The following is a 60,948-nucleotide window of genomic DNA, read 5'->3' as shown; positions in this document are numbered from 1 at the left end:
TTCAGAAACTTACAGAGATACATTGAGGCGATATCCAACTACTAGGAGACTCACTGCACAAGAGGCACAAAATCATACAGCATATCTTCTATACTGCAAACATTCCACCTTGCATGATAGTGCTTTGAGTTGTGGGTGCCAGCATTTGTGAACGCCAGATTCCCCTTGATTCCTGGGTCTGATAGGTGTTAGAATTTAATCAAGGCTTGGAGTGATACAATTGGCTGCCAGATTTAGCAAAGTGCAAAATATAGGCCAAACTAAAATACAGGCCAAACTTCCATGTTCATGAAATCAGTCATTAACCAAAGACCAAGGGAAGGTAATGGGCCATTAGGAAAGCCAGACAGAGGGGACCCTGCCAAACGGCCCTTGGGAGATGCCCCAACTCCAAGTCTGAGTTAGTTAGCAGGACAAAGGCCAGAGTTTGAAGGAGAGCAGTTGTTTAGGATTACAGTTGGCTGGGATGTGTCCACTCAGTTTAAAAGTTTGATCTAAATGCTATTGTGTTAACACCTAGGGCCATGCAGGCAAGGCTTAATTCAAAGATGTACTAGTGAAGTGCATCCATCCCTCTGCAAAATCTTGTGCAGGCATAGCCTTCTTCCGTATCCACCACCTCCCACATTCCTTCCCCTGTCCATCCATCTCTGGCCTTGAAAGAAGGAGAATGGAATTCCTCGAGGCAGCTAATGACTTGGCTTTGGCCCCTGCCTTGCCGGTTTCAGCTCCCGCTTCATCAAGTGGCATGTGAGGCACGACAGGAAGCTCTGGAATGCAGGGCAGGAACTGACCCGGTAATCCCATGGGAAGTCAGGCCTGCCTTAATGATTCTTGTAAAATAAGCAGCCAGGGTTTAGCACCAGAAATCTCTTTGGGCCAGTACCCCTTCTGAAATGCTATTTGACACTGTCCGTGACTAAGGGCTGCTCCAAATGACTTATTCGTTGAGCATTTATTTACTGAGCATGTGTCCTGATTTGCTTGCGCAAAGCTTATGTGGAGGTTACACAATGTCTGGTCTCTACTGAGAATTCATTCTGAAAGATCCAGCAATGTAAAGTACAATATTAAAAACACTTTAAAACAAATTACAACCACCACTAGACTGGAAGTCTTAAAAATATGTCTCTCCAGCATCAAAGGCCAGGATCAAAAGCAGCCTATGAACATTCATCCTAATTTGTTTCTTGAGTCCTTGTACACCTGCCTGCTAAACATTCATTCATTTCACACTGTTCAATGCAGTTCCCCATTACTTTCCTAACTGCATCTGTTGCACTAGGAAGATAGAACACTTTAATCTACTGCAATTGGACAACCCTAAATTCCTCAGCATGTACCGGTACTTAAATCAATCCTGCAAAATTCTGACAGTCTATAGGTGCCCTAAGCTATACAGTGGTGCCTCGCAAGATGAAAAGAATCCGTTCTGTGATTCTCTTCGTCTAGCGGTTTTTTCGTCTTGCGAAGCAAGCCCATTGACGGATTAGTGGATTAGCGCTATTAGCGGCTTTTAGTGGCTTATCTGCTGATCGGATCAGCTGATCAGCGGCTTAGCGGCTTAGAAAAAGGGGGGGAAGGAAAAAAAACCTGCAGGAACTGGCAAGGCATTGTCGTCTTGCGAAGCAAGCCCATAGGAGATTTGTTTTGTGAAGCACCTCCAAAACGGAAAACCCTTTCGTCTAGCGGGTTTTCCGTCTTGCGAGGCATTCTTCTTGCGGGGCACCACTGTACTGGGATGGTGAGGTGGGGGGAGATGCATATTCCACAAGGCCTGCGGGGGATCATGTATAATGGCTGGAGAATGTACAAAATTCAGCCTAGATGCACACATTCCCCATAGCCTTATGAACACAGTGTATGTTGGCCAGTTAATGTGTACAATTCCCTCTTCATGGAAATAGTATGTGCACATGTTCCATGAGGCTTGGTGAACGTATACATTTGATCATGTGTATTGCCAGTTTTATTTTGGACAAGAGCACAATGGGTATACCAGGTGGTCTGTACGTTCACCTTGGTTGTATTGAAAGTATTGAAAACATTTCTATCAGCATGCTTTCTGCTAAAAGAATAAAAAATACCCTTGAGAAACCCATTTGAAATGAGAGCTTCATCAGCAAAAGTCTTTCCTTCAATAAATTTCAGAGTGAAACCTGAGATGCAGCCTAGGGAAGGCTTTTTTATTGGACAAGTCTTCACCAGCTAGGCCCCAGTAGAAACTGGTCGGCAAAGAGATATTGCCAGAACTCACCACAAATGCCTCCCTTGTTCTCTTATAATGGCAATGGCGTTCACCTGAGAGGTGCCAGAACCTAGTTCTGGTGAGTTCTGGCTGGGAAAAAACACCCTAGCTTTTTGTAAGATCAACTCATGGAAGATAAGGCTACCAGGGAGTACTAAACATGATGGATATGTTACTTCTAGTAACATACTTCCTATCCACACAAACATCAATTTTATTTATGTCTGAAATTGCATTGAGGACTCTTGTCAGAGAGCTCCTTCTTAAATTGTGGCCCTCAGCGGATGCCCAACCAGGCCAAGCCTTGACACCAATCCTAGCCTGAAGCAGGAACTGCATTTCTGCGTCAGTTTTTCATGGTGGGCTTTGTGACGGTTGTTGGATTTTGCTGTCTCCTGTCTTTGGGCTCCTTTTATGGAGGTCTTAGTCTTAATCCTTAATCCCTCCAACTAAATTTATCAGCTGTTGATTCTAGCCAAGAGTTAAGCTAAATTAAACTTTGGAATTCCATGTAGAGTGTATCAGATGCACTTGAGTTAAGGGGAGGTGGAGCTGCAACCCAGCAAGTGTCCTAATTACAAGCTGCCAGGGGAGCCATCCTTCACACCAGAGGCTTCTTTCTCACCTCTTCAAGCCTGTTACAGTTTTGGTGGCTTTGACATGACGGAAAAATGATCCAGGGGTGCAGTGTGCCAATCAAAACACCTACTGTCCAGCAGGTGTGTCTGAGTATCGTGTCTGGACATGCACATGCCAGGCATGGAATGCAAGGTTTGCTCTGTCTCTGCATGTTTGCATGTGTGACACTGTGATCTAACAACAAATTTGTGGTCTTTGATAGCAAGTGTGCATGCATGAGAAAAATGTAAGAGAAATCATTTTATATGCGACAGCCGCTGCCTGGTTATTAATTGCATTGAACTGGAAAGGGGGGAAAGTACCAACAATAAGGGAATGGCAGAATAAGTTATTAGACTATGCAGAAATGGCTCGATTGACAAATAGATTAAGGGGAAATACAAAACAGTCATTCATGCAAAAATGGGAGATGTTCAAGAAAAACCTACAAAAATACAATAACGACATAACATCTATGGCAGCATTTGAATGACCCTTGTGTAAATTAAATATTATTAAATAAGGAAAAATGGTACGGTGTGTTATAAGAAAGTATTAGAAAATATAGTAAGAGTAAGGTAAGAAGTATAAGTACATTCAATGTTGTAAATGTAAGTTACATCGGGAAATGACGGGAAGTCTATTTTGACATAATTTAGTTTATTGGATTTTACTTTGGTTTATTTTTGTCTAGTTAGAAAGTATAAGAAAAGAGCACGTATAAGTACAAGTTTAAATCAATATTTAATGGTATAATTATTTAAGGTTGTTATTATTATTATTAGTTTTACCTTTTCTGTGTACATGTATTTAAGATTGTGTATGATATCCTTGGATGTCAATTAATAATAAAAAAATAAGAAAGAGGAAGCCTGTGCCCTTTCCCATAATTTACTCAGATGTAGTCTCTCACACACTTATCCTCTGCTATCCAAAGCCATTTCTCACATTAGACAGGGGCAAAGCTGGATCAATAGGAAACTGCAGGCAGATACGCAGATTAGTGTCCTTGTGTTGTGCATGTGTTAGATGCAGTGCTATTTTTCTACGAAAAGAGGTGCCAGAACTCACCATGAGCGCCTCCCTTGTTCTCTTATAAAGGCACTGGTCCCCGCCTGAGAGGTGCCAGAACTGAGTTCCAACTGGGGGAAAAGCCCTGGTTAGATGAAATGTGTTTGTCACATTCATACATTTTGTATTTAGATCTGCACTTAAAACAGGCACAGACCTGAAAGTGTAATGCAAAAAAGTGGCCCCGACATGTGAGCATATGTGGGCACAAACACCTGACTTCCAGTGCATGCAGCAAAACATCTTTCCCCTTCCCTCAGAAGGGATTCGCAGAAAAATTAATGGAGGCTTGAAATCTGTGCATTGAAATGCTCGGCTTCTGAAACTAGAAATCACCAGTTATGACTCTTTTCCTCTTAAGAGCAACAGTGAATTCCAAGCATATGTGAAATTGCTTAATTTTCAGCAAGGATTGAGGATAGGGAAGGATTTGTGAGATATTAAGTTGGCAATGTATTTGTAATATCTGAGGGAGGGGGTTTGGGGCTCCTGGAAAGGATGAGGAAGTGTGCAGACATATGCCTTCTGAACTTTTGATATACTGACCACATGAAGACTAAAAACTTATTTTATTTTTGAAAAAAGGCTGGTAAAATATATTAGTAGATTCTCCAATGGATTGCTTCTCTGTGCACCGAATTTTGGCTCTGCAGATGTACATTTTTCCATATTAAACAACTGATCATTTTTTCAATTTAATACTGTAATTTATTCCATGCATCCAATAAAAATTGAAAAATAGTTTACAACATTTTGGATTAAGAGCTCTCACCCCTACTTTTTAATTGTTGGGGTGGCCAGGGCAACCCAGCCAGATGGGATGGGTGTTGGTGTTGTTGTTGTTCAAAGGAATTAAATATTAAAAGGCAGCCCTTCTGCCCTTCTCTCTTTTTCCCTCTCAGTCTAATTTGGCCCTTAACAATGATCCAAAAGGGTGACTCCCAGCTTGCACTCTACCCTGCTCCACACTGAGGTGAGAACTGCAGAAAAGCTGTAGGGTTCTTTATTATTATTATTACTATTTATTAATATTACAATAATTAGTTAAATTAAGTAAATCACCTGTCTTCGAAAATCGATGGCAGGGGCCATCAAGAATAAATCAGATCACCTGGTTTCAAAGACTTTGCTTCCACCTGTAGCTACCTTCCAGATCTGTCTCTGAAGGGTGGCCAAGCTGGGCTTTCGTCAGAGCCCCAAGACCAGCAGAGGGCCCACTGTCCTAATCATAATACTACCTTTCCCACTTTGCACAGAATGTCCCAGATAATCAGATGCAGCCTAGGAGAATTCCCAGTTTGTATATCCTGCCTTTTCCATGGTAAGGGTCACATTGAGGGAGTTATGCCAGAGCCCCCCCCCCCATGCTAGTCACAGGTCAGTAAATGGCTTCAGCAGAAGCACTGGTGCCTGGTCTTGTGGCGCTGTTCTGTTTATTATCTCCTCTCCTCCAGGCAAGAGTTCTTACATAGTCTCAATGGTTCTTCCCCCCTACTAATTGTTTCCCAGTGACTGCTGTGATATGGAGAGATTTCTACTGGAATGGACTCATCTCACATTCTGCAAAGCACATATATTTCTTTTGTGGGGACTTCAGTGCTTGAATTGGAGCAGTCTCAGCGGGTCTTTTGCAACCATTAGGTTTAGAGTTGGAAGACAGTTTTCTAACGTTGCGTAATTCCATGGATAATAAATAAAATCAGCAAGGGAACTAACATTTTTAGAATTTGCATATCCATTATGCTTACCTGAGCAAACGTGAAGGTGATGCCACTGACTACATAGTGATCTCACTATCATTATTATTTTTTAATTGAATACCTTTAAAATGCTAGAAAGAACTGAGAACGATCATTTCCTGGGATCAATGTCCCAATACGCACTAACTGAACCTGCATCACTAACTGAAACAGCATATTTGACTGGAGAATTTCTGGGTGAGAAGAGATTGAAATGGTTTTCTAGACTGAGTAGTGACCTCCAAAAGAAACTCTATGGCCTCAATAGACCAGCAATTGGGGAAGGGAGGAACCTCCTCTCCTTAGCCAGAAATGCAGGTATGCAGGTGAAATGTCTATCTCTGGAAATAGGATGTGCTAACTGGTCATTCAGACTTACCCAAAAAAAGTAATAAATTGTGTCCATAAAGCAAAAAAAAGAATCAGGAGGGGGAGAAGGCCTTTTGGATAGTGCTTACTTTTCTTTTGCTAGAGTCTACATGTGAAGCTTGAGAGGGATTAGGAGTGTGAGTAACTTGAGAGCAAAATGACCAGCCTGTCCACTGAAACAGATGCCTCTCCATCCAATAAGCAGAAATATATTTTGCACTAGGCTGATTGAGTCCCTTGGGCAATTGGGACATGTGCAGTGTAATTCTGTGTATCTCAATATTCCACTGCATTCAGTGGGGCTGTTGTGGTCTGGAGGCAATACAGTGGTACCTCGGGTTACATACACTTCAGGTTACATACGCTTCAGGTTACAGACTCCACTAACCCAGAAATAGTGCTTCAGGTTAATAACTGTGCTTCAGGATGAGAACAGAAATCGTGCTACGGCGGGGCGGCAGTAGTGGGAGGCCCCATTAGCTAAAGTGGTGCTTCAGGTTAAGAGCAGTTTCAGGTTAAGTACGGACCTCCGGAACAAATTAAGTACTTAACCCGAGGTACCACTGTAGTGGACTGTATGAGGACCCATAAACTGAGGCTGGAACTCAACAAGGTGGAGGCACTTTGGGGTTGTGATTCTCAGAACTAGGAATTGGTTTGGCAGAGTTGCACACATTTTGAACCTGCAAGCAGCAGACACCCCAAGCTTGGCAGTAGTTCTCAATCCAGCTTTGTCATAGGAGACCCAAGTGGTGTTAGTGGTAGTGTGCTTATTTCTAACTATAGTCTGCTCACAAGCTACAGCCATTCCTGGACAGAGATAGCCCAGACACGATAATCCATGCCTTATGACTTGATTACTGAAATGGTCCCTGCTACATGGGGCTGCCCTTGAAGATGGCCCAGAAACTACAACTGGTGCAGCCAGAATGCTGAGCAGTTCATTCTGCTAGAATCACGTAACACCGATTCTGAAGGATCTGCACTGTCTGCCTTCATTTTTCCAGGCTCAGTTCATTATCTCAGGTACCTGATCCAGCTGCTGTTTGCCTGGAATTGCAAGTGATTGGACCTTGCATGCGTTCTGCCACTGAGCTATGTGGGCCCTCCCTTTATGGTTAGGGATAGTTCGTAATTATGAGCTGTCCATTTCTTTTAGAAAAACTGTAGAATTGTCCATCAATTTATTTGAGGTGAAAAGCATCAACTTATGAAGAGGAGACATCTATTCATCATCAGCTAGGCATATTTTGACATCCTACTCCCTTCCCAATTTCCCTCCTTAATTGGTCATACCAATAGTCATATACCAAGTCTGGCTTGTTGCTCATTTGGTTGCCAATGTTTGTGGTTTCAGACTGACCCAGGGCTGTATGAAGTCCATGCAAAATAAACATTCTAAAATGCATGTCATGCAGTCCACACTCCTGTGACATCAATGGCATCACAATTGCTCTGGGTATCCAGTTCTGGTCCTGCAGAGGAGCCCACAGGGCAAGGCAGTTCCATTGTTGCAGCACCAACGAGAGCTCCTCGTTAGCAACCTGCTCTGGCAAGGATTAGAAGTCATCTGAGGTATTTTGAACCTCTGTCTCCAGTCCACCTCTCTTGGGCTTCACCCCCTGTTAAAGAAATAGACTCTCTTAAAGGGCCAACTCTCTGGCCTGAAGATGGGCACTTCTCCTATGCTCCATGACCTGCCTGGTGCACTCCCAGTCCCATTAGACTGGCAAGGTAATATAGGAGGCACTCAGTTCTTTGGATCTGGAAAAAAGGCACCCAGAAATGTCCTGGTAGGGGTTCAATGGGCCTTGGTAAGGTAGGATTTGGTTCAATGAACTTGTGCCTGCCGGCCTCAGGTTTTGTCTTCCCCTGATCACCAGCATTAGATATAACCTGAAATGTGGGCTAGCTGCTCTGTTGGTGATACTGAGCTTCTGACTCAGTGCTGGACTCTGGGGCAGTAGCTATAGGTGGGCTGAAGGAACACTGCTTACTTAATTTCCCATCACCACTGTTGGTGTGATGCACTGTCCAATCAAGGAGAAGGGGAGAATAAATCTCATTGCCAGATTTGTTCTGTTGGTGAGTTTGCACCACACCATCCACACTGCTGCCTAGCCCCCCACCTTCCCACTACACCACAAGGACGCCACCCTGTCCAACCAACTGCTACTGCTCTGGGGTCATGACAGTGGACTGATAGCTGCTGCTACTCTTACTATTAGTCATCTCTTTGGAACCAACAATGGAAACCACTAGCGCCAATAATTGTATGTCATAAAGAAAGTAGTTTAGAAAACAAGATGGATTGATCCTTTATTAGGATAAACTTGCAATTACCGTCAAAGCAACTGCATGATTAGAGCAGGAATGCTTCTTAAGGAGGCAAAATTGCATGTTGTAATAACAGGCGCATCGTTTTCTGTCCCTGTCAAAAGGTACAACAAAGGGGTGAAAAAATAAAGAAAAAGAATTGCATATCTGATTTTTTGCATGGACACTCAAAGAATATGGAGATTTCATATCACAGAAGACGCCCGCTAGTGCTTTCTGCCAGAGGAACTAAGTAATTCACTACTGAGAAATCTACAGAAGACTGAAGCACATCAAAGCATCATTATTGTAATGCAAAAAAGCAGCAAGATAGTCCAAATCTGCCAGGGCTTTTCTGAATTAACCTTATGTAATGATCCTATTTTCTCTCCATTATTTAAAAGGCATACTCTGCCGAGCCCATTTTGCATCAGCCATTCTCTGCCTTACAAAGATCTGTTGGCCCATCAGCACTCAAGGGAAAAATCACTAGTTTTCCAAACTCTACATATGTATTTCCCTGCTGGAGATTTTTCACATACACCTTAGGGTTGGTTTGTGTGTTTTTTTAAAGAGGGTCCCTTGTTTCTGGAGTTGCAATAGGAGCATGGGAAGCTGCCTTGTACTGGGCCAGACCAGTGGTCCATCTGGCTCAGTTTTGTCTACACTGACTGGCAGCAGCTCACCAGGGTTTCAGGCAGGCAGTGCTTCCAAGCTCTACCTGGAGATGCCAAGAATTGGACCTGGGACCTCCTGCATGAAAAAGAAGATGCTCTGCTACTGAGCTCCACCCCTTTTCAAAGGTGATAATGTGATATCTCCAGTAAGGCCAGACATTTTGCAATCCAATTAGCATGATTCCAGACTTGCTGCTGTTTGGAAAGCATGCATGGAATCAACTAGTGCTGCCAGAAAGGCTCTCTGATCTCAGGCTATGGAATGAATTTGGAGGGACTCGTAACAACCTACCTCAAAGAGGAGAGCTTTATAGCCCCAAAATCTGGGTTAGGTTCTTGCAAGGTTTACTGAGACAATGTGTGCAAATGGCTTTGAGCATTCTCAAGTGTGGCATATATGCTAAACAGGATTGACAACTTGAATAATGTAGGGGGTGGGCAGATAAGCCCCGCCCCACATAATCACAAGGCACAGTGCATGCACACCATTTGAATGGCAATGCTGATGCACTTTGGGGGAGCCTGGCCACCTCAAATATTTTATTGAGGGGGCCAAAGGGACCTCGGGCCCTAGGAGTTGGCTCCTATAATGCTAAATATAATGTTTTTAGTAACCATCAGCTTAGGCAGGATGCAAAGCAGTGAACGGCCAAAGGATCCTAGACCAGCACCACACTTGCCAAGGAACCACAGATGGTTGAAATAGCCACAGAGCTAGACCTAGTGCAACCCCTAATACACCTTCTCTGCTGCTTTTGGCATTCAGTCGATCCGCAAGAAGGATGGATTAAGACTTCCAAAAATGACACAATGGAGAATGATCACACTGGGGAGGGGCGTTCTTTCTAAATCTCAGTTGTGTCCTGGCAATAAGCTCCTCCTCTGCATGAACAGGTCATTTTCATCCAGTAGACTACAGTGGTACTCCGCTTTAAGTACTTAATTCGTTCCGGAGGTCCATTCTTAACCTGAAACTGTTCTTAACCTGAAGCACCACTTTAGCTAATGGGGCCTCCTGCTGCCGCTGCGCCGCCGGAGCACGATTTTTGTTCTCATCCTGAAGCAAAGTTCTTAACTCGAGGTACTATTTCTGGCTTAGCAGAGTCTGTAACCTGAAGCGTCTGTAACCTGAAGTGTATGTAACCCGAGGTACCACTGTATTTGCATCCAGTGAAGCTGGTTCATTAAAGCAAACAGGGTTTTGTCTACCAACCTTAGTCTCTCCTCACCCACCTGCTTGCCTTCTTAGTTACAACTAGTCCTGTGGCACAATGGGTCAATGCCTCTGGCTGTTAATCAGAAGGTTGGTGGTTTGAGCCCAGCCGGGGATTGCTGTGGGCAGCATTCCTACACCAGATGACCCTCGGGAGTCCCCTCCAACTCTACAATTCTACGAGTCTATGGACTAGTCCGGGATTGGTGGGTGACATTGGTTGTAGGCTTTCTACTCTTTCTTCAGTGTTGCCCTTGTAGAACTCATGAGAGAAGAGGATAAGGACAAACCTAGAAGTAGCTGGTTCTTGCTCCGCCTACCCTTGACCTCCGTGCTTTCTTCACAATCATTTTCAATGGGCACCAGTCATCACTGTTTGCATCACTTCTGTTCCAGCGCCAGCTGTCATATGAATTCCTTGCAGTGCTCCCAAGTGTTTGGTGGGAGGGCACAGCAAGGAGGATGGGCTAACAATCGCACAGCTGAGCCCAAGTAGCATGCCCTTGTTGCAAAACCTGCTGCACGCTGGGCTGATATAGCCCACTTTCTTGAGCCTGTCACTTAAGGGGGAAAAAACTGTTGACCAGTGAAATATTGCTAAGGTGCATTGCCAGCTGACGGAATCCTCACTCATTGCCTCATGCTAGTTTTAGACTTTCTTAGCCAGCACTTTTCACTTGGGATGTTGGCAGGAAACCCCCTGGATCAAAATTCTGGGATCAGAGCTATGATGTTCTCCTTAGTGCAGCTCCGGCCATCTCCTGTATAAACACCAGGATTTTAAAGGCTGCAGTCATGGTCAAATGCATTTGCACTGCTCAAGATGGCTTACAACATTTTTAAGAGATATAAAATGAATGCATTAAAAAAAAACAGAATATTTGTAAACATCAATAATCAATCCAATTTTGCTTTGTACTATGAATAGCATCTGGGACCAAATGAATGTTTTGCAAGTTATGCTCCCTGTTCCACATAACTGGTAATGAGGGTATGTACCACTTTTGAATGTTGCAAGTTCCTTTTGATTTAATTTCTTTTTTAAAAAAAATATATTAATTTTCACCAAAAGAAAAATAGATAAACATTTCCACTTTACAAATTTTCTCATTTTTTGGACTTCCATTAGCCATTCTGACAATCATCCGAATGAAACTTTTTAGTTACACATTTCCTACATTTCCTATTGCCCTTTAACAAACCCATCCACACCTGTTTTTCTTTCTTACAATATTTCTTAAGTTTTTACAGAGCTTCTTTAAATGCCGCAAACGTTATTTCATTATCACTTAAACCTCCCCAATACTCGACTAGTTTTCTCCAGTCCTCGATAAACTTTTGATCTCGTTGGTATCTGATCTTCCCTGCCATTTTATCAAGTTCTGCATAGTCCATCAGCTTCATTCTCCACTCCTCCAAAGTAGGTACTTGTTCCTGTTTCCATCTCTGGGCCAATAATGTTCTTGCCGCTGTTACTGCATACTGGAAAAGTTTACAGTCCTTTCTGTTTATTTCATTTCCTATGATTTAATTTCTCAAAGCTTCTGGTGTTTGTTTTCTCTTACTCTTATTTAAGATGCAGGTGGCCATGATATGCATATTCACAAATACCTAGTTTTCAAAGGAACTTGAATTGGTCAGTACTCCTGTAGCCAATCTGGTGCCCTCCGGATGTTTCAGACTACAACTGTGTAGCTCTGCTGGCTGGGACTGATGGGAATTGTAGAAATCTACAGAAGCACATCAAAGCATCATTACTGTAATGTGAAAAAGCAGCAAGATAGTCCAAATCGGCCAGCGCTTCTCAGAATTAATGTTATGTGATGATCTTATTTCCTCTCCATTATTTAAAGGGCATACTCTGCCAAGCCCATTTCGCATCGGCCATTCTCTTCCTTACAAAGATGGTGTTGACCCATAAGCTCTGCTGGCTGGGGATGATGGGAGTTGTAGTTCAAAACATCTGGAGGGTACGAGGCCCATGCTAACTCTTTGACTGAAGATGCCATTAGCTGCCACTATGAAGCTGATCAATCCAGGTGATGGCAGTTACATTCAGCAAACCTAAAAGGGTTGTGACAGACTAAGATATTGTTACGAGTTGGGGGGAGGGTTGGCTGCATGCCAGAATCCCTTCTGCGGGGATTCAGTTGCTGAATTAGCCAGCCAAGGGCCATAATGGCCCCCTAAGTTTGGGTCTTTAAGGTAACAAAGGAAGTAGCCCTGTGTCAGAGGGCAAATGGGTGGGCCTCCCTCCCTCAACTGTCTGGTAGTTAGAATGACAAAGAGTCAGGGTTGAGGTGTGTGAGCTAGAAGTAAGAAGCCTGCAGCTGGTTGGGTAGCTGAGAGATGGAGCCATGCCTGATTTCTGCTTGAATCCAAGGCTGTGGCTATGGGAGAAGCAAGAGCTTCTTGGGGTGTTAATGCTGCGAGCATTATTCCTCCATCGCAGGCTGTTTATATGCTAGCCATATATCACAAAGACTCCACTGTACCGCATTCCAAAGGAAACCCTGGGGAAATGCCCGGAACCCCTGGAATCTCACACCACTCAAGGATTGGGGTGGCATGAAATAATTTATTCCACTTTACACTATCATCTGATCTTGTGCGCACACTTTATAATCCAGCTCTTCTGTCCTTGAGGAATATATCGTATTTTTTGCTCTATAAGACTCACTTTTTCCCTCCTAAAAAGTAAGGGGAAATGTGTGTGCGTCTTATGGAGCGAATGCAGGCTGTGCAGCTATCCCAGAAGCCAGAACAGCAAGAGGGATTGCTGCTTTCGCTGCACAGCGATCCCTCTTGCTGTTCTGGCTTCTGAGATTCAGAATATTTTTTTCTTGTTTTCCTCCTCCAAAAACTAGGTGCGTCTTGTGGTCTGGTGCATCTTATAGAGCGAAAAATACGGTACATTCAAAAATTACAGTGAATGCATAGGGAAGGGTAGTCAAACCATGCTTTGCTGTGACTTGAGCTATATGAAGTTCAGTGGTTGGCTGCTGAACAAAGTGATTTTGAACAGATCATGTAAAATAGCAGAGAGGCTTTAGTTGATCGTGATCATTTTCTCCATCTCAATTTTGTAGGTTCATTTTATCACTACATGGATATATACATCCAGTGTTTTTTTCTGGGGTGATACAGGGGTACACATATCCCTAAACATTTTGTGAATCTTTGTACTTTTGTCCATTTACTGTATTTATTTTTCCCAATTTGAACTATAAAATGCTGATTTTCTTGAGTCAAAATGAGAGTACCCCTAAACATTCTTTTGGGGGGAGCACTGCATACATCCGGTCAGACCATGGATCCATGGTGTACTGTAGCATTGTCTACCACAAGAACGGGGAGCCTGTGACCCTCCAGATGTAACTAACTAATATATCATGCTGACATTGTCATCCCCCCATGAAGTGGCCTCAATATGCTTGATGTAAATGGTCCTCATTAATTAGAAGGCAAAGGAAGTGCAGAAGAACTGGCAGACAGCTCTAATGACCAGTGCAACAGGTTCCCACTTAGTCATAGCAGCATAATAAAGTCCAGCACGGAGGGAGGGGACACTTTTGGCAAAGTTTGCCTATTCATTTTCTCATAGTGCCCATGTCCACCTGTCACACAAAAATGGATGCATGAGAAAATCCCAACCAACTATATTTCCCCCGATTGAAATCTTTTTAATCGTCACTCAGTCTCAAGTAGGCAGGGGGTTAAGCAATGTAGCTGGCTTCTGCTGAGCTAGTTTATCCTGGCCTGGAAACCCCTGCAGCAATAATTACATGGGCTTTTCTAGCCTGGTGTGAATAAAGCCACAGTGGCAATTACACCAAACATCTGGCAGACGCATAGCTCCTTTTTGCTTATATAACTGGCTCTTTTCCGTTCATTTATCTTCTCACATAAAAAGCAACCTATAAGCTCCCAAGTTCCTGCACTTCCCTTCCTCAGAAGGAGGCTGGGGAATCATATCTCTCTCTCTCTCTCTCTCTCTCTCTCTGTGTGTGTGTGTGTGTGTGTGTATGGAGCCCTGGACGCAGTCAAAGGCAACTATGTCAAAGGCAACTATAAGGTTGCAGCGCTCATCTAGCTTTCGGCCAAGGGAGCCAGTGTTTGTCCACAGACAGCTTTCCGGGTCATGTGGCCAGCATGACTAAACTGCTTCTGGTGCAACAGAACACTGTGACGGAAACTAGAGCGCATGGAAATGCTGTTTACCTTCCCACCACAGCAGTACCTATTTATCTACTTGCACTGGCGTGCTTTCGAACTGCTAGTTTGGCAGGAGCTCAGACAGAGCAACGGGAGCTTAGTGGGGATTCGAACCGCCGACCTTCCAAACGGCAAGCCCAAGAGGCTCAGTGGCTTAGATCACAGAGCCACCCGCATCCCCAATATAGAATTATACTGCACCCCCAACCAAGTATGCCACCTAATTCCATACATCTTAGAAAATGAAGCAAAAGGGGGGGGGGCATAAATGGAGACAGATATAATTGGAAACACCCCTGTGACAGTGTATCCATTTCTCCAAAACAAACTAAAGAAAACAACAACAACAACAACAACAACAACAACAACAACAACAAAAGGTTCACGCAGGCCATGTTTAAAGCATGGAAAGAAAAAGTGGGGAAACAGTCCCCAACCCTATCCCCACTAATTCCCCATGTCCACCACCCACCATTCCACAATGCATTCTAAAGCTTCCAAGTAAAGAAATGGCAAGCCAAAGGTTTCCACCACCTTACAGACTTCTGCAAAAAGGCAATCCTATATTGATACAAGAAAAACAAGTCAAACTAGGAGACACCCAAATACTCTGGCTGACCCATCACCAACTATAGTTCACTGAATGAACCCTAGCTGTTACAAGAGTTATTGACATCCCTACTTTTCACATCAACACCACACTGTGGAACATCACCATCAGGTTCACTAACTGTTTCTCATAGATCACCTAACCTATCGATCCTCAGAGGCTGCACCCACACTCAAAACCCCCCTTCTGGGGAAGCTGCACCATCATTCCAGCCAGCACTTGTACAAGATCAAGGCATAAGACAGGACAGAATACTGAGCTGCAAAAGTTTCCCCTTCATACCCTTGAAGCAGCTGCAAAATGGGGAGAATGGTATGCATCCATGCTTAGCAGAATCATAGCAGAATCATAGCACTGTAGAGTTGGAAGGGACCCTGAGGATGCTTGCAAGCTATCAATGAATTTGTATTTAACAGGCAAAAGGCAAGGGTTATCTGTTTCTTTCCCCCCAGCTATTGATGATATTACAGAATGTTCACAATTGTTTCAACTGCTCAGAGTGAAGGGTCGGGTGTCAAAAGTCATACACTGAAAATTTCACATGGGGGGGAAAGTTCACAAAAAGAATTGTATGATGGGGGAAGGCTGATTTTCTATGTGCTGATTGAGAACAACCCGCCAATGCCTGGGTCAGCACTCTCTGTGATTTAAAATGAATTATGAAAAGGAAGAAACAAATTTCCCATCACAGTAGTGACCCATTGGTGACCTCATATGAACAGCCACATTTCATGATCAGGTTTTGAATCAGATTCCAGGAGGGTAATAAAGCAATAAATCTTTCAGAATATAAAATAGGAAATAAATGCCTAGGAAGAAGCATAAGGACTTAAAGGTTGAATCATACATAAAAAGGTAGCAAGAACATAGTCTTACTGGGAAAAGCTCATGTTGAAAAGTGAGCATCATAACCATCTAAGAAAGGATCTTGAGGGAATGGGTCTTGAATGGAAATCTTGTGGGGGGAGATTGATGGAACTTATTCTGATGAAAGTATATTTAGCGGTTGATGGTGTTAAATATGCAACCCAGTCCTATGCATGCTTTTTCAGAACTATGTCCAGGTACGCTCATTTGGGATTATTCCAAGGTAAACGTGCCTAGGATTGCAGCCTTACAAGGATTTCAGAAAGACACAATCACATTCGCTCTCTGCTAGGTGTATGGCAAATTATTGGGTTTTTTTCACTGCAGTGGCAGGGCTGTCTGTCTGAAGGCAATGCAAACTATCAGCAGGCAGAGGCATGGGTAGTTTGGCAAATACTGTAGGCAGTCTTCACTCTGAGGAGCCAAATCAGATTCTGGGGCTTTTTATAGTGCCAGGTGGAACCTCATCTGCCTTTTTCTGTCACCTGCTGAAATAGAAGCTATAGTACCAAAGCACAACAAAGGGAAGGTCGTCAGCTCCCTCTTATGACACGCTGTCATGGTGGTGCAGAGAGTAAATTACCTACATTTGGTTATAAGAAACCCCAGGTTAAGTCCTCTGGCACCTTACATACAAGAAAGTAGAAAAGGAGTGGGAAACCAGTAGGCTTTCAAATGTTGTTGGACCCCAACTTCCATCAGAACCAGCCAAAAGTTATGGATGATGGGAATTGTAGTCTAGCAACACCTGGGGAACTACAGGTTCTGTACCCCTGATGTAGAATGAGGTTATATTAAGGGAAATAATTTTTATAGCCATATTTATATAGGGAATGGAATGCAAGAGATCTGCCACTGCCACTTTGCAAGTTTTCAAGCAAACACAGGGAAGATGATTCTTGGAACAGCAATAGACAACATCAGTTGCTCATAGAATCAGGGGATTGTAGAGCTGGAAGGACCCATGAGGGTCATCTTGTCCAACCTCCTGCAATGCAGGAATCTTTTGCCCAATGTGGGGCTCAAACTCAGGACCCTGAAATTAAGAGTCTCATGCTCAACTGCTGTTGGACTACAACTCACATTATCTCGAATTAGCTTAGCCAGTGGTCATACATGATGGGAGCTGGAGTCCAAGAACATCTAGGGATTGAAGTCTGGGCTAGATGACCCCTGTGAATGTTTATGTTCTGTGACTGTTTTTTATATGTAGAAAGATGGTGTGACCAAAGAGCACAGAGGCTACAGCTTGAAGAAAGAGGGGGGAAATGATATTGCAGAGTGTTGAGAGAAAGAGAGAACAAAAGAAGGGAAGGACTGAGAAAATAGTGAATGGCTGCAAAATACAATGGAAACTATTTTGTTTGCAAATTATCTCCTTTGTACTCTCCTCTGCAAATGGACATCAAATTTTCATGAGATGTTCTCAGAATGTTCAGGTGTCTGCTGAATATTCACAAAATATCTGGTGTCAGTATTTGACAACTAATCATGCTTTGATTTAGATATTTGACTTTGCAGTTTGATTTTAATGTTTGATATTTGACAGTATGTGACAGCTGCCTGTGTCTGATAGTTTATGACAAATCAAGGTTAGATCTATATCTGAACACAGTATATATACAGCAGCATTGCACACAAGGCCACTAAAGTAATATCAATAGTTGTTGATGTTTTTCCTCAGCACTGCTTCGGAATATTAAAACAGGCTAGATGTAGTTCAGTATCAGGACTTCCTGAGAAGCATTGCATACTACCAGTTAAAAATGCAAATTTTTTCCCCATGATTCAGGACATTCACAGCAAGGTTAAATTCATTCCATGAGTACCTTGTTATACCTTCCTATGCAATAAGATATAGCAGCAACAATATGGATGTGGGCAGTGCTTTTTTCTGGGGGCGCACAGGGATGTGGGTAGCTCTGTTGGTTAAAATGTGGTGCTGATAACGCCAGGGTTGCAGGTTCAATCCCCAGAAGGGACAGCTGCATATTCCAGCTGCCCTGCAAGGGGCTGAACTAGATAATCTTCACGGTCCCTTCCAACTCTACAATTCTATGATTTCTATGATATAGAATTAGGCTGCATTCACATGGCAATTTATTCTACTTTCATAATTTCCCCCCTAACTGTTAAGTTCAGTATTATATTTGCACTGCCACATGACATTAAAGGCACTTCTGGAACTATAATAGAATATAGTGCAAGTTTAATTTCCATATTATTTGCTTCCAGAATCCATTTGCAAATAATATGAGTGCTCAACTTGACTTTTATTCTACTATACACCCACTATAGTTCTGGAAGTGGCTTTTACATTGTGTAGAAGCTCAAAATGTGGAAATTAAAAGCTAGGGAAACTTCATGGAAACAGAATAAGCTGCCATGTGAATGAAGCCTTTTTCTGTTACAATTCTAAAATTATGGATCCATCACCACTGAAAGGGGTGTCCAGACAACTCTGAGTGATGAATGAGTGAACTGAGTCATGAATGGAATTGTCATGCCCCCTCACGCTAACATCAGTGCTCCCTTCATACTATTAACAAACGTTCAGCCACAACAGAGCATCATCACCAGTGTGCCAGCCTCAAACAGAACTTGGTTGGGAGCCACAATTGCTTCCTCTTCCTCACATGTTCACGAAATGTGAAGTGGGGAGTCTGAACAACCCTAAGAAGTCTATTGTTTATTTATTTAAATTTCTATACCGCCCTTCACCCAAAGATCACAGGACAGTTTACAATATAAAAAACCACAAAAATGCATCACATAGTAACAAACAAAAATAATACACAGAGAGAGAGAGTTTAAAATGCCATCAATTGTTTAATTAGCCAAAGGCCTGGGCAAAGAGGAATATTAGACACTTTACGCAAAACTTCAAAGTCTTCTTTTCAGACTAGCTTGCAAATCCTGAATTTGCTTGTTGGAGCTGCAACCATAGTTTGCCACTTGGGTTCAAAGTGGTTATTTGTTGGCTATTTATTTATTTCAGAAAATTTATATGCTGCTTGATTGTAAAAACAAATAAACCTCCAAACGGTTTGCCAAACTTACGTTTTGCGTTCATTTTTTGTTGTGGCTTTCTGTGTTGTTTTATTGCTGGCTGTTATTTTATTGAAAGGTGGACCCGAAATGTTTCAACCAAAGAAATTAAGCTGCTGTAAGGTTAACAGCCATGTGATGTCTTTCAATTTGAGCCATTTGCATAATGGTGTGCATTTCCCTCACATGATCCAAAGCATAAAACCACAACTAAGAGTAGCAGACATGGGAGGGGAGTATCTCATTGTGAACAGATGCAAAGACATTCAATTTCTTGGGCCTTAGATTTCTTTGCGTTTCCAGAAACAGGCAAATGAGGCGATCTGACAGCAGCATGATTTCAGTGGGAAGGCAATGCTCAGCAAGGCTGAAAGGACCATTATTGGATATATTCTAGATTAAGGTTACCAGAGTTTTTTTCAATGAATCCGGGGACACTTTAATTAATTAATTACTACACATTCAGGACGTTGATGCTGCAGCGATGGTGGTGGTAGAGGAGCAGCTGCTGCCTTGACCTCAACTGCCACGTTTCCCATCCTTTCTCCATGAGCCTGGGCAGCCCCTGAGTTGTCGGTTCTTCAGTGGTGATGGTGGGGAAGTGGTGTGCAGTGGGTCAAGCATGCAAGGCAGAGAAGGAGAATTGAGAGCGGCAGTCACAGTGAGGCTTGGGCAGTGTGATGCCTCCCTTCCCATCAGAGTAACCACAATCCCATTCCTACTTGCGTGCAAGCAGGAGGGGGCAGGGATCCCTCAGCTGGGAAGCCGGGCTCCCCATTGCCTAAGTGAGAGATCCCTACCCCCTCCTGCTTGCACGCAAGTAGGAGTTGGGATGGGGCTGCTCCGATAGGCAGCATGAAGCCTCCCTTCACAGCATAGTTGCTGGGGTCAGGAAAGGTGGAGGCAGCCCAGAAGCTGCATCTTCGAGCCCCTGCACCACCATCATATGAGGACTTCCGAGCTGCTCCTGAAGCCAGCCAGAGCCAACTGCTCCAGGCTGCTGAGACTGCCGCTGCTGCATTTCCCAGGGACATGAGATGAAATCCGGGGACATTCTGGGGATGGAATTTGTCCAGGGACTTATTCGCAAATCCAGCAACTGTTCCCAGGGATGTCTTCTAAAAGTCAGATAGAAGAAGAGTTAGGATTTGATAACCTGCTTTATCACTATCCTAAGGAGTCTCAAAGCGGCTAACAATCTCCTTTCCCTTCCTCCCCCACAACAAACACTCTGTGAGGTGAGTGAGGCTGAGAGACTTCAGAGAAGTGTGACTAGCCCAAGGTCACCCAGCAGCTGCATGTGGAGGGACGGGGAACTGAACCCGGTTCACCAGATTATGAGTCTACTGCTCTTAACCACTACACCACACTGGCTAGTTTATTTCCTTGACATCTGGTGGGAGGGCATTCCACAGGGTGGATGGCACTACCGAGAAGGCCCTTTGCCTGGTTCCCTGCAACCTTACTTCTTGCAGTGTGGGAACCACCAGAAGGCCCTTGGAGTTGAACTCTCAGTGTCCAGGCTGAACGATGGGGGTGGAGACGCTCCTTCAGGTATACTGGGCCGAGGCCGTTTAGGGCTTTAAAGGCCAGCACCAACACTTTGAATTGTGCTCGGAAACATACTGGTGATTCTGTGATCAGGGCACTGTGGAAAATTTAAAAAGGCAAGTGGTTTGTTGCTGTCCTGCAAGTTGTAGTACTTTGGTGCTGGCTTCCCATAGCCACTTCTGCCAGGGGAGATGTCTATTGAGCCATGTCAACAATCGCCCAACAGAGGCCGATGCTCATTGAGACTGGTGGGCATTAGGAATGTCTGACTTCACCCACTGCTCACTGGATCCCTCAAAAACCCATCTCACAGAGAAGGATGGGACCTCAACGGAAAATGAGAAGCGTGCCTCTCTAAGTGTGCCTGAGTGAGGTGTGAACCAAGAAAGAACATGCAAACCAAGACTGAAAAATGAAACCTTCATTTATTGAAACTAAATAATAAAGCGTATAGGTCACACAGTGGAGTGTTGTGACTAAACTACGCCTAGCCACATGAATAAATAAAACTGCAGTTGCATTAGATTATAGATCTAAAGGTTTTGAAATGCCCTATGCTAGAAGGAGGATAATGAGAGGTTTGGGAGTATGATATGTGTCATACAATCTCCCAGAAAATAGAGACAGATGGTTAGGTTTTACCTTTTTCTGGTTCTCACTGAGGAACTCCTTGCCACTGGAAGGATGCACGTGTGCAGAAGAGGGCTTAACCAGAAGCAACCAGAAGGTTCTGTGTTTCTCAGCTCTGCACTTGAAACCCCTCTCCAAAGCTGCCTGGCTTTGAATCTAACAAAAGCTGCCCTTGTGCTCAAGTGAAAGAGGCATGATGGATCTAATTAACAATTCAAAGACTATTTAACAATTCAAAGGAAAACAGCTAATTAACAATTCAAAGACTAACCACCTCAATACACTTTTACCTCTTATAGCTAGCTGTGTGTGCCTGAGGGAGGGTTTCTTTAGTGACCTCAAATGATAGCTGACCCATGATGAGACAATACTCTCCTTAAGGTTCAAATTTTTATGCCCCTGGGTAGATGTGCAGCTTCACTTCAGATGCCTTAACATGTTTTTCAATAAGCAATCCCTTGATCTATTCCTAGCCTTGCCATGAATAATCTATAATCGGGGAAAATTAACTTCTAGCCAGGACTAGATAAAAAATCGTCAAGGCATACATCAGGGGCCATATTTCAAGTCTGCCAGTGTTATTGTCTGTTTGTTCTGCTGCAAATAAAGACAGGAGGCTTGTGTTCATGTCATGTAGTATTTAATGGAGATAAAAGGGTGGGGGACAGATGACAATATATCACAGGGTACACATGGCTTGTACCTGGCCTCAATCTACTGGATTCTGGTGCTATGTGCCATCCTCACATAGGGCAGAGCAGTGGAGCCAGAGCATCTTTCTCTCCATCCTTAGACTAAGGAGGAAGTAGCTGGCAGACACTGGATGGAAGTAAGAAGGCAGATGGGTGGGAGCTTTTGGATGGGGTTTATAGGCAGCATTAAAGTGGAAATTTTGGGATTAGGCCGTGTAGCCTTATTGATGTAACAGACTGGATTATCCCCCCTTTCCCTCTTAATTAAAAGAATAGTGCAACAGACAGTAGATTAAGCATACAAATAGTGTTTACTTACTTGCACTTGATGCCAGCAGTAACAGTAATGAAAACAAGGTGGGCAAATTCAGCTACTAGGTTATAAAATTCATATTTGACTTCAAAATGAAATCTCTGCTTGAGCGGAGATCATACAGACATCCGTCTGCCTGAGAAGCCTTGTGAAAAAGAGGCTGAGTTCTGAGGCAGGGACAGTAGAAAAGATTAAACTCTTTTGTCTTTTTCCCACCAGAGAACTCAAGGGAAGTGATGTCACACAGTGCCCTCTCTAGTAATCAGGAACTCTGTGAGTCTTAACCCTTTCGTATCCTTATTAGCAAACACACATTGTTAGATTTTGGGTGCATATTCCTACAGGACTGAGGACAAACTGAGTTAGTGGGGCAGTGCCCCATTCATCATAACGGGCCATCATCTACTGCAATACCCTAAACCTTTTGCCAGCCCTGCAAATAATTTTTAATACATTAACACCGGTCACAAAGTTCAAGATGAAGATTAACTGTTGGTATTATTTCTTCTTGCTACTGACAGGATAGTTGAATAGAAGGCAAAGTACCAGGAACCCCCAAGCCTGGTTCACCCTGAGCCTGGTACTCTTGTCTCCTCCTGAATTTGCCCCTGCCCCATGGTATCTGCTAGGTTGGGAATGTGGTACTCCTATCCCTTTGAATGTGGTAGTGTTTCCTCCCAGGGTTACAAAGTCCTAAAGTTGCTCACGTGACAAGACCCCAGTACCAAGAAGTTTGAGAAGCGTTGAACCATTGTACAATGACCTCCTCCCTCCATGTCCATCTAATGTCACCACCTAGACCGATGTCAGAGACAGTTTTCAATGACTCCTAACTAGAGCTGGATTCATAAGGGTGACCTAGAGATGTCAAATTCTGCATCTCATTCTCAGTCCTGCCAGGTGGAAAAAGTGCTTGCTGGCTCGTGAAATATTGCCAGGTAAATTAGCATTTGACAGAGTCCTCTCCCTCTCTCCCTGGCTGATGGGAGTTATAGATTTTCTTTCCTTCACAGAGAGCTGCGCTGCCGATAAGCCACACTGAAGGACTGCTTTCAAAGGGTAAGGAACTATTTCAGTCTGTTCCTCTGATTACCCATGGATTTGGGTGGGTTTTGTGTGCTTGTGTAGTATGTACTGCTCAACAAAACTCCCACTGAGTAATGCTGCTTTCTATTAGAGCAGCAAGCCATGCATCCTGGCTTTGGGATTTTCTTCTTTGGAACTTCCAGATGTGCCTGCCGTAGCCATCGCTGCAGCTGTCCTAAGTAGCAAGGAAACCAGTGCTTGAAGGCCATTGATTTTATACAGATACATCTTGCATTGGCTTGCAAGAGGGGAAATGGAACTCGCCCTCCTCCCCGAGTTGTAAAGACAACAGCCTGCAGACAAATGTGATTAGCAATCACCTGTAAGTAATAGAGGATCTCTCCACGATATCCCTCCCTAATCCAAAGGAAAACAAATTTCCCCATTGCCCCAGGGATAAAAATCAAAGTGCACACATATAAAGAGGGTTGGTTTAAGCTGCTTGTATATGTGGCAGGTCCATGGAACCCGGGGTGTGTGACATAATAAACAGAGCAGAGGTAGGGAAACTCAGGCCCAGGAGCCAAATGCAGCCATCTCTGTCTGGCCCTCGGAATTCTCCCCCAGCCACCCCCTTCACTGGCTGTGCTTTGCATTCAAGGTGCCTGACTAGAAGGTGCCCTTGAGTTCTGATCATAATACATTGCAGGGGGTTGGACTAGATTGGCCTTTGGGATCCCTTCCAACTCTACAATTCTGTGATTCTATGATTCTTGAACAGGGCAGTCCTCATACCAAATGGGCCGCAAGAGTACTTAAACATGGAACCCATGGGTTGCACACTGCCTTGTCATGTAGGGGGCAAAGGAAGTGAAGCCGAAATTTGACGCCCTCCCCCATGCTGCCTTCCCAAAGCCAGATAAGCGAGGTGCCAGACTTTTGGGAGAATGCACAGGGCTCTGGCAGAGTCTGAGAGCCTTCCCAAAACTGGGAAAGTACTAACTAGGCTTTGGGAAAGAGACTGGAAGACTCTAGGACCCTATCAGAGCCCTCACACCTCCTCCCCAAAGCCCAGCACCTTGCTTACCCAGCTTTGGGAAAGAAGCACAAGGGCTGGTGGGGGAGGGGGGTGGAATGTCAAATATTGCCAAGGGCCACCAAAAGACCTTGAGGGCCGCATGAGGGACTAGATTAGTTAGTCTTGAATCAATGCAGTCTACGGGCACCATTTATTTAATCAGGTGTATGTGCAGCAGTTTCCTGCGGACACAGCACCCAATAGAGGGAAATTGTTTGCATGGCAGTACTCATTCATCTGAACACACTACGGTGTACTGTGACTCTCCCACACTCACCCAGTTCTGAACAGAGGCTGTAGATCCTATCGCAGCATCTTCCAGCATTGTTGCTATCACAGGAATGTCCCAACACTCTGATCTTCTTGACTCACAGCTCTTTTGACTTATAAAGCTAATGCTAAAATCCTCAGATTGGCTTCAGATGGTTGGAGACCTGGGGGGCAAAAAGAAGGCAAAGGCGACTTCCACTTCTTGTTTTGCACTCCAGCACACTCTCAGTAACAGGAAGTGCATGGTCTGCTCCTTAGTATTGGGCTCAAGCCTGCCACATGTCCAAGAGACCACCAACAGAGATGAGTAAAGGCAGACTTCTGTATTTGGTGCATGATGACTACGAAACAGGGATAAGCAAGACACTTTGGAGAAGGGCAAAGGGAGCAAAGGTCCTCTGGCCATTCATCTTTACCATGGATTATGAGGATACTAGATGTCTGCAATTTACAACTGGGGTTAGGAGGAAAGGACCACAGCTCAGGAGCAGGTGCTTTGCAAGCAGAAGGCTGCAAGTTCAATCCTGGGAATCTCCAGTTAAAAGGATCGGGTTACAGGTGATGGGGAAAGATCTTTTCCTGAGACCCTGGAAAGCCAGTGCCATTCAGGGCAGAGGGACAAACAGTCCGATCCTGGTAGGAAGCAGTTTCCCACTTTCCTAAAAGGACTTCTTTTTCCCCTCCATTGTTTAAAAGTTCCTAGTCCTTATGACTGGGGAAATGAACTTGAACAATTAAAAAAAATTCAGAAGCCAAAAAAGTGCTAAGCAATAGCATGTATGTATGTATGTATGTATGTATGTATGTATGTAATTTGTATACCACCCTTCACCTGAAGATCACTGAGCAGTTCACAACATAAAAATACGAAATGAGAACGCAAAATACATAATAAAACAAAAACAAACTAAAAAGCCCCTCTCCAAAAACATAAACAAGACCAAAAAAAACCCCAATTTCAAAGGTCATAGAAGGCCAAAGGCCTCCTTACAAAGAAACGTTTCAGCCTGGCAACTAAATATATGTCGTGAAGCACCAGGCAAGAACATGTAATATTTGTATAATTCTCTTCTTTCTACAGGAAAGTTCCATGGGATGAGATGGTGTTCCCTGACCCTCCTGGTGTCTAGTAGAAGCCGGTTAAGCAAATACATACAAATTAGCTTAATTTTCATTATTATTATTATTATTATTATTATTATTATTATTATTATTATTTCACAGATCTTTGCTTTTCCTGATGCCCAGCATCCGGGGGTGAGTGTTTTGAGCTCAGATTCGGCTCCATAATACACCCACCACCGTACCTGCCTTGACAGAGGCGCGGCTCTGCCCTAGTTCCTTCCTCCCCACCCAGGTGTGGCCGCTCTGCGCAGGGGCTCCTCCAATCAATCCCATCCTCCCTCCCGTTTGGCACACAGTTTAAATAGCCGCGCGGGGACGGGATGTCATTTCGATTCTCCGGGGACAAATAAATGGAAGTTTCATCAGAGCGTCCCGCCAGATTGCCGATGTAATAGGTTTCGGGAGCGAGAGGAAGGTGGGTGCCAAGGATTATTAATAGTGCCGCTTGATTAGTTAGGGAAAGGTAAATGTGATACTGCCATCACCGTCCCTGAGTATCTGACACCGGCGAGGAGGGGGACATCGCCTTCCCGAAATAGAAGAGGCAAGGAGCCTATATAAGTGGGGTGCCCACCCGGGGTTTCACCTTCCTGTGTGAGCACCTTCAAAAACCCACCAGCCTTTCCTAGCTTGCCTGGCACAAACATTAGACAGGTAAGTTTCAGGGATGGAGGCAGAGAGAGTGGATCCCATTACTCCAAGAAGGATTCATCTGTGGGTTTGGGGGACGAGGGGGGTGGGTCTCTAAAGGTGCGGTGTCTCTCTCTACCTGTAGGGTACAACTCTCCCACCCCAATAAAACAGACGTATCCCCCGCGTTAGTAGAAGCTCGGGGCTGCTTCTTTTTTCTCCTTCCCCAGCAAGGCAATCGGAACAGGTGAAGGGGGGAAATCCAAAAAGGAGGAAACTTCAAAGGGAGGAGGGAGGAGAGGGCGGTGGAACTGGCATGGGGAAGCGAGAAGCCGGATTTATTGAGAAAGCACGGGAAGGGGAGGAATAATTCAACCAGGATGTGCCTTAAAAAGACCTTTTTTTGAAGCTAGAGAGAAGGGCGGAGGCGAGCATCTGATCTCGGTGCGCATTTGTGCGTGGAAAGTCCGAGATCAGGGAACGAACAATCGCTTTGAGTAAGGGATTGCCAAGCGCCCTCATCGGCTGCCTGTTTAGCTGGGCCCTCGTGCTCTCTTGTAACCCCGAAGATGATGGCAACCCGAATGTTTTGGGTGCGTTTTGCCCCCGATTTGCTCTCGGGGATATGTTTTTCTTTCGTAAAAACCCTGCATATAAACGTGAGCAGCACTTGCCACATTTCTTCAGGGGAAGAAGCGTGTGTGTGTGTGTGTTTAAAGTCAAGGGTGCAAAGTTTGGAGATGGTTTCAAAAGAGGCAGGCAGGAAAACTGAGAACTGCAAAGATGAGGCAGGCGTATTCTTCCATCTCTGCTTGCGGCTTGGACCAAAGAGCGCTCAGGTGTCGAGAGAGAGAGACAGAGAGAGAGCGCAGAGCGGAGGGCCTGCGGAGCGCAATGCATGCTGCGGCGGTCCTCTTGAAGCCTCAGAGGTTCGAGCCCAGCTCTCAGTTTGCAAAAACAGGAACAGCAATGCTTTATGTTCGCTTTTCGTGAGTGCGTAGGTGATAGAACCCTGTTAGCTTTTCCCACGCTTTACGCTTTACGTTGCCCTACTTGAAAGAGGCTTCCCCACTCACCCCCAAAATAAGTTGGACTGGAGCAGATTGCACAGACGGTTACCAGAACAGTTGTTATGTAGTTTTTAAATTAATGTAAGGTCCAGCATTTTTCCTTGCACCAGATCCTTAAAGCCTAAAGGAACGATTTTCCCCTGACGAAGAATCCTGGTGTTATTCTAACGCTTGCTTTCCTAACTTTGCTTGCAAAGGTGGCTCAACCATCGCCCACATCATTTGGTTTCATGTCAAAGACCCGCCTTCCGCTGGATTTTTCTTTATGTAATTGCTTTGCTTTCTTTCTAGTCCCCCCTTGGGGGCGTTGGCAACTCCTTGTTAACCTCGGAAACGGGAGCAGGGGGATAAAGGGCATCTCCTCGGCCTCCTATCACCTCCATCTTTCCTGTTAAGTAAAGGCTTGCGCAGGAGGAGCGCCAGCCCGGTTTGGCTACTTGCGGATGGGCTAGCAAAAGCAGAGCAGGCTGGAGGCGGGCCTGGGGTTGCAGTCCTCTAAAGGCAATCGCACCTTCAGCTGAGCGGAGTGGGTGCGAAACTCGAGTCCCGTTCGCAACAGCAGCAGCAGCAAGCGTCAAGCCGAGCATCTCTGCGGTCTGGCGGGCGGTCAAGGGAAGATCTGGCGCACCGTGACCCGAGGCGGCGCCTGAGTGCGAGAGGTTGCTGAGTAAGGGCCTCGGCAACCAGGGCAGAAAGTATCGGGTGTATTGTAGGGAATCAACACCACCAAGCTCCTTCCTTCCCGCTTCTCTCTCTCTCTCTTTCTCTGGATGGAAAGACGGAGTTTTCAAGCAAGGATCTACTTAGCCGCCTTCTCCAAATCGGGGGGCGAGTAGGAGAGAAAGAGACCGAAGTTACAGCCTAGGGTGCTTTGGAGGGAAACCAGACGCCACGGCGACAGGTCAAACTGTGTGCTGACACGATCGTGTAGAAAGAAACGAGGTGGGGGGGGGGCTCTGATTTTAACAGCAAAAGGGACGCGCGGATAAAAGGTGCAAGTGAAACTTCTCCCTGTCCCCACTGGACGTCCTCACTGCTTCCGCGGAGACCCCAAGGATTTTTCTCTCTTCTGTACTGAAGGGGGGGGGGTAAAGCACTGGGGAAAGAGAGGCAAACCATGGTGAGTGATCTGCATCCCCAACACGCCCTTTCGCTGTTAAAATAGGACCTCAAGATGTGATTTGTGGTGGACCACGTTTCTGCCCGACAAAGAGTTCTGTGTCACTGGAAAACCTGCATTCTCCTACAGATCCGCAATAAAGCAGCAATAGTTTTACACACACACACACACCTATTTTTGCAACCTCATACCAGGCAGAGGGACAGCTGGTTGTAGCAAGAAAATTATGTTTGACCGGAATTTCATGCAGTTCAGGAGTTTCACAGAGCTCTTCCTCTGCCTTGTAACAACAAGCAGTGGCAGGAGGAGAACCATTGCGGGTCACCTTCCCTTTCCGCAGTCGGAGATCTGGGTGCGTTTCCTATGTAGTTAGGTGTGTTTGACAAAAGCTGGGGAGGGTTTTCAAGAGGCAAACTCGTGTGTACCACATCAGATCTTGATTGGATGTTCCATGGCAGTTTTTTCTTCAAAGTAAAAGTGGCCATCTGAAGCACTTTTTAAGGGGGTATTTAATGTTGGGTGCAGCTTGGCCTATGAAGATGATTGGAAACTCCTGGACTGGATGAGAGTGCATAACGGGGAGAAGAGGGTGGATAAAATCCCAGTCCTCAGCTTCCTCTACTGTACTTCTGAAACTGCTTCGTCCTTGAAAGCATGGAAGAGTGATGTGGCCCACAGTAGCTGCAAAAAGGGGTTGGCATGTTTTAAAGTGTAGCAGGAGAACCTGTGGTCCCCCCCTGATATTGTTGGACTCCAAATTCCATCAACCCCAAGCAATCACCTAGGATGATGGGAGTTGTAGTCCCAATAACATTTGATGGGTAGCAGGTTCCTCACCCCAGCCCTGCCTTTAAGATTAAACATGCATATATCACAGGTACTTCTAAGCAAGAACCTATAGCAGTGCTAAAAGGTAAAGGACCCCTGACAGTTAAGTCCAGTCGCAGACGACTCTGGGGTTGTGGCACTCATCTCGCTTTACAGGCCAAGGGAGCTGGCATTTGTCCGCAGACAGTTTTTCCAGGTCATGTGGTCAGCATGACTAAGCCGCTTCTGGCGCAACGGAACACCGAAACCAGAGCAGCGCACGGAAACGCCGTTTACCTTCCCGCCAGAGCAGTACCTATTTATCTACTTGCACTGGTGTGCTTTTAAACTGCTGGGTTGGCAGGAGTTGGGACCGAGCAACAGGAGCTCACCCCATCGCAGGGATTCAAACCGCTGATCGGCAACCCCAAGAGGCTCAGTGGTTTAGACCACAGCGCCACCCGTTTGCCGTTGCCCACAAAATCTCATGGAAAATAATAAAAGGTGCTGCAAGACTATGCAGAAGAGTTGCTCTGCTGTTTCATATTGTTAACTTCAGCACAGAAATGACTGCCAAAGCCAGGGTTATGCTGTCAGATCCACAGCCTTGACAGTCTGCTACAGCCCTGCCCTATGAGTCTCTTCCTGGGCCTACTGCTGACATAGGTATCTCTTTAGATCTCAGTGATCTTGGAGCCCCACATTGCATTTTTATTGGAAGCCATAAAATAAATGAGGCGTTCATTCCCCAAGGATTGATTTCAGAGTGTTGGAAAGCATTTCTGCACATTGTGAGCAGCCTTTCCAAGAGACTCTCTTGTTTTGGGATCAGCCCCTCCACTGAGGAACTGCAGAGAAGCATGTAATGCCTGTTAGCAGATTTTACCATCCAGACCTTCCTCTGTTTGCTAGCAGATGGACATATTTACTGTGTGCCGTTGAAAGGCAGCTTGATCCATCTGTGGCCTGCCTTGCAGCAAGCATGGGTGATGTAGAGGCCAGTGGGCTAGTGTAGAATGCAGCTACTTGATTCTTCTGGAATAAGGCAAAATTAGCACAAACAGAGCCAAATGTTTCTGCAGAAAGATCACTTATGGCGACACAGTGGCCAAGTGGTTTGAGTACTGGACTAGGACCTGGGAAACCCAATTTCATTTCTCTAATCATCAGTGAAACTCACTTGAGTGGCCTTGAGCTAGTCGCTCTCTTTCAGTCAAACCTACTGTGCAGGGCTGTTGTGGAGATAAAATGAACTCCTTGGAGGAAGAATGAGATATAAATGTAATAAACAAGCAAACAAAAGGAGACCAAAGAATGATATGGCAAAACTGCACATGGAAATTTTGTTTGGAGAGCGACACAATTTAAAGGCGCTTCTGTGTTAGTGCCAGAAGCCTCAAAAATAAAATGGAAACATTGGAGTGCTTGGTACTAAAAGAGAATAGGTGTGTATCAGGGACCTGATGGAACAAGGAGATGTCAACAGAATACAGTTTTCCCTGGACATAAACACTATAGAAAGGACGCAGAAGGGCATTCTGTGGCAGTGCTGCTCTTTATGCCAGAAAGGGGGTGAAGTCAATAAACTAGGAAGCTTATCATGAAGAAGGGCTTCCAAAGAATCACTGTGGATGGAAACAGCAGGCTCAGAAAAGTAATATAATATTGGGAGCCTACTGTCACCCCTTGACCACATTTCTGAAGGTGATATTGAGGGAGGGAGAGAAAATAGAAAGAGTTACATGACTCCCCTCAGTGATCAACGCTTAGCAAATGCTGCCACACAATTTATTTTGATTTCCCGCAAAGCAAATGTTTTCTTTTGCTTTATGGGCTTCATTATCTTCTGCTGATTTTCAACATGGCATACAAAATTCTACTTTTCATCTTTGTAATTGCTTCGCTCACATGCACCTCCTGCTTTGGCTGCTATGTTCCTGCTTGTTCTTTTCTGGAATAAGTGTCCTTGTTTCTCCTCCTCTCTGTTATCAGTTATCACTTCCAGAATGTGATTCCTTTCTCGTTTTGGGATCTGCTGCTCCTTTGCCCATGCTCAAATGGCTTCTTAAAACTCATTGTGTCCCCTCTCTCTGCCCAGCTTCCAACACTTTCTCCACTTTTCGCTGCTAAACACTTTTAGTGTTAATTATTATGTATTTAATGCACATCCCACCTTTTCTCCATGGAGCTCAAGGTGGAATACATGGTTCTTCCCTTCTTCATTTAATCCCCACAACAATCCTGTGCGGTAGGTTAGGCTGAGAGGCAGTGACTGGCCCAAGGTCACCCAGCTTTAATAATGTTTTATTTATTTTACAGCTCAATCACACGCTGAGCTTTGTGGCCTAGTGGGGGATTTGGACCTCTAACCACTGCCCCACAGTGGCTTAGGGATGATACCTTTGCAGATCAATATTTTTTTGTTTTAACACTGAAACGCTGAGATTGCTGTGTGTGTATGTGCTTTACTTACTGATGTGTCTTGTTGTCTTATCTTTTATTGTACATTACCCTGTGTTCCTTTCGGAGGAAGGGCAATTTATAAAAGTAGTAAAGAAAGAAAAGAGTTAATCTGTTTATAAATGATATGATACGAGGTAAGTAATGAGATGGGCAGGTCTGCAGATTATTTGCAGTTGGGGGCGGAGTAAATTTCTGTTTCTTTCTCACCCAGTTTTGAGAGCTCTTTGCTATCAGAGAACCAAGCAGACAGGAAGAGCTCTCCAAGTTGGGTGAAAAGGAAACTATGGTCAAAAAGACAATGATATACACTTCCAAGCTTGTTTTCTCCTACTCTGGAAGGTAGGACTCAAACCAATGGCTTCAAGTTACAAGAAAGGAGATTCTGACAGTAAGAGCTGTTCAACAGTGGAACACTCTCCCTTGGGAGGTTGTGAACACCCCTTCCTTGGAGGTTTTTAAACAGAGGTTAGGTGGCCATCTGTCATGGATGCTGTAGTTGCACTGCAGCGGGGTTGGACTAGAGGACCCTTGGGTCCCAGCTCTAAGATTCTATGATTCTATGATTTTGTATACATAGGATGGTTCTGAACTGGCTGACACTCATCAAGAAAAAAGATATTGATGTTTTGGTGGATACGTCACTCAGTGAGCAGCAGGTGTTTTGAAAAAAATCAAATACTGAGTTGTATTCAGCTAACTTTAACCCACTGAAATTAATGACCAATGGCCATGTCTAATTTGGGTCTATTAATGTCAATAGGTCTACTCTGAGTAAACATTAGTTGAATGTTACCCTCTGTGTTGGGGGTCATTAGGAAATGATTGAAAATCAAATGCTGTGTTTCATATTGTGTTTATAAAAATCTATAGCACATCTGAAATATCACATGGGCTTCTGATCACTTAATCTAAAAAAAGATATCCTATAGCTGAGAAAGATGCAGAGAAGGACAGCCATGATGATTAAGGAGTTGGTTGCCCTTTTCTGAACCTACCCTAGTAGCAAAGGCCAAACCATTCTGAGCTTTTTAGTATAAGTTTAGGGTGGTTGCATGGTCAATATTTTTAAAATCTTGAGTGGTGAGCAGTAAGTGCATTTGTTGTTGTTTAGTCATCTTACTTATTTTCGACTCTCCATGACCCCATGAACCAGAGCATGCCTTGGAAACTCTCACTTTCTTCTCAAAGCTTCTCCTTTTTTATGTCCATGGAGTTTTCTTGGCAAGTAAGTTCACAGGGAGACATTTTCCTTGTCATATTAGAACTCAATGACACCTAATAAAAGTAAATGTGAGTAGATTCCTGTGGAACCCTCTGCCACAGGATGTGGGCTTTGAAAAGGACAAATTAATGGATGAAATTCATGGTTATTAGCCATGATAACTCAACAGATCCTCTATGACCAGAAGCAAATTGTCTCAATATCAGCTGCTGGAGGGCAACCGAGACAAATGTCTCCATGCCCTGTTTGTGAACTTCCTAGAAACACATGGTTTATTCACTGTTTGAACGCTGAACGAGATAGATCCCTTGGCATGATCCAACAAGCCTATGAAGTAGTAGACTCTTGTGAACCCCAATGCTATGTATATTTACTCAGAAGGAAGCCACACTGTATTCAGTGGGGTTTTACGCCTCAGTCCAGGATAGCAGTTTGGATCCTAGAGCACACGGGAGATGCTGTTGTTCACCTGTAGGTTTTCTACCGTTTCCATTGCTGGTTTGCTAACAGGTGGAACCACCGCAAGGTGACTGGATGGGAAGAAGCAGGTGATGTTGGTGGGGTTGTACTTTATATAACTGTGCAGAAAGAGGGATTTGGAAAGGTGTGCAGGGCTGGGGGAAAGCTATACCTGCAGAAATCCTCTCCTTTCTCTAGAATCAATAAACAAAGTCTCCTACTTAGAGCAGGGGGACTGGAGGGCTTGGGTTCAAATCTTCACAGTGATAGTGAACTTTGGCCAGTCAGTAAGCTCTGTTTAAAAAAAACAACGGGGGGGGGGGGAGAGAGCTAAGCTCCACCACAAAACTACTTTATGGAATTGTTGTGAGGATTCATTGAGAAGGAAGGAGAGGAGAATCTATGACCCTCAACCTAGAGATACATCCTACATCCCTCCCTCCCATCCAGGACAGAGGTATCAGTCCCAACCTAGATGCAGCTATATATTTTAGAGATAGCTGATAGATAAATAGATGATAGTTCGACATAGCTCTTTTCCATCTTAGATGTATATAGAGATATACAGTGGTACCTCTGGTTACAGATGCTTCAGGTTACAGATGCTTCAGGTTACAGACTTCGCTAACCCAGAAATAGTACCTCGGGTTAAGAACTTTGCTTCAGGATGAGAACAGAAATTGTGCTCCGGGGACACGGCGGCAGCGGGAGGCCCCATTAGCTAAAGTGGTGCTTCAGGTTAAGAACAGTTTCAGGTTAAGAACGGACCTCCGGAACGAATTAAATTCTTAACCCGAGGTACCACTGTAGATAGATCCCTCCCATCCTAGATAGATAGCCACCTTTCATCCTAGCTTTCATCTATCTATAGATAGATATCGCTCCAGTCCTAGATATAAATCTAGAAACCCTTCCATCCAAGATAGGGATGTGTCTATAGACATCGCTGTCCCTCCCATCTCCATCAAGAGATGCTCCAAAGGCAGTCCTGTCTTCCTCTGGTTTTTTTGTCCCACCACATTATCTTTCCCTGGACCGGCCGGCAGGTTGACCTTGACATGACTGTCTCTCACTTCCTGCCTGTAACTCTTTCCCGCCACGCCAGGTGCTGCTTGGGACTGCGGGTGCAGAGAAAGTACCCAAATCTCTTGCCCCGGCCACAACCCCTTTAGCCTGCACCGGCCCCTCTCTTTTTTTGCAAACTGGTGCTCGTCTGGCAGAGAGATGCACACACACACATAGCCTAGTGGCTCTTTTCGTTCTGCTGCTGCTGCTTGTAGCTGGCACCCCTCCAGCCCTTCTCCCGGTGTGCCATCCCCGCCCGGCACTGCAGTTTTGGTCATATGAGCAGAAATGATGAGGAGGGCACTCCCCCCCTCCCTCCCTCCCTCCCTTTCCGCCCCCCTCCCCACACCCTCCTCTCCCGTCTTCTTCTTCTTAAATCTTTTGGCACTTTCCCTCCCAACAGTTGCAAGGATGGCGATGACTGACGTGCTCAGCGCTGACGATATCAAGAAGGCGGTGGCAGCATTTGCAGGTGAGCCACGCCGGAGACTTCCAAGTACCGGCGGGATAGATGGGGTGGCCGGGGGGGGGGGTTGGGGGAGGCATTGCGGAGAGTGGGACGCATATCTTCCAAAGTCCGGCCCAAGGAGATGCGGAGAGAAGGGGGCGGTTGGGGTTTTGCAAGCGCAGATTGCCAATCTGAGCCGGTCCAAGTCCGGGGCTCACGTCCTCCTCTGCTTGCTAACTTCCTCGGAACACCTCTAGCAAGGCAAGGCAATGCTTCGTTGATTTTACCGCTAAGATCTCGGAGAATCCAGTGCGGGAGGGCTCTGCGCCGCAGCTAGCGGAGAACTCCCCACCTTTGGACAGCCCCAAAGATTGGCATAGGGAGCCCTGAGTAATCTGGAGCCCTTCTGGCAGCAAGGCAGCACCCCACCCCCACCCCCAGCTACGACCTCCCCGCCTTATCCATCTTTCCAAGGACTCGCATCCCTTGCTCTGCTTGTGTCTGCTTTTCAGGATGCATAACTTTTTAAAGACATTCCGTGGGTTTCAGTCAAGCGGGGCTGCGGATGTGCTGGCTACAAAGGTCCAATCTTCGCCTGCAAGAGAGGCTTCCTCCCGCTTTTTGAACATGCAAGCTGCCGTCCACGGTTCAGGACTGTGGGCAGGACAGGGTTAACTCAAGGGTCTCGATCCACCCCCCACCCACCCCCGGCTGCAGGATTTGGCAGCCCCAACCTTCCAATTTCCCACTCGGGCAGCTCCCTCCTTGGAAGCACGCCTTCGGTCCCAAGTCAGGGTCTGGAGGCATGTGAGGTCACCGCCTTGCTGAAGCTAAGCAAGCCAGGGTCTGGCCAGTGCCTGGGTTGGAGGAGACTTCCTGGGAGCCACATCTACGCTGCTTTGGGCTCCCTTATGGAAGGAAGGTGACGGTCTAAATAAAGGTCAATGAAGATCATTGGCCTGGGAAGAGCCATAGCTCAGTGGCTAGAGTGCCTGCCTTGATTGCAGAAGGTCCCAGGGTCGGTGCTTGCTCCGGCATCTCCAGGTAAATCTGGGCGAGATTCCTGTCTGAAACCCTGGAGAGCCGCTGCCAGTCCGTGTAGGCAATATTGAGCTCGAAGAACCAATGGTTTGACTCCGTGTAAGGCAGCTTGCAATGACAGAACTGAACAGAGAAACCTGTAATTCAGCCCTGTCCACACACATACGCAGACTAACGCCAAGGTTGCAGGTTCGATCCCTGTATGGGACAGCTGCATATCCCTGCATTGCAGAGGGTTGGGCTGGATGATCCTCAGGGACCCTTCCAACTCTGCAATCCATGATACCCTCAAACATGTGGGCATGCAAAACCAGGATCACAAGGCAGAGACACCCCAGTTAGGCCAGATCCACCTTTCCCAGGTGTCTGTAGCTCTCCGAAGCTTAGCGCCTGCACAAGATATTTGCTTTGCCCAGCTATCTGTGTTCTAAGCAACTTCCAACCAACAGGACATTTCTGGCCTCGACCCGAATGGACATGCTACAACCCACCTCCCCCCCCCCAACCCTAAACCACTACGATGTCCTCTTTGCCTCCTTCTCCTTCTCCCTGCTCACGCGGCGACCTTGCCGAGAACGCCCAAGCCAAGGGCTGAGCTCGGAAGGAAACTCATCGCAGTAGCAGCCCAAAAACTCGAAGGGAAGGCGCGCTCGTCTGCAAATCACTTTAGTCCTTGGCACTTCATTGCTCTCGCAAGTCTGGCTCCCGCGGGAAATACGGGCCAATATGAAGACCAGGCTGATTCCCCACCCCGCTCCTCTCTCCCTCTTTTTCATTCATTGATTCTCTCTTGATTTGCATGCAGCGGCGGACAAAGGCTGCTGCCCACATCAAAGGAGGCCGGCCTAATCAGGGCACTTCTTAGAGGTCACTGCGTTCGATTTCCCTAGCGCCTCCCCCGGATTTAGAGCCCTTGGCGAGACGCGTCTCGAAGTTTCATTTCAGAAGCGTTTAAGCTTCTGGTGTCCTTTATTTGCAAGAGTGAGAAAAAGAAACACTGTGCTGTGCTACAGCAGTCTCTGGGTAACTGCCCTAAATAATATGCATACCAAGGAATGATAAGGGGGGAAGCCTTTGGAGAAAACCTTGATCTATCAGCACACCTGACTACGAGTTGTGGGGCTATTTATTATCTCTCTTCCACTTCCTCCACCACCCCGCTGCTTAGGTGTGCAGGGCAGGTTACAGACTCAAAATATGACAAGTAAAACAGCAGGCCTCTGTTGTCTTCCCTGGCAGCAGGGCTGCTACAGTGATGCTTAGGGGAGGGAGGTGTGTTTGAAATGTTGTGAATTCCACCACCCCTTGCTCCCAGGTCATACCACATTCAGAGCTACCCGAGTCACCCTTTTTCAAAAGCCTGTCTTTCCTGTCCTGTCTCTGCTTTACAAATGTGCCTGTCTCATGGACAGCCAGCGAGGACCAGAAAAATGTCAGTCTTGGTTCCTGAAATGTGTGTGTTGGTTGTGGGTGAGGAGCTAGAATACCTCTGGGAGTCTCTTCCAAATGAAGTCAAAGTCACCCTTGGCTTATATTTAAGTTGTATCTCTCACCCACCACCCAGCCCATGATGTCCAACTGCTTCGAACCATTGGGAAACATGGGACAGAAATGCTATAATAAAATCAATAATTTCCACCACTCTCGGCCACAAAAGTGACTAGCCCACAAATATTTCTTCTAGGTTCCCAGCTCACACAGACCTCTGTTAGACATTTGTGGCACATCAAGCATGAAATTCTTAATCTCAGGGTTGTGGGTTCGAGCCCCAACTGGGCAAAAATATTCCAGCATTGCAGGAGGTTAGACTAGATGACCCTCAGAGTCCATTTCAACATTACAATTCTATTATTTTCTCAACAGCCCCAAGGAGGATGGGTGTGGGGCAGAAACTAGTTACCTTCCAGATTACCATAGTCATTCTGGTGCAGTTTCCCAGTTATGTCCATGGTTTTAGACAATGCAGCAACTTTGCTAAAGCTTAGAAGCTCTGGTTCTAGTCACTATTTGGATAGAACACTACTTGGGACTCTCAAGGATCCTGCTATTGAGCTCCATAACTGAAGAAAGGAGACATATTTGTTGTCATCCTCTCTGATACTTAGTTGGGTCTCCGTCAACAGGGAGAGAAGGGAATCTATGCATATGAATTCTCTGGTGCTTTGCAAGCTCCAACAACAAATTGCAGGCACTTTGCAAGGCCTGACAATCAACTGATTGTCACCAGAGGCCAAAATGGATCACCTGATGTCATTGTGACATTGGGTGAATGACAGGTGAGCAGAGCTGCCCACTTGTCAAACTAGGCCCACAGGGTGGGGGAGACAAGGAGCTGGCCTTTCAAACAGATCTATTTCCTGCTCCGATATAGATAATAATTTTCTCTGTACTTAGCTGCCTGCCACAGAATGCGTGAACTGACTCCACTGGAAAGCACTGCGTTTGAAATGATTTGTGGTGCCAGACCTACAGTGGCCCATTCGCACATGCAAGCATCCACTGGTGTTGTTGCTGTCACTACCAATGAGCAGGCATGAATTAACCAACCCCATGCCATCTGAAAAGTGAAAGATGAATGGGCCTGTTTACAGAGTTAAGGTTGCTAAAGTGCCTTGTCAGCCACTCTAAAACTGAGGTGCCCTCTTCAATTCTCCATCTTCCTGCAGCTGCCGATTCTTTTAACTACAAGAAGTTCATTCAGCTGGTGGGATTGAAAGCTAAGAGCAAAGAAGATGTGAAGAAATGTTTCCACATTCTGGACAAAGATAAAAGCGGTTACATTGAGGAGGATGAACTAAAGTAAGGAAAGATTCGTGTTCCTCTCATATACCAACTAAAATATGGGTTGTAGAAATAATGTGCAGCATGGACTGGCCTTAAAGATTGCAACATCTGGTCATATCAATATATGCATAGAAGATGTTAAGCTACCAGCCATCATATGACTAATATCAGCCAACAGAAAAGACAATCCACATGCCCCATACCTAAACATTAATTGATCTTTTTGCTCCCCACCCTCAAAATATTTTGTTTTCACTTATTTATACAAGGAGAAGCAATCAACAATCAACCATCACCCCCACCCCCAGCAGAAGCACCAAATGTCTATTTAATTCCATTTAGCTTTTAAGTCATTTCAGTTTTTAATCAAAGGTAACATTCCACAGGTTGCCATGTATCCTTGGAAGCCTATAACAATGTTCTATTGATGTTGCATATGTAATAAAACAGTTTGACCAAGCTGTGGGAGGTGGTGGAGGACAGGGGTGCCTGGCGTGCTCTGGTCCATGGGGTCACAAAGAGTCGGACATGACTAAATGACTAAACAACAACAACAATGTAATAAAACTATGCCGGGTTAATCAGAAAGTAGTAGTTTTCTTTTCTGTTCAACTCTCTTGGACAAGGGTTGTCAGTTTCTCCAGTAATATTACCGGTAAGTCCCAGAGTTGTGAGATCCAGAACTCAAATGCAGTAAGTCTGCATTTAGTGTCTTCCAATACCTTGCAATAGTAAGCCAAACTTCAGTCATCAGGTGAGTAATGAGATCCTTGTGGGAAAGTTGTGGAACAGTTTCTGAATAGTTGTTTATTTATATTTGTGTACTGTCCTTCATCCAAAGATCACAGGAATAAAACCATAAAGTGCATAATAAAAACAAGAACAAGAACAAAACAAGCCAATAGCACACACACACACACACACACACACACACACACACACACACACACACGAAAAACACACACATTTAAATGATGTAGGATGTTAATCAGCCAAAGGCCTTGCTGAAAAGGGACATTTTTGCCTGGCACCTAAAGGTGTATAATGAAGGTGCCAGACAAACCTTGCAGAGAGCATTCCACAATTGGGGAGCCACTGCAGAAAACTCATGTTCCTCTTGTGACGGAGGCACATGAAGAAGGGCCTCTGATGATGATCTCAGGGTCTGGGGTGGTTTATATGGGGAGAGGCAATCCTTTAGGTATTGCAAGTGGTTCTGAGCTGTTTAAGTGCCATTTTAGGACCCAAAGGGATATCTTGTTTTGTGATAAGGCCTGCTTTATGAAAAATTGTTGTCACTTGTCCAACCAGGATAAGCTAAGTTTATTCAGTGTTCTTGACCGGTGAAATACAACTAATGCAGATCCAAGAGCTCAACCAAGAGTAAGATCCAGTGATTTTAAATTCAGTTCTGTAGCCAGACATGGGGGAAGAAAGGCTAAGGTTACATCCTAAGTCATCCTAAGGGCTCTCATCCTAAGGGTAATCCTAAATCAGGTGTGGGGAACCTTTGCCCCTCAAGATGTTGCTGAACTACAACTCCCATCATCCCTAGCCATTGACCATGCTTGCTGGGGTTGATAGGAGTTGGAGTTCAGGAACTTCTGGAGGGCCAAAGGTTCTCCATTCAAGTCCTATGTCAAAGAATCATATACTTGGAGGAATCTTGTAGGCCATCTTGCCCAACCTTCTTGAGGCTGGAAATCCAAAGCAAGAGCATCTCCAGGAGTTGGATGTCCAGCTTCTGTATGAAGACCTATGGGGAGGGAGACTCCCACCCCCAGTATTTAGTTTCAACATCAGACTGTTCTTGCTTTTTAGAAGTTTCTCTTAATGATCAACCAAAATCTACCCTCATCTCACAGAAGCCCATTAGGTATGCCCTGCCCTCCAGGGTACTGGAAAACAAGTCTTTGTTCTTTATAGTGGGACAATCCTTCAGGTATTGGAAGAGTGTCATCATGTCTCCCCTCTCAGTCTTTTCTTCTCCAGCCTAAATTTAGCCTATTTAGAAGTAAGTCCATTGAGTTAAATCAGGCTTACTGTTTAGGACTGCAGCCTAAAGGTATATCATTTATTTAAACATTTTAATAACATTTCATGTTAATAGAAAAAAAATAAAAAGTCAGTGTCAAGTGCTGATTGGGTTGGAGTTGTTTGCCTTCTTACTGGATCAAATATTGCCTGCATGTTATTTTCCCTTATATCTTTGCAAGTAAGAGGGCTTTAGCCTTTTTATTTTTTAGATGAAAGATGAAAATTCAAGGAAGGGGATCTGGATTATCCCCTGAGGGGGTCTTGCAGCCCTTGCCCCCACCCAGCTACAGCCCTGCTTGCAGGGGCTGAGCTCATGAAGTAAGCACTTAAAAAGAGGAGTATTCTCAAAAGAGAACGGATGGAAGGAATCTGTAACGTGGCTTGAAATAACTGCTGAAGCATCTGAAATAGAGCTTTCCCTTGTGAGACTCTCTTCCACCTGAAGCAGCCTCATGTGACAATTTCCTCTCTTTCAGCGACATTAGGAAGGTCACCCTCACAAGGCAGGACAGGGCCATGTTAGCCTGTTGTGCTTGAGCTCAGTAACGGACAGAATGAGAGCAAATTAACTCAATCCAGGCAAGGCAAAGGCAGAGATAGAGGTGTTGATGGTGGTTCTTGGGGGAAATGCTGCTTTGTGAAAAGGGTCGCACACCTCCTTAAGTTTGCAGGTTAAGGGGCGCTCTTAGCTTCAGATGTTCAGGTGACAACTCTAGCCAGGAGCGTGTTCCCTCACCTGTGGTTGATCTGCCAGTTGTACCCTTTCCTGGAGACCAGGGACTTAGCCATCATTATGCATGTTATAGTAAACCACTTGACTATAGGAACATACCTTCTACGAGGCTCTTCTTGAAGACAATTTGGAAACATCAGATGGTCCAGAAGGAGGCAGTGTGACCTTTACATGGTACTATCCATGGGGGGGGGGCATGGTGTAACACTGATCCTCTGAAAGCTCCACTAGTTCCTTGTCCAGGAGTAGCCTGTTGTTGTGGGACAACAACACTCATCATCTCCACCTAGGGTAGCCAATGGACAGGGGTTATGAGAGTTGTACTCTGACATCTGAAGGCACCACATTGGCTACCTTTATACTAGTCTGCTTCTGGGCTAAATTCAAGCACTAGTTTTGACCTTGAAAGCCCTTTGAAACTTAGGAAGCACCTTGTCAACACACACCCCTATAAATTGAGATGTTGCTCCAGATGCCACCATCATCTGAAGTGATGCCACCTGTGGCCAGAAATTGGTATTTTGTTTTATTTTTATGATTATGCCTGAAGTATGGTATTCCTTCACCAAATAGACCTGCAGTACAAACCCCAAGGCCTTTCAGTATCTAGTGGATGTGCATTTGCTCTACCTGACCCTCACATATGGCTTAATTCCTGTTCTGCCATTTTTAGTGCTGCCCTACTTTTTTACTGTGAAATGTTTTAAAAACTGAACAAAATTATGTTTGATTGTGTTTTTATTCTGTGCTTTGAACCACTTTGGAGCACCTTTCAGAGGAAAAGCTGTCTGTACATTTAGATAGCAAATATGTGCTACATGCATGAAATTTAAAAACTGGGTAACTCGGAGTTCTCATGAATTAGCTTCCTCTCCCCCTCCCCCATTCTTCTCATTGATAGGTTTGTATTGAAGGGCTTTACCCCTGACGCCAGGGACCTGACTGATAAAGAAACCAAGGAATTCTTGGCCGCTGGAGATAAGGATGGAGATGGCAAAATCGGTGTTGATGGTAGGTGCTTTGCCCTGGAGAGTTCAAATGTAACACCAGCAGGTCAGAAATAATACCAAGAACAACCATGCATTGAAAAGGAATGATTTTCAAAATGTATGCTGGGACACAAAAAACATGACACAAGAAAGATGTTAATTCAGTAATTTGATACTCCTGTTGCCCCAAGGCAGCTAGTTTCCAAGGAGATTGTCCACTGCGTCTCTGCAATCTCCTTCCAATCAGTCATTCTACCACATCATTGCACTGGAAGGTCTTCTTCTTCTTTGGCGATCACTTGTAGCCGAGTAAGATTGTCTTCCATAAATACAGTCTTAACAGTGAGCCCGTAAGTGACTGTGGAGGCCTATTCTGGATCCACATGTCCTTCCACAGTGGGGACATTGGTTTCCGGGTGGGAGTTAACCATGGTGTGGATTTGCCAAGCGTGCCTTCCTCTTAGTACATTTCTCCCTTGCGTCCTGAGTTCGAGCGTCTTCAAAGCACATGGCACCTTTGGTAAAGGCTGTTCTCCAACTGAAGCGCTCACAGGCCAGTGTTTCCCAGTTGTCAATGTTTATACTACATTTTTTAAATTTGCCTTGAGACAGTCCTTAAACCTATTTTGTTGACCACCAGCATTGCGCTTTCCATTTCTAAGTTCGGAATAGAGTAGTTGCTTTGGAAGACGATCATCAGGCATCCGCACAACATGACCAGTCCAACAGAGATGATGTTGAAGAATCATTGCTTCAACACTAGTGATCTTTGCTTCTTCCAGTACACTGATATTAGTTTGCCTGTCTTCCCAAGTGCAATCATTTACACTGCAAAGGTGCAACAGGACACTCACCTCTCTTTGCAGGAGGCTGCCCACTGCATCTCTGCAAGAGTCATGGCTTTGGGTACACATCCTTTGGGGCAGAACAGTCAGTCATGCAAAGATATACCTCAGAGAGTGACTTCCTCTCATTCTGTCATTGTCTAAAGAGTCTCCCAGGTATAAGGGTGAGGTGTATCTCCATTTTGAATTCAGAACATAAGTGGGGCACAGTTATCAGAAGGTGAGAAATGCTAGTCTAAAGTGATGGGACTTGGGTGAAAGGGCAGGCTTCAGGGAAAAAGCACAGCTGACTTCAGGCAGTTCTCTCTAGCAGGTTTACAGGAAAGCTCTGTGAGCCTCAGCCCTTTCAGGTGCCTATCTGGCAAAACATGTATTGTTGTTTTGACTGCATAAAATATCCCACAGAGCACTGTTACATTATGGGCATTGGAGGAAACTAAAAACGTGGCTCCTAGACCAAGTCAGGCAGCCCAGGGCAGGTGTCAGCACCAGTGGGTCCTAGCAGCTGCGAAAGGGTCTGAGCAAAGAGTTAATGCCAGTTCACATGCAGTTGGCAATTTAGCATCATTGCCACTTTTGCTACCCACAGCTGAGGGTGAAGGATGTGAAGTAAGGCAAAGGGACATGGCTTGAGAGCCAGTGTGGTGTAGTGGTTAAGAGCGGTAGTCTTGTAATCTGGGGAACCGGGTTCGCGTCTCCGCTCCTCCACATGCAGCTGCTGGGTGACCTTGGGCCGGTCACACTTCTCTGAAGTCTCTCAGCCCCACTCACCTCACAGAGTGTTTGTTGTGGGGGAGGAAGGAAAAGGAGATTGTTAGCCGCTTTGAGACTCCTGAAGGGGAGTGAAAGGCGGGATATCAAATCCAAACTCTTCTTCTTCTTCTTTAGCTTCCTGCTGTTGATTAATCTGCCAGGACAGCATGTAGGTATATGTGTTAGGTATACACATACATTGCAAAAAAGACACCCTCCTCCACCCTTTTGGCTCTACTGTGACCATGTTTGTATTCTTGTGCCACCATCTCTTTCCATGGAGCATGCCAGGGGAAATGCATGATTCATAAATCTAGGTCATATTGGTGTACTAGAAACAGGAGTTGGCATGTGTCCCAGAGCCGGCACTTCAGTTGTGTCTTTGGCCATGGGAACAGAGAGAGACATGTCATGTGCTGATCTGGCAGTCTTCCATGGCCATTAAGAGGCAAAAACGAGTCCAAGAAGGAGGTGGAGATCTACTAACATGGCCCTTCCAAACAGATCTCTAAGCAAGCCAATAAAAGTCAGTCTAGATGGGCCTCTCGATTTGCATAGTGACTAGGAAATGGGGGTGTCAATATTGTTAGGAGCTAAGGTCTCTAACCTTTTCCTGGTTGCTTTGAATTGGGTGGTATGTGCAGGAACCCTTCTGCCCTAAGATTCCATAGAGGTAAAGGAGAGCAGCTGAGAAACCAAAGAGAAAGTGAGGCACACACAAAACCCACAGGAACGTGTTGTGGAGATGCAGGCCCCCCGAAAAATTCAATCCTGTAGACTACAGGGTACTTCTTCAGAAGTGGCTTCCCTGCAGAGAAGGTACTTGTGAAGTACCACTCTGCAGGATTTGACCGACCTAGTCTCAGCACAATGGTGGTGATGGGGAGAGGCTGCACCTCCTTCCCCACCCTGCTCCTTGCCTGACCATATGTTTAATTGTGAACCCTAATTAAACATTAGCCCAGCCCTCAGGTTGAGGCTCCCCCAGCTTGCAGGGTGGGAGCTGTGTACAGACCTAACAATGCCAAATCTCTTGCATCCCAACCTGGCAACTTAACTGGGGGTGGGACTAGATGATCCTTTCGGCCCACTCCAACTCTACAATTCTATGAATTGTAAGGAAACGACGAAGTGAAATAAGTGTAAAGAGTAAGGAGTAAAGAGAAATAAAACCTACCACCTCCAGATGCTTTGGACTACAACTCCCATCAGCCCCGGGCCCCACAACTATGCTGACAGGGGCTGATCATGGAAGTTTTAGTCCAAAACATCGGAGAGGGATCAGGTTAGCGAAGACTGCCTTAAAACATTTACTCCCTGCTTGTGCTCCTGACACCAGTGAAATTGGTGATTTGACAACTGGATCTCAGAAGACATGAACAATGAGGCTGGTCCTTTTCATCACAACTCTCATAGGGTGCAAACTTGACTGTCTCCTCTTCCTCTCTCTTTTTCCTCCAGAATTCTCAACCTTGGTGGCTGAAGCATAAAGGCATTGACCAATCTCAACCCTTCATGCACCCTTCATTGCCTGATTCCAACTGTTTTTTGCTGACCTCCTTGGTTCCTCTTCTATTTATTTATGTTATTTTATACTCCAACTCTGTTCCTTGCAGCCCTGCAACTCTGTAAATTGTGCTGAAAGATGCTGTTAAAATAATAAAGGTCACATCAATCTGGGCTCCATTTTCCTTGCCTTTCACATGTGTTTCATTTTATTCCGACTTGAAAGGATGGAGGAAGGCAAAGAAAAGAAGGATGAGGTTAGGAATATAATCCTCTTGGCTATCTGGATACCCCTTTGCCGAAGCAGCTCAGGCTGGTATAAGGTGAGCAGCACCGAGGAAATTATTTCAGTAGGGATATGCCAATGGCAAATGATTTAATCTCATTTCACTTTGCGGCAAGACTGATTTCATACTCTCCCAGATACACACACTCATGCGCACGCGCACACTTAGCCTTGACAAATCTCTAGTGATAGCAATTACACAACTTCATTTGGCAGCCGATTCCTTTGATTTAACTGTTCTTGAAGCTGTAAAACATGTTTTAATGGCTTGCCTCGGATTTCCCCCAAAACATTTTTTTAAATGCTCAGTAAATCTTCCCCAATACATTCAGCACATTACATTTCCCAAATGCAGGGAGCCATATGAACAAAAAGGCCATACAGCTACATCAGTCTGTGACGATCAAACTCAAATATCGTTTCACAAATGGCTGTAATGCAGGATGGGACACAGAGTGTGTCAACCAGTAGTACTAGTTAGTAACTTAGGACAGGAAATAAAGTGACTCATGCTATGAAGAAATTTAGATTAGAAAAGAAATCACTTCACTGAGACCTCAGCATAACTAGTAACACTCCTGCCCCATGAAAAAATAATGTAGGGTTCTTTTTATCCTTGACAACAAGCAAGGTTTTGCTTTTAAATCTGATCCAATATAAAGGCTGTTTCTGAAGCTGGAAAGCAGCTTCTTCCTAGATCTTTGCTACTGTTCTGCAGCAACGAAGCATAAGTGCTATTGTCAGAAACCTGGAAAAGGGAGTTATTTTCTCCACTGTTTCCATTCTCCAGCACAAGGGCTCATAGCTCCTTGGTACAGTGGTACCTCAGGTTACATACACTTCAGGTTACAGACTCCGCTAACCTAGAAATAGTGCTTCAGGTTAAGAACTTTGCTTCAGGATAAGAACAGAAATCGTGCTTCGGCGGCACGGCGGCAGTAGGAGGCCACATTAGCTAAAGTGGTGCTTCAGGTTAAGAACAGTTTCAGGTGAAGAACGGACCTCCGGAACGAATTAAGTACTTAACCCAAGGTACCACTGTATCTGCTACTTTGCTATCTCAACAACCATCTGAGGCTTCTCACAACTCTGTGAGCTGCAGGTTCAGTACATTCACATGGAGGTCCACCATGACACAGCGCCTAATCAGGAACTACTTTAATTTTTTTGCAAGGGGTACAAATTTGACTACTCGCCAAGCCAGAACGAATTCTTTAGTTCAGCATTGGCCATTGTCACAACAGTCTCCTTCTCTTGAACCTTGCCACTTGTCTCTCATGGCTGAATGATTCCCCTCTACCGCAGTCCTCCTCTCCAGCCTTTGCTCAGTGCCCCACGCAGGGCAAGATGCATCAGAGTGATGAGAGAAGCACAGCTATCAATAGCACATTACAGAGTACCCAAAGACCGGAAGGACAACCCCATCCCACCAAGCTCTGGTGCAAGTGTAACAGTTCAAGTCTGCAGACTGCTGAGGGGTTTGTGAAACCAAAGAAAGCAGAGCTGTGTGGATCTGCCACATACCTTGCACAGGAAGCACCTCAATTGCTACGGTGCAAACCTATCTGTGCCCCACGTCAGGCTAAAGCAGCCAGATAGGGTGAGCCATCATGGGCCATGCTGACTGCCACTGGGAGTCCAACAGCATCTGAAGGACCACAGATACCCCAGCTTTGATTTGAAGAATTCACTAAAAATATTGGCTTAAAATAAAACAATAAAATACAGAGGAAAACAACTAACTTTTTTTTAAAAATGCAGATAAATGCAGCACAAAATAAAGACAAAATTGGGAAGATAAAAAAAGGTGTTCATCTAGCACTGAAGAGGAATCAGGAGAGATGCAAGGTGAGCAGCCCTGGAAGAAGCCTTCTGCAAATGGGGCACCACCACTGGGAAGGCCCTTTCCCCATTGTAGTGTCTCAGCTCAGATGACACGGTGCCTATAAGGTCTCCTAATAAGATTTTGTCCTGTTGCAGGATGAGCCATCCCATGTCATAATATCCTTGTTTCAGAGGAGCAGTGTGTCATTCAACTACCCAGGTTGCTGCAACACTGCTCCTCCTGATGCAACGCAGACTTTGCTAATACAGTCAGAAGCTCTTTGCAGTACAGATTACGTGCAGCACCACACGCGCAATGTGCAAACGGCTTTCGGATTTGTGCTAGTGTGGATTTCAGCCCGATGGTGCATCTACATGACACACCTCCCAGCATTGCTATTATTTTTAAAACTCCCCCTCCCCAAAAAAGAATAACAAACAAAATCTGTGGCACCCAAAAGAAGTGCCTGGGGTCACAATAACCTTCCCACCCCATTAACCACCTCCACCCGACAAACACACACACTGTGCCAGTTCTCCAAGACATCACCGCTTTAAAGTCGCTGGTCTGTGATCATAAGGTGCAGACTCAGCATCCTCTTGAATATTCTCCCCTACCTCATAGGCAGATTTAAACCCACCCACCCACAAATATGCTGATCTTCATGACACCTTACTAAGGCCATTGCCTTAGGTGACCACCTCACCTTTCCTCTCCTCATAGTTAGGCTGCCTCACACCAGAGGCCCCTCCAGACCAGGTTTAAACTTTTGTTTTACTGCAGGTATATTCCTTGACATGTCATTGAGGGTACTAGTGATCTAGTGTCGGACTAGGATCTGGGAGGTAAAGGTAAAGGGACCCCTGACCATTAGGTCCAGTCATGGCCGACTCTGGGTTGTGGCGCTCATCTCGCTTTATTGGCCAAGGGAGCCAGCGTACAGCTTCCAGGTCATGTGGCCAGCATGACTAAGCCGCTTCTGGCGAACCAGAGCAGTGCATGGAAATGCCATTTACCTTCCCGCCAGAGCGGTACCTATATATCTACTTGCACTGCTTGCTTTCGAACTGCTAGGTTGACAGGAGCAGGGACCGAGTAATAGGAGCTCACCCGGTCGCGGGGATTCAAACTGCCAACCTTCTGATCGGCAAGCCCTAGTCTCTGTGGTTTAACCCACAACGCCAGGATCTGGGAGAGCATGGTTCAAATCCCCACTTCGCCAGGAAGGTCACCGGGTAACCTTCGGCCAGTCACTTCCTCTCTGGGCTCATCCAGGCTTCCTTTTGTAATGTGCTTCTAGGCACAGGCCTAAGCTTTAAAGCTCCATGTTCAAGTACGTGATTTTTTTTGTCCTGGCACTTTCCCTGTGAAAACCTGCTCTTTACTGCTGAATTGGAAAACCTAGATTGCCATTTGTTCTGATTCAGCATTAAAGAGTGTATTTTGCTGTGGGGAAAGTGCCCAGGCAAAAAAAGATAAAACACTCAGACTCAGTGCTTTAAAGTGCAGACCTGTGCCTAGGAAGCGCAGGGCAAAAGATAAGTGTGGATGAGCCCGCAGTCTAACCTACCTCACAGGGTTGCTGTGACGATAAAATGAGGTGTGGGAGAACCATGTAAGCCACCTTGAGTTCCTTGAAGATAAAATTGGGATCAAAATGCAATTAATATAATAAAAATAAGAAGCAAGTGCTATTCCACACCTTCCACCACATTTTCATATTACTCCCCCCCACACACACACAAAAGTCCAGTTTTGGAGCAAGTGTGCTTCTCGTGCAAGAGGTGCAAACATGTGTTTGTTTGTTTGTTTATATTACATTTGTATACCGTCCTTCATCCATAGATCTCAAGGCGTTTCACAACATAAAAATACAACATAAAAACACAAAATACATAATAAAAACAAGAGCAACAACAAAAACCCTTCCCCCCTGCAATGTAATGCTGCAGCCTAAATTTGATCATGTGTGATTGAATACCCCCCATGCCCAACCCCCCCCCAAATGCTTTGTAAGTACCCTGATGTACTTATCTATGATTGTAGGTAAAGGTAAGGTAAAGGTACCCCTGCCCGTATGGGCCAGTCTTGACAGACTCTGGGGTTGTGCGCTCATCTCACTCTAGAGGCTGGGAGCCGGCGCCGTCCGCAGACACTTCCGGGTCACGTGGCCAGTGTGACATCGCTGCTCTGGCGAGCCTGCACCAGCGCAGCACACAGAACGCCGTTTACCTTCCCACTATAAAGCGGTACCTATTTATCTACTTGCACTTTAAGGGTGCTTTCGAAGTGCTAGGTGGGCAGGAGCTGGGACTGAAAGACGGGAGCGCACCCCGCCGCGGGGATTCAAACCGCCGACCATACGATCGGCAAGTCCTAGGCACTGTGGTTTTACCCACAGCACCACCCGCGTCCCTTATGATTGTAGATAAGTACATTTATTTATTTATTTTTCAATATAATTTTTATTAATTTACAACAAAAACAAAAACACACAATAATTTCACATCCAATTTTTCACAAAATATTTCTTTTCCGGACTTCCTTCAGCTTTTCCGTAAATCATCCATAGTCATTATTTAAGTTACGCGTTCCTTAAGTTTGTATTGTCATTATTTAAACCTTTCCTTTTCTATTCCCTTTTAACAATACTTCTCAAATTTCACAGTGCTTCTTTAAATCCCTCTAGTGTTATCTGTCCCTCACTTATACTTTTCAGATATTCCACAAATTTTCCCCAGTCCTCGATGAACTTTCGGTCTTTTAAATATCTAATCTTCCCAGTCAATTTATCCAACTCAGCATAGTCTAACAGCTTCATTCTCCATTCTTCCATTGTCGGTATTTCTTGTTGTTTCCATTTCTGAGCCAGTAACACTCTTGCAACTGTCACTGCATATTGAAAAAATTTACAGTCCTTTCTCTTTATCTCATTTCCTAAAATTCCTAACAGAAAGGCCTCTGGTTTCTTATAAATGTGTATTTTAGTATCTTCTTCAATTCATTATATACCATTTCCCAGAAGCCTTTCACTTTCTTACATTCCCACCACATATGGTAAAAAGAACCTTCTTTATCTTTACATTTCCAGCACTTATTACATGTCTTATACATTTTCGCTAATTTTACCGGTGTTATGTACCATCTATAAAACATTTTCATAACATTTTCTTTTAACGTCATACATGCTGTAAATTTTAAATTCTCCTTCCATAATCTTTCCCACTCTTCAAATTGTATGTTGTAACCAAAATCTCTGGCGCAATGTATCATTACCAATTTAACTTCCTCATCCTTCCGGTTCCATTCTAACAACAACTTATACATTTTAGATAAAATTTTAGAATCATTATTTATTATTTCTATCTGAAATTTTGAATATTTGTCTGCATAACCACGTTCTTTAATGTCTTTCCTAAACATTTCATTTATTTGAAAATAATGCAACCAGTCATATACATGTTCTTTAACTTGTTCATATGGTTTCATTTTCCATTGTCCTCTTTCTTTGAATATCAATTGGCCATATGTGATCCAATTACCTCTCATATTGATTTTCCTTACACTCATAACTTCTAATGGAGATAACCAGTGTGGTACTCTAGGTTCTAATAGGCTTTTATACCTATCCCAAACTTCAATTAGAGGACCTCGGAAGATGTGGTTCTCAAGCCCTTTATGGATTTTCTTCTTCTCACACCATAGGTACGCATGCCATCCAAATCTGTTATCGAACCCCTCTAGATCTAACAGTTCCTTATTTTCTAATTTTATCCAATCTTTCAACCAGCAAAGGCATGATGCCTCATAGTATAATTTCAAGTCAGGCAGGGCAAAGCCTCCTCTTTCTTTCACATCTGTTAGTAACTTAAATTGAATTCTCGGCTTTTTGCCCTGCCAGATATATCTTGAAATCGCTCTTTGCCACTCTTTGAAAATCCTGTTCCCCTTAATTATGGGGATAGCCTGAAATAAGAATAACATCCTTGGAAGCACATTCATCTTAATTGTGGATATTCTGCCCCAAAAGGACAGTTTCATTCTTCCCCACACCTCCAAGTCCTTTCTTATTCCATTCCACACCGGTTCATAGTTATTCTTAAATAGGTCTATATTTTTAGAGGTTAACCATATTCCTAAATATTATATTTCACCTTTTTAACCACCTCTATCTCTGTTTGCTGTTGCATTATTTCTATTACACTTTGGTCCATATTTTTCGTGATCATTTTCGTTTTCTTCTTGTTTAGTCTAAACCCTGCCACTCCTCCAAACTGTTCAATTGCCTCCAATACTTCTTTTGCAGTACTTATTGGATCTTCTATCGTTATTACCAAATCATCTGCAAACGCTTTGATTTTATATTCATTTTGACCAATTGTCACTCCTTTTATTTTTCCATTTTGTCTAATCGAATTTAAAAGGACTTCTAGCACCGTTATAAATAATAATGGTGAAAGTGGACATCCCTGTCTTGTTCCTTTTGATATCTTTACTTCTTCTGTAATTACATTATTTATAATCAGTTTGGCTTTTTGTTCTGTATAGATTGGCTTTATTCTGTTAAAGAATTCTTTACCAGCATCCATATGTTCTAAATTTTTCAACATAAAGTCCCATGCTATGTTGTCAAAGGCCTTTTCTGCATCCACAAACATCATTATGGCTTCTTTCTCATTCCTGGCAGACAGATATTCCACAATATTGATTATATTTCTTACATTATCTTTCATCTGCCTGCCTGGAAGGAAACCCGCCTGATCCTTATGAATAATTTCTAATAGTATGCTTTTCATTCTTTTCGCAAGGATCCCTGCGAATATTTTATAATCTGTGTTTAGCAGTGAAATCGGCCTATAATTTTTAACTTGAGTTAAGTCCGAATCCTGTTTTGGAATAAATGTGATATATGCTTCTTTCCATGTTTCCGGAATGTCTCTTTCCCTTAAAATGTTATTCATTACTTCTTTCAGTGGCATCATCAAAACAGATTTCATTTCTTTATAATAGCTTGCGGTGAATCCATCTGGACCTGGAGCATTTCCCCTCTTTAAATCTTTTATTGCTTCTTTTATCTCCTCAATTTTTATTGGGGTATTCAACTGTTCTTTTTTATCTGTTGGGATCTTCTGCACCTCTTTCTCCTTCAACAATTTCTCTATTTTCCTCAAATTGTTTCTTTCTCTATTTTTATATAATCTTCTGTAGTAATCCAAGAATCCCTTTCTGATTTCCTTCGGATTGACTATCTCTTCTCCTTCCACTATAATTTTGTTTATTGTATTCTGCTCCTTTCTTTTTTTGATTTACCATGCAAGCCATTTTCCTGATTTGTTCGCAAATTCGAAGCTTCTCTGTCTTAGTTTTTTGATATTCCATTCCACTTCTCTATTTATTATCATTGCAAACTGAGTTTGAAGAACTTTAATATTTTCTTTTATTTTTCGGCTGTTTGGTTGCTTAATTAATTTTTGTTCATTGTCCATTATCTGCTTCAAAATTTCTTTTTTACCTTTTTCTCTATTTTTGTTCTTAATTGAATTCTGCTGGATGAAAAATCCTCTCATCACTGCCTTGCTTGCATCCCAAACCACATTTACCCTTGCACCCTTGTTGCAATTATCAACAAAGTATTCCATTAACCTCTTTTGTGCTTTTTCTGTAATTTTCTGATCATCTAAGAGATAGTCATTCATTTTCCATCTGAAAGTTCTTTCCTCATAACCTTTTAGTTTGAATTTTATTGGACTATGATCAGAAATCACTTTCGGTTGAATTTCTATTTGTTGGGTTCTTGGAGTCAATTCATTCGAGATCCAAATCTGATCTATCCTTGACATTGACTGGTTCGGTTCTGAGTAGTAAGTAAACTGTTTGTCCAACGGGTGTCTGAGTCGCCAAATATCTATCAAGTTACAATTCTTTATCATTGAGAAAAAGGATTTGGGGAGTTTCCCTTCTTTGCTTGTTCCCTCTCTAAGTCTGTCCATGTCTAGTGAGACCACTCCATTCATATCACCCATTATAATTTTCTGATCCATGTGTTCAAATAGTTTTTCTTCCAAAGTTTTAAAGAACTCAGTCTTATTGCCATTAGGTGCATAAATCCCGACTATAATCAAGTTTTCTCCTTGCCATCTGATCCGAACCGCTATTATCCTTCCTTCTTCATCTTTAAAGATTTGTTGAGCTTCAATTTTGTTTTTTATATACATGACCACTCCTCTTTTTTTCTCCTTGTCTGAAGATATAAATTCATTTCCTAATCTTTGTTAATCAATATTTTTTGTGTCTTCTTGCCACATGTGTATCTTGTAAACAAATGATATCTATTTTTTTCTTTTTTAGAAATTGTTCAATTTTATTCCTCTTTTTTATCATCCATCCCATTAATATTCCAATTCCAAATTTTTAACGCCATGATGTCCTGATTTTAAATAAATTTTGTTTAATTTTTCTATAATTTAGCTGTTTCTTCTTCTTCTCCTTCTTCTTCCTCTTCTGTTTTCTTTCCATTCTCTCCCTCTTCTTCTTCTGGTTCTGACCCCCCAGGTGCTCCTCCGTCTGCTCCTTTGGTTTCATCCTTTTCTGTTCTTAATTCCTTATATTTTCTCAGAAATTTCCCAGTCTCCTCTGGGCTTGTCAATCTGTGCCTCTTACTTCTATACACAAAAGAGATTCCTTCCGGGAACTCCCATCTAAATTCAATGTTTTTCCTCAGAGTCTGTACCAGTGGTTTATATGGGTCTCTTCGTTTGAGTAATCTGATTGGTATATCTTTGGAAATGATTATGAAACTCCCATCTATACTCAATCTCTTTTCTCACCTTCTTTTGTAGAATCATATTTCTCATTTCTCTATCTTTAAATGTAATCAAACAATCTCCTGCAAATCTTCTTGCTTTGGCTGTTTTTACTCTCATTCTAAATGCATTTTGCACTGTTTTTGCCATTTCTTCTACTGGTAGTTCCATCCATTGTGCTAATTCTGCTATCAATTTCTCTTTAATATTTTCTCCTTGTGTCTCTGGCACGGCTCTGAACCTCAGATTCACCTCCCTCTGTCTCAGTTCATTCATGGCTATTACATCCTTCATCTCTTCTTGCACTTTACTCAATTCCATCATCTCTACTTTAATCTTTTCCTCCTCCCGTTTGACATCTTTCATTTCCAATCTTGTCTTCTTCATCCCCTCTTCTAAAGATTGCGTTCTCCTAGACACATCTTTTATTTGCCCTTTCAACTCATTGACCGTTTCATCAATTTTTTTATCCATTTTTCCAAACTTGTTATCAACCTGCTCTAATTTTGACTCCAAATTTTTTTCACTCTGTTTAATTTCTGCAAACATTCTTAAAATCTCTGCTTTGAAATCTGCTTCTTGCTTAGACCCTTTCCTTTCTGTTGGTGTCCCCCCATCCATCCCTTTCTTTGGTGGATTCGACATTTTAATCTAACTAACCCAACAAAAAAATTTACACAGTAACTTTTTATGTCCACCAGTCTCCTATAGCAAAGTTGACACCTCTTCAAAATACCATAGACCCCTCCAATATTATTAAATATTTGTCAAATAGAACAGTCTTTTATATACCTCAATATTTATCAATCCAATCTTTGAATTTTAAATTTACCCAATTTTCTAATTTATAACTTTTAAAATAATTAACAATCCTTAAGTTATATATACGACCAAATGTCAATGTAGAGTCGTCTTCTTGCCACCAATCAGGCTATTCCTCCTTTTGGATTATTTTGTTCTGCAAATTATGTCTTTAAGCTCAGATTCTATTTCAGTTAAATCCCTCCAAATTTAGATTCTTCTGCGATAATCCAACAGGGGGCCTAAAGCAATCTCCAAAAAGTTAAACTTAATTTAACTTAGATCCCTCTTCTTTCAAAACCGGAGAACGTAGATATCAAAGTAGGGGGGGGGGGGGAATCCATCCCGTAGATGAAGAAGACAAAGTAGTTGAACCCTTATTGTCAGATTTATGTCCAATTTTGTATCCAGTTTTCACCATGAAAATTCGGGAGAAGTATAAGTGGCGTGAAAATATAAGAAAATAAAAACCAAATCCCAATCCCACAGATGGAAGAAGACAAAACAGTTGTAAATCCTTAATATCAAATTTACGTCCAATTTTATATCCGACTTTCAATGTCCATCAGTGAAGAAGTAGAAAAAAACAAGTTGTACCATCTCATTCCAACCACTAGAGGTCCTAAATCCGTGTTGATGTGACATAGTTATAAAAGTTATAAAAATTGTGAAAATGTCCCAATTAGTTGAAATCTCTTACATACTTTTTCCTTCTTTATGGCAAAGATTCAAAAGGAAAAAAGGAAATAAATTAAAGTAACAAATAAGGCCAGTCTAAAATGTGTTTGTTCATTGATACATCCTCTGGCTGTTAACTCTGCTTAAAAGTTCTCAATGGCGTTGGACGCTTCCCTTTCGTTTCACTGTCCTTTGTTCTTTAAAAGTGAAAGTAGAGAAGCACTTCCTTCCTCTATTTGCCTCCTCCGTTAGATCAAAGACTTCAAATTTTAAACAAAACGTTACTTTTCTGTTTCTGTTTCTGTAGATAAATACATTTATTGTATCTATGATTGCCGAAGAATTGATGCTTTTGAATTATGGTGTTGGAGGAGACTCTTGAGAGTCCCATGGACTGCAAGAAGATCAAACCTCTCCATTCTTGAGGAAATCAGCCCTGAGTACTCACTGGAAGGACAGATCCTGAAGCTGAGGCTCCAATACTTTGGCCACCTCATGAGAAGACTCCCTGGGAAAGACCCCGATGTTGGGAAAGATGGCGGGCACAAGGAGAAGGGGACAACAGAGGACAAGAAGGTTGGACAGTGTTCTCGAAGCTACCAGCATGAGTTTGACCAAACTGCGGGAGGCAGGGGAAGACAGGAGTGCCTGGCGTTCTCTGGTCCATGGGGTCACGAAGAGTCAAACACGACTAAACGACTAAACAACAACAACAACAGTGGTATATATTTGTACTAGACTGTCCACATGTTAGGTCTGTTCTGAGATGCTTCCCCATCTGAGAGGTATTCTTGCACAGTAGCACAACAAAAATGTAACAAAGACCGGATATCTCAGTTGGTAAAGCATGAGACTCTTAATCTCAGAGTTGTGGGTTCAAGCCTTGTGTCAGGCAAAATAATGGTTTGATATGACGCTCGTGATCCCTTCCAACTCTACAATTCTATGATTCTGTGAATGTTTCTGGTATAAAATATTACAGGATTTCAGCACAAAACTACTAACCGAAAATGAAGCAGTATGTCCACCCCCAAATATCTGCGGGCATACTTTGGGAAAATGGGATAACATATAACTGCCCTGATACTATCAGGGGCACAAATCATCATGAAATCACAATAAAGAGGATGTCTGGAGGGGCCCAAAGAGTGTACAAATGAGATCCTCCTTAATGAGGGTCCTGGCTGCGTGCGGGCCCCCAGGACACCCCTGCAAGGTGGGTTGTTGATAGGTGTGGCTCAAATCTTAACCGCTAGGCCCTGGGATTGCGCCAGGCTGTTTTGGCCAATCAGGGAAAGTGGCGTGATTCTCAGGTCCTATAAAAGGGGCAGCGCAACACAATTGGGGGCACTTGCTTTGCACTGCCGAACACCCGCCCTCCCTCCCTAATTTTAGGTCATGCTGCTTTGGCCCTGCTTTGGAATTTTTCCATTTGGCGGATTGGCTAGAGCCACTTGGCTTTTGCCTACCCCCTTAGCATTCGTCACAACTTTGTAAGATTTGATGGTTAGGCATTGGCTTATTGAAGTGTGTGGGAGGGGAGGTGTGGCCATCACCTGCCCCTCCAGAAATAGGGTATTCCAGTAAAGGAATCGGGGGGTCCTGGATCTCGTCCGAAGTTCACTTGAGGAGCTAGGGCCATGCCAGGACCACAGGAACCCCAGGGTGAGCTTCGTTGGTCTTCATCGATGTTGCTCCCTCATTTGGTGTTTACCCTTTCAGACTACCAGCCAGACTACCAGTTATAGTCTGTTGCAAATGCCTAAGCCAATATTGCTCACTTTGCTGTAATTAATAAAGTTGTGGTCTAAATTTTGCCCAATAACTTAAACAAAATTTATCAGTCAGTGTGAAGTTATTTACAGGGGAAGGGCTTGGGGGCCTCAAAGTGCAACACCGTTCCTGGGCATCGGCTGAAGACTCAAGCAGTAGCAGCAGACTGCCAGTGTGTATAATACCAAACCCCATCCACATACTCATGCACTAGTAGTAACTAAAAAGGAATAAATTATGATAGGGGAGATTAGATAGATAGATAAATATATAATTTCTCAGCAGCCACTGACCTCCTGTGGCAATAAGGTGTAATTGCACTTCCTATGACTTGAGCTACAGGGAAATCGACAACCATTAAAACAAAGGCAATCAAACCATGCCAATTTTTATTATTATTATTTAAAGCAACCTCTACAGGGCAGTTCTGTGAAGGATCATCATCCCTTTCCCCACAGGAATAAACTGGTTCTGTCTGAGTGAAGCCAAGCTAGGCAGAACATTTCTGATTCCACAACAGCACACGGCTTACCTTTTATCTCTCCTGCTCTGCCTGAAGGTATTGAAAAGAGCTGACTTTTCCTGAGTCATACCGATGTTTGTTCTAAACCCAGCATCATCAATCATGACAAGCAGCCCATTTCAGAGAGAGGGGAGCTATCCCTATCCTGCTGTCTGAGATCAGAGCAGGCATGAAGTTGAGCACATCTTTCAAATAGGATACAGAGACTTACTATAAGAAACCAAATCTTAAACCTTGTGGATAAAAAAAATCAAAGTGCATCGGTAATGGTTTGTTGATAATAATTTGCTTGGAAAAAATCACTAAACATGCATGTGCTCACACCTTTCAGCTGTCCTAAATAACTTTTAAAATGAAGAAGAGGATTGAAATAAAATCCGATTCTTCTTTATGGTGACTCAGATACGTAGATAGATAGATAGATAGATAGATAGATAGATAGATAGATAGATGATAGATAGATGGATGATAGATAGATGGATGATAAATAGTGTTGCATTTTTCTTGTTCATTGGCATTGCTTCCAGTGGGTTTACAAAGAAGTAGAGCAGTGCTGTCCATCAGTTTGTTGGTGAAAAGAAAGGTTGGGGGGTACCGTATTTTTTGCACCATAACACTCACTTTTTTCCTCCTAAAAAGTAAGGGGAAATGTCTGTGCGTGTTATGGAGGGAATGCCTACGGGTGGCATGCCTATGGATTTTCCTCCTCTAAAAACTACGTGCGTGTTATGGTCAGGTGCGTGTTATAGAGCGAAAAATACGGTAACTAAATCCAGACCCCTCCTCTTCTCCAACAGCTACTTGGTGTTATTTGCCAATTGTTTAATAGGACCATGCCAGTTGGATTAGAAGGGGAAATGTGCACCCAATTAATGTGCATTGAAACCTGTCTCCATGGGCCTCTGATCAGACGAGGCAATTGTGCTGCAGTGGTAAGAGACACTGCAGCTCTCTTCTTCACAGCTGCAGGTAAATCTGTCCATACTGAATCTAGCAACCTCAAGCCTTGAAAATGCACACAAAACCTATTTTAGTGCTGAGTTATAGTCCCTTCCCTAGAAGGTCCCAGAATCACTTTGTGAAACTTGACCCAACTAGAGATCTTGCATGATTTATTTAAATGGACCACAAAAGAACAGACTCACATCAAGTCAGGTACAATGTGAATTATTGGTATCAGTACACACATTCAGCTAGGACTCTGAAAGAATAAGCATAGAAAGAGTAATCAAATTATGTGTGAACCAAGTTTGATATGGCTTTAATAATTATCCTCCATTTCCCCAGAGAATGATCATTTCGCTATTTTTGAGAGTTAAAATTATGGTCTACATTCCTGAAAACAGTCCAACAAAAAGAGCATGAGGGAGGCCATTACACAAGGGGAAGAGGCCACTTCACACAGTGGATTTGGGCTGGGTACCATTAAAAGTAGCAGAATTTAAAAAAAATGCAAAAGCCAACTGGGGGCTGGGTTAAATCAAATGCACATCCAAAATGGTACTACTGTGCAAACACATTCCATGGGGTTTCCTGAGTAATCACCTTAGGACTGCATCATCTTAGGGCTCCTCATTGATGCCATCAGGGCAAGATTTTGGGGGCAGAGGTCCATATGAGACTCTGAGTAGGAAGCTGAAGGACTTTGGGGCACAGGTGGGTATTTCATCACTCCTTCCTATTGGAGGTCATAGCCCAAGAAGAGAGAAGAAAAAACTGGAATTATACCACTGGTTGTACAGATGGTGCTATCTGTATTCCATGAAGACTTCTAGTAAGAGGTAGATTTCACCCCATAGCAGCTGGCAATAATGTGTTTGCTAAAAGTCTCCTAAATCTGATCAGGAGAGTTTTAAACTGAATCTTGATGGGGAGGAGAGAATATTTCAGAAGACAGAGGAACACCAAGTACTGGGGGATAGTAACTTCAGGAAAGTTGGGAGGTGCTACAGGAACCTGCAATTGGGCAGGAAAAAACAACAAGGAAGCAGCTGGAGGAAATGACTCATGGTTTCAGTTGTCTCTATACTAATGCATAGAACATGGGAAATAAACAAGATGAACTTGAGCTCTTAATACAGGATGACAAACATGATAATAAACATTACTGAAACCTAGTGGAATGAGACTCATGATTGTAATGTACTAATTGAGAGGCATAACCTAGGAATAGACCATACAGGAAGGGAGGAGTAGCAACATTATATGTAAAGGATGGGTATACCAATAAGAATGACTTGCAGCATGGCAGGCAGGTCTAGAGTATTTGGGTAAAAATTGTAGGAGAGGGAAACAACAGTGAATTCACAGCGAGAGTCTACTATAGATCTCCAAGCCAGAATGAAGGCTTGGATGATGCCTTCCTAGAGCAATTACCAAAAATTCAAAAAGAAGAGATATAGTAGTCATGGGGGACTTCAACTATTCTGATATCTGTTGGAACTCAAGCTCTGCCAAGAATGTAAGATCCAATAAATTCCCCATTTGCCTTGCTGACAATTTTAGAGCTTTTGGAAGCTGGTAACTCTGATTCATTAGAAGTTAAAAAAATAAAATAAAAGTTGGATGGCCAACTGCCTGGGATTCTGTAGCTATGATTCTTGCATGGCAA

At 43.9% G+C, this 60,948-nt stretch overlaps 1 protein-coding gene and 1 long non-coding RNA gene across 3 annotated transcripts; both read left to right on the top strand.

The window, feature by feature from the left end:
* The first annotated feature begins 2,942 nt into the window (after nt 1-2,942).
* PVALB (parvalbumin) lies at nt 2,943-45,828 on the top strand. 2 transcript variants are annotated; one of them, XM_083462439.1, is made up of 5 exons: nt 2,943-2,967; nt 34,916-34,984; nt 38,668-38,800; nt 42,457-42,566; nt 45,604-45,828. In XM_083462439.1, the coding sequence occupies exons 2-5, from the start codon at nt 34,924-34,926 to the stop codon at nt 45,630-45,632; spliced, it is 333 nt and encodes a 110-aa protein (XP_083318565.1). In that variant the 5' UTR covers nt 2,943-2,967; nt 34,916-34,923; the 3' UTR covers nt 45,633-45,828. The 2 variants fall into 2 exon arrangements, with proteins under 2 accessions (XP_083318565.1, XP_083318564.1); XM_083462438.1 differs by lacking the exon at nt 2,943-2,967 and adding an exon at nt 26,174-26,330.
* On the top strand, nt 7,514-8,794 carry LOC310688198. The gene is made up of 2 exons (XR_014516804.1): nt 7,514-7,779; nt 8,487-8,794. It is a non-coding gene; the product is annotated as an uncharacterized lncRNA (long non-coding RNA).
* Nucleotides 45,829-60,948: the final 15,120 nt, after the last annotated feature.

This window comes from Podarcis liolepis (assembly GCF_965112155.1).
Source record: "Podarcis liolepis genome assembly, chromosome: 10".
NCBI classification, from domain to species: Eukaryota; Metazoa; Chordata; class Lepidosauria; order Squamata; family Lacertidae; genus Podarcis; species Podarcis liolepis.
The sequence above is the reverse complement of the archived record's forward strand: the minus strand, read 5'-3'. Positions and strand labels throughout refer to the sequence as shown.

Coding starts and splice junctions, on each gene's coding strand:
- PVALB (XM_083462439.1), top strand. CDS start 34,924: ATGGCGATGACTGACGTGCTCAGCGCTGACGATATCAAGAAGGCGGTG. Junction 34,985..38,667: donor GGCGGTGGCAGCATTTGCAG/GTGAGCCACGCC, acceptor ATCTTCCTGCAG/CTGCCGATTCTTTTAACTAC. Junction 42,567..45,603: donor TGGCAAAATCGGTGTTGATG/GTAGGTGCTTTG, acceptor TTTTTCCTCCAG/AATTCTCAACCTTGGTGGCT.